General features: G+C 33.3%; 1 protein-coding gene and 3 long non-coding RNA genes across 5 annotated transcripts; 1 reads left to right on the forward strand and 3 right to left on the reverse strand.

Moving 5' to 3' along the window:
* Nucleotides 1-5,321: 5,321 nt before the first annotated feature.
* On the reverse strand, nucleotides 5,322-7,301 carry LOC139904873 (uncharacterized). The gene is made up of 3 exons (XR_011779124.1): nucleotides 6,292-7,301; nucleotides 6,099-6,238; nucleotides 5,322-6,036 (listed from the first exon to the last, which is right to left on the reverse strand). It is a non-coding gene; the product is annotated as an uncharacterized lncRNA (long non-coding RNA).
* A 4,160-nt stretch (nucleotides 7,302-11,461) lies between these two features.
* Nucleotides 11,462-14,086, forward strand: LOC121115450 (uncharacterized). Of its 2 annotated transcripts, XR_011779125.1 has the most exons (3): nucleotides 11,462-11,554; nucleotides 12,167-12,329; nucleotides 13,537-14,086. It is a non-coding gene; the product is annotated as an uncharacterized lncRNA (long non-coding RNA). The 2 variants fall into 2 exon arrangements; XR_005863512.2 differs by lacking the exons at nucleotides 11,462-11,554; nucleotides 12,167-12,329 and adding an exon at nucleotides 13,005-13,331.
* A 175-nt stretch (nucleotides 14,087-14,261) lies between these two features.
* LOC121114523 (uncharacterized) lies at nucleotides 14,262-41,212 on the reverse strand. Its single transcript, XR_005863279.2, has 2 exons — nucleotides 40,993-41,212; nucleotides 14,262-16,410 (listed from the first exon to the last, which is right to left on the reverse strand). It is a non-coding gene; the product is annotated as an uncharacterized lncRNA (long non-coding RNA).
* On the reverse strand, nucleotides 16,454-19,842 carry LOC121114522 (SID1 transmembrane family member 2). Its single transcript, XM_040708516.2, has 2 exons — nucleotides 19,169-19,842; nucleotides 16,454-19,099 (listed from the first exon to the last, which is right to left on the reverse strand). Exons 1-2 carry the CDS (start codon nucleotides 19,568-19,570, stop codon nucleotides 17,123-17,125), a joined length of 2,379 nt encoding a protein of 792 aa, XP_040564450.1. The 5' UTR covers nucleotides 19,571-19,842; the 3' UTR covers nucleotides 16,454-17,122.
* Nucleotides 41,213-72,089: the final 30,877 nt, after the last annotated feature.

Raw genomic sequence — 72,089 nt, forward strand, 5'->3', positions numbered from 1 at the left:
ATCACATATCTGAGTTTTAAAACAAACTAATAATTTTGTATTATATATTTGTTAAAGATTAGTTTACAGGGGATAAACACCTGAACCTACGGGAAGGGGGGTTACCTACCTCTCCTGACTAAAAAATTTTTATAGTCAAATTGGAAAAAAGACAAAATTGAATGTAAAAAACACAATTTTTTGTGATAATTAGAAATAAATAATATTCATTTTATCATTTTTTCAAATTTGCCTTAAAAAGGTCTTGTTTCAAGAAATATTAATATTTTCTTCATGGCTCTGTGCAATGTGAACATCATATGCTCCTGGTTTCACTTCATAAAAGCACACGTATAGGTGTAGATTTTGAATTTTCATTTGGTTTTTGTTTAAATATATTCAGACTCAGGCATTATTGGCCCACATTTTTTAGTAATAAATGGTACTTTTTCAAAAAAAAGATCAAATATTTTCTCATCCTTGTATCTTAATCTAAAATATTTATTTTACAAGAATAATATCAAGACATATTCAAAAGATCAAAAATGGGACATTTGTAGTTTTGTTGTTTTCACTTTTTCCAAAAAATTAAATGTACTTTGTGCCCAATGATGGGCCCTCATGGACTTGAGGGAATTTGACTGGGCTGTTTTGACAGATTGACAGACCCCTACTTCCTCTCCAACGTTTTGGACTTGCAAACAGAGTAAATGGTGTTCCTGGAGACGTCCAACTGCATGGAACGCGCGAATGAACATTCGTTTATAACATTCAGGTGTTTTTATCTAAACTTGTACGTGGGTAGAGAGATCAGGTTTGTTTAGTTTTGTTTTGTAACTAATTGTTTATTATTAATCTATATATTTAATATATCGAAATATGAATTAATTTCAATCACTCAACCTTTATTATTTATTGAATTAGTAAGTGTTTAGATGTAATGGACCACCCGGTAATAATCCTGATTCTATCAAGACTAAGTGGGAACTTTAGGTAAAATGTTCATATAAAATCGAGACAAGTATCCGTCTAATTTTGGTTTCGGATCTGGATCTGAAAGTTTGGGAAGCTGAAATTTACCGCAGTATATTTAGATATAAAGATACGGAGCGACCCAGATCCGAGAAAATGTAGATCCCTCCAATCTTTATATCGATTGCTAATTAAAGCTTAAGCGTTATCCCTTAAAATTTAAAAGATTTTTGGACAACCAGACTCACCCTAACGTACGCTGTACATTCAATCATACATTATTATAATATCATGAAACAAAGAGTTTATTCTGGAGAGGGAGTGAAAGTTAGCATTTACCTAAAAATTAAAAAATAATTCAGATACATTAACATTAAAATAAATTTGTTAATTAATAGATAACCATAATCGTGAGTATTTTATTAAATGTACGTACATCTATTAATTACAATTTGTGTTGGATTCGGCTTATAGCTATAGAGTTTGAGTTATTGATTATTAGTTCGAACCCAGTTCGAGTTTTAGGTATAAGTAAAAAAAAAACTACTATACTAATTATATAAATTAGTCAATTATTAGTCGAATAATGTACGTAATTTTAGAAATGAACGGTTTTTCATTAAGGCGATTCAATTTTTTTTATAAATAAAAAACAAACGGCTTAAGATTTTCCCAAATTTATTTTTTAAGTAGAAAATAATTAATATAATTTATGTATTAAAATCGATTTATGTAGGTGACCACAGCGAGCAAGTTCAAAGGTCTCCAATCGCTGAACCTAATTTTCCAACTACTATTTCCAATAAATTGACAGATATTGCAGCAATATTTCGTTCGATATGTTCTCTGAGCTCTTAAATCAATAAGAACTTCACATAACCCCAAAAAATAATCAAAAGGCGTTAAATCATACGATTGAGGTGGCCAATCAACTGGTCTATTTCTCGAAATAACGTGCTAATCAAATTTGCTTTGCAATAAATCGATTGTAACGTTTGCTGTGTAACAAGTGGCACCCTCTTGTTGAAACCACATGTTTGCCAATTATATACTCGCAATTGAGGCAAAAAAAAAAATCATAGTTATCATGTTGCAATAGCGATTTCCATTTACATTAACGTGGTGATTATCATCAGCACGAAAAAACAGGGGCCAATTATCTCTTCAGCATGAAGTCAACAACAAACAATAATTTTTTCTGCATACAATTATGTTTCGTGAAGCACTTGTGGATTGCTGCCTGAGCAGTATTGCATATTTAGCTTATTAACTAAGCCATTGACCAATAATGAGCTTCATCGCTGAAGATGATTTTGCATAATTAAAGTTGCCAAAATTGAACAGTTATTTTGATAATAAATTTTGGATAATTTGTATATGTGTATTCAAGTGTATGGTATTACGCCCACTGATAAAATATATATTAATGATATTTCCAAATGTCAAAGGACAAAAAAGAATATTATGTCGTTTTTTCACTAACGGGAAAAAATAGAAGCGTACATAATGAACCCTGCATATATAAACTAAATTAATTTAGCTTGCCATGTATTTGTACGGACCGGAAAAAAACAAAACTGGCAGTTGCATTTATTTACGATTTTATCCCAATATTTTTAATTACAAGGTTGTAAAAATATCGGAGCAAGTTTCCGATCCATGAAATCTGCAGATACACTTGGCATTTCCAACCGAACTACCTACAACAACAAGAAGTTCATTACATTCCCAAACAGCTAAGAATCACAAAAAAAGATGCAGCAATAATTTGGCTCACTTCTGTCTTGTCTCAATATGGCAAGGACGTCTGCAGGTGGGCTATAAAGCTCCCCAAAATAAGGATTTTTTTTTGCTTTTAACAAAAACTTTTAATTTTTGAATTAAAAGAAAAAAAAAATGAAATTGATTTTTTTTTTTTTTCCAAAAATGGAATATTTACCAAATACCTTTGAATTTTGTTTTCAAAAAATTTAATATCTTCTGAATAACTGTGTATTTTTGAAAAAAAATTCTAAAATATTTAATTTTTGAAATTTTTTCCAAAAAAATTTAAATTTTGTGAATAGCTATGGATTTTTTTGAAATTTTCGAGCATTTGAAATTATTCGATTTTCCTAAGATTTTAATTTGATGTAAATCGCTGTGAATTAAAAAAAAAAATCCAAATAATTTAATATTTGAATTTTTTTTCAAAAAATTTAATATATGAAACTTAAATTATATAACTTTTTTCAAAAAAATTTAATATATGACCCTTAAATTATGTAATTTTTTCCAAAAAATTTACCTTTTGAAATTTTTTTTCAATTACTTAATTTTTTTCTGAATAACTGTATTATTGAAAAAAAAAAAATTTTTTTTTAATTTTTTGTGAATAGCTGTGAATTTTTTAATTTCTTCCAAAAACTTTAATATTTAAATTTTTTTTCAAAAATTTAACGTATGAAACTTAACTTTAGTAAGTTTTTTCCCAAAAAATTTATTTTTCAAATTAGATATAAATATATATATTTTTTTTACTACATGCTACATTCAAACCAAAATGGAAACTTGAGTGTCCTCATGACTCTGAGGATTTGTTACGAAGTTATATTGGTAATTTATTACTAATTATCAACCATAATAATTCCACAGTTGGGAAGAACTGAGCCAGAATTGGCTGTGTATAACAGATTTTAAGTCTTTTTTTCTATTTCTTTTCGTATGAAAGATTGCGTGATACATAAAGGCTATTCACAAACGGAATAACGAATTTTTCTCCGTCCAAAAATATGATAACGATATTTATAAGGAATTAATTAATAAAAATTTAGAAATAATTAGGGATGATATTAATTTCTGATCGAATATTTCGAGTTTTTCTAGCCATATTTTGAATGAGTACATGTGACTTTTAAAAAATGGTTAACTTTCGTAAATTCTAATTTTTTTCGAGTTGGAGTAACACTCAAATCCAACACTAATAGTTATTGTAGACGTTCAATGAATGAAAAACGAAGAGAAGAGAGATTCATATAATGCAATTATGACTCCCCATATAACATTATGAATAAAATTTGTATTAAAAGGAATGGAACGAATCATAAAAGTATTTTTAGTACCTATGGAAATAGTGATTCGATGAAGAAAGAAAATAAAATATAAAATCAACAAATGTGTTTGTACAGTGTACATTTGTGGGTGGTGGGATCTTGTTGATGCTATAACTGGAATTATCGTTAAGGGGAGAATTAATTTTTTCCCCATTACATTAAGTTTTTTGTGGTTAGCTGTGAATTTTTGAAATTTTTTTTACGAAAAATTTAAATTTGCTATTTTAGTCTTATAATTTTTTCCCGAAAAAAAATAATATTTGAAATTTAAATCTGGAATTTTTATTTCCAAAAAATTTTTATTTTTTGATTTTTTTCCAAAAAATTTCAAAACTAAGCCCGAAATATTCCCCGGCCCACAGGTTGTACAGATGAAGTTCTGGGCCCCGAGGCAAGCTGAATTTATACGCCGCTGCATTTCATGGACATCAAGTTATAATATCCCAAAATACTCACAGGCTGTACAGGTGAAGTGCTGGGTCCCATTCAACTTAAGCACTACCACCGCCTCATTTATAAGCACCAAGGAAACTTTGTGACATGCTATAATATACCCCGGCCCACAGGTTGTACAGGGTAAGTTATGGACTCCGATACAAGTTGAATTTATCCCCCGCTGCTTCCCTGAGCCTCAAAGTACCCTTCTTATATCCCAAAATATAACACGGGTGAAGTTTTTGGCCCCAAGATACGTTGAATTTATCCACCGCCGCTTCCATGTGCATCAATATACCCTTCAAATATCCTAAAATACACTCCGGCTTACAGGCTGTACTGTACTATGACTGAGGTCTTGCTACGGGCTGACTATAAGTATCCGTATCAATCTTCTAAATTATTTTATAATAACAATATTTTATATTTAAAATCTAGACCACTTGCATAGTTCCATTTTGTAAAGCTAGAAAAGTTCCTGGGAAAGATATTAAAGAAGCTTAAATCATGGATTTCATCTAGTTGTAATTGTCACTAACTTATATTATCAATGAGTATAGTTGATAATATTGTAGAGAAAAACGCGTGCAAGGAGGAGGGGGGAAAAAGACATATGGTATCATTGTTTAAAATACTGATGTGATTATCATCTGCCTGCTTTATTATGATTTTTGAGGGTATAACGAATGTATTTATTAGCAAAATGTTTAATGAAGATATACTACGTATAATTGATCTAGACGTTTTTTATCCGTTACAGTAGATTTGAAAACGTCACACTCCATGAAATTGTAATTCATTATGAACCTTATTCTCAGAATAATAGCTAATGAAACGACAAAGTAGAGTATTTGAAATATATTTGAAGCTCAAAGTTTAAAAAGGAAGGCTTTAATTAAATATAATCTACATACTAAAAAATAAACAATTAAACATTTAAGTTAAATATACAAAATTAAACAATTAAAATCATATAACTATTAATAATAATAAATTATAAATACAGAATATTGAAATACTAGATTGATCCAGATAATTTTTTCTTGTTCTAACATCGGAATTCAGTTAAATATGTCATAACTTTAGGTTGCAATACACAAGCGAGACGTGGAGTTTAATCAAAAAGATAATCACCCCTCTTCTTCATGTGGAAGTTGCTATATACAATTGTGCACAGGATAGATATATCTCTACCGATGAGATCTAACTAATTATTAATAATAAAGTAAATGTCAAAATCATAAAATTAGACAATAAATATATTAAAATAAAAATGTTAGAAATAAATTCATCGTAAAGATTTAGAGCAAAAGCTAATTATTTAGTAATGTCCAGCGATATTACTCCCTATTAAGAGCATCAAAAAAAGATTTCCCCCCGTTATTTAGATATGCTTATATAACAACATACTATTATCATGAAGGATATACACAATTGTTAATTATAATGCAACACCCAATGTAACTACCCTCGTTGTTGTGATCATTTAAACAGTTGTTTTTGCCTTTTATGAGTTTTCTGAACACCATTTCTTGGAGCCCATCAACCATAGCTAATCCTTAAGTGATAAAAAAGTTATATTTATTGACTATGTAATGTTGGAAAATCTAATTATCATACCCAAGTCTTAAAGCGAAGTAAGTAGTCTCAGAAAAACTAGTTGCGAACCATCCAAAGCTACTACCCCCGTTGTTGTGACCATTTAAGCAGTTGTTTTTGCCCTTTACTGAGTTGTGTATCATAATTCTTGATATGTTTAGCTAAAATAGAATCATATTTTAGGGTTAGATTTAAAAAAAAATTGAATACTTACTGTTAGATAGTACAAAATTCAGAGTTTCATTTCGAAATTAGTAAATACTTTGTACTTTTTACTGATAACTTGATCGTCATTTGGTGTGGATGACTCAAAACATTTTTTTATGTATTTCTATAAATGACATAAGTACCAACATCCTCCATTAATTTAATGATGGTTCCTCGGGAAGGGATAGGTTTACCCGTGTATTTTCTCCATAAATTTTTTGAACGTAGATGATTAGCAATGGATAAGGGTATATTACATGTAATAAGCATCTTTGTGAGATCAGAGTTAAAGTCTGACTTGATGTATTCATCGTTAACTTGATTTTATAGATGAATATCCATACTCTTGTTATGAGATGAGGAAAATGAGTGGCGTGTAATTCTAGACAGGGGACTAAAGGCACATTTATATCGACAAATCCGACAAACCATCTGTTTCTCATCCGGTAAGTATTTTCCAAATTCCTGGGCCTCCATTTTCAGAAATCCAGACAGAAGGCGACGTTATTTTTTGCATTTTATTCAGTTCTCTATCGACTATCCCCATCAAATAATATTATATTAATATTGAATAATAAAGGCGGGAATGATAACGTTCATGATTCATAGAAGAAGATGTATATTATTTAATCAATGATGCCATAAGTATTTCTTCTCTTCTCCTCGCACGCTTTTCTATTCTTACCAAAATTATCACCCTTATCAATGAGTAAGGATGGGCTGTTTCATCAAATAAAATACTACTTTGAGATTAGAAAAGGAAAACGGTTGTTGCCTTTTCCTTTTTATTCTTTTTTTTTATTCATTATTTATTAATAATTCTTGTACAACATCTCCCTCTAATAAAGACTATATTACTTATTAGCCACTTTCCCTCTTGCAATATAGAATATAACTAATTATATTAGTCAAGTCCCTTGAAAGAGTCCCCCCTCTGCCTGGATTGCAATTTATTGTATCTGCATCCATCCATTTTGCCTCTGGGTTCATATTATTCCATTTGGATATCCTAACAACACGCTTTCTGATGATCCTCTCTTCACTTGAAGACGGCATTATCAAACAAAAAACCGGTTACCAAATACGAAAGCTATTGTTGTCAGCTGACGATACGTAGTTCAGTTAGCATCATGCTGTCATCATATGAGGAAATAAAGAGCTATAAGTGGAACGAGGAGCTTTCGAGGTCCGCCGTAGTCATGGCATTGGTTAATAATGGAGGTGACATCTCTAATTTAACGATTGTTTCAACCTTAGGAGCGAATTTACGGACTGTTCAGCGTATCTGTAAGAAGCTAGAGGACACCTGGGATGTTGATGCCACCATAAAGAGGGCACTCAAGGAGGAGGGCGCCGACAGGAAGGTCAGGGACACCGACTTTGTCAACAAGGTGAAGAAGATGGTTGAGGATGACCCTATCAGGTCCATGAAGGTCATGGCGAGGGATCTGGGCTGCCCTGGGTGTGGCAACAGGACTCAGCACACTGGCATGTGTCCAAAATCTCCATGCAGTGGTTAGCCGAGTACTGTTATGACGTCGTAACCAAGGATTTGTGGCCTCCTAACTCTCCCGACCTTAATCCTTTGGACTATTTTGTCTGGGGCTATGTCTCTCGACATAGCCCCAGACATCCCCATATCACCAAGGCCAGCCTGATGGACTCCATCAAGGAGGTATTCGGCAACATGGACAATGAGATGGTCAGAAGAGCCTGCGGCCAGTTCAGAGGCCACATTGAGGCCGTTATTGATGCCAACGGTGATTATATCGAATGAATGGCTACTCTATACCTATATGCTCGTCATAGTTTTGATTTTGAACAAAAAAGTTAAAAAAAGTATATTTTGTGTTGTTTTTTGTAGAAAAATATTTTTGCGACAATTTGATCCCCGCTCCCTTTACTATTGAAATGTATTATTTTTGTCATACATTGAGTTATTTCAGGTGTTATTATAAGTGTTTGGAGGGGGGATCATGAAATGTATTCGTATTAGTTTTGGGGTTTGGTTCGGAAATCTGAGACCATTCCGAGAAGGTGATATTTTTTGTTGAACCGAATTAGTTCAGTCCAACAAAAAGTCTAATAGAAAAATTTGGTCTAGATCGCTCCAAAGGAAAAGTTCGCTCTAGATCGGTCTAAAAGAAAAGTTCAGTCTATTTCCGTACCAAAAAAAATCTAGGCTGATATTATTAATAAATTTTTTATAACATGACGTCATATGTATTTTCAAGTACATGACGTCAAACGAAATTTAAATATATTTTACAAGATGGCTTGGATGATTTTTAATACCGTCGTCTCTTATTTCTATACAGTATTTGTTCTAGAACATATCGTGTACTTTTGATATCTTTTTGGAAAGATCAATGACATTTGATCTAGAAAAAAAAAGAAATTGTGTCTCTCATAATATATGAAATCGAAAAAAAAAATCGGTCCACGGTCTTTCCTTAAGACAGAACCGAAAAAAAAAATGATGTACTGGACCGAGTCTCAACACTAATTCGTATTGATTGAAATACAATTTGAAACGAATTTAAAAAGAAACGTGGATCATAATAATCTTTGGCCATATTAAAATTTCTACCCATAAAAATGGATCATCATGTACTTTTTCCTTCTCAGAAATTTCTATGAATTTGATAAAAAACTAGGGAAGAAAAAACTGATTTGAACGAAGTTGAACAAAAGTTAGATTTTTGCCTCTGTTTGTTTTTTAGGCACCAGGATTACGTCAAAAGTTACGGATCGATTTTTATCCAGCATGGTAGAAAGATGACAGGAACAGGCCCTTAAATGTTGAGGGTTCAACCTAACACAAAACGTTAGAAATGCATAATCGACCATAGTTATTGAAAAAATTGAGATACATAACTCAATTTGATTTAAGGTGGAGGTTTTGCGCTCTAACGATTCTGCATTCTAGTCTAATTCCATTTTTGTATGCAAAGTATTGTATGGAGTAATAAATTGGTATCTAAGAGAATGTTGATATTGAGCGTATTTTTATTAACTTGACTCTGTACAGGGTGTGCAGAAAAACGTGGACTTTTAATTCATGTTAATTTTCTCATTAGTATAGGAAGGTTTAAGTGATTATTTTTTAACATTCTAGTTCAGCTATTCTTTGAGCATTAACAAACAATTATGAACATTTCGTTATCACATCATTATGAGTGAGTAAGAAGTTAAAATACAGTGCTCTCAGACATCCTAGATACTGAAGTTGAGGTGGCGAGGATTATGCACATTCTGAAGTGCTCCAGGAGCCTGTTTCTTAAGGTGGCCAAGATGAATAATGATGGAGAATGCCTCTCAAGGAAGCGGAGGGTACAATTTAATGAGGGATCCAGAGTTCATGTTCAGCTTGGAAGATAATATCAAAGAGGACCCCACCAAATCGACGAATCGCCTCGCCAACGACTTATCTGTAGCTGGTAGGACTATCAAGAGGGCCGTGAAGGGCGCATTGGAATTGTTTTCATACATGAGGACCCCACGACATTTTCTGACAGTGATCATGAAGGGTTGAAGGCTTGAGAATCCACGTTTTGCTCCCCAAACCCAGTATTAACCCTGTTTTCTCTATTAAATTAAAAAGTGGAACTGAACTAAAATTTCTAAAAGTAAACACTCTTTTTTAAATAATGATATTCTTTATCCGTCTGACTTTTAGGAGTTAAATAAAGTTATTAATTATTAATTGAATTATATAAAAATATATATTTTTATGATGGAAGGTTAGAGAAACTTAATGATCAGAAGAAATAAGTATGTGGAAGACTTGTCATCATTACCTTAGAAGAGCTGATTTGATGATATCGGTATTTTCTCTCATTAGAGTAAATTTGAATCATTACCATTAATAGGGATGGTTAATATTGTGTATATTTTCATTTTCTGTTGGAGGAGGCCAAGTTCAATGACATGAGAAATATAATGAATAAACTTACGGTTAAAGAAGTAACAGAGAGGAAAATAGATAAGATGTAACTTATCCGGAGAAAAACCCCAAAGTTTCATTGGGTTTAAAAAGGAGTTTCACCCTTTTAATGCCTTTGAAAGAAAGAAAAAAAAATACAATGTTATAATAAACCCACTCATTCTTTTTTATTTTTGGTTATTTATGGGCATTAATGTATTTAAATGACCTACAAAATTATGAGGTTTGTAAATAACATAAGAGCTGGGATTCTCTAACCCTTTAAGATGAGAGATAAATGTAATTCTATAGTTGAAAAATAATCTACGTAGAAAATCAGGGGGAGATGACGATAAATGCTATAATGGGTAGTGTTCCGTCAGTTCTTATTTATTCGGTCCATTCCAGTCATAGGATCGGTCCCAAGGTCTGATAGGAGCAACTTTATAACTTTTAGGATAGATATTCAGGACTAAATTGGAGCAGACCAAGAATGAACTGGACTAGATCGAGAATGAACTGTACCTTTTGATATCTTTAGAGTCTCAGTCTTGGCAATCAACTTTACTTCGTGATCATTTAAAGTTATTTTGGTCTCTCTTAAAAAATTCAAAGTGTTCCAACAAAAACAAAAGGAGTTTGCTTTATCAAGCATTAAAGGCATGATTACAGAGAAGTTGACAGTAGTTGATTCTATCACAGTCCAAAAAACAAAAGCTATTCTGATATCAGCCGCAGTCCAGTATTCTACCTATGCTGGGACATAGTACATCAGGGGCGTCCGCAGGATTATTACTATTTTTTTTATTTTTAATCAGTATCAATTTATCATTTTTTTATTATCAATTATTATTATTATTTTTTTGGGGTTTTTGGAATTTTTTTGAAAAAAAAAATTCCAAAAATTAATTTTGTCTAATAAATATCAACAATCCCATGATAAATTTACAAAAAAATTAATTTTTTGGAAAAAAAAAATTTGATATTACATTTTTGGCCAAAAATCCACAGCACAGCTGTTCACTAAAAATCTATTTTTTCAAAAGTAAACTATTTTTTGAAAAAAAAATCAAAAATCTCTAGATATTCATAATAAAATTTTTTCAAAAGAAAGTTGAAAAATTAAATTTCAAATATTAAATTTTTTGGAAAAAAATTTCAAAATCTACAGTTATTTACAAATAATAAAAATTAAAAAAAAAGGGTTCAATTTTAAATTATATTTTAATCTGCTGTATAATTTGTCAGAATAAAATTTTTTTAAGAAAATAAATCTTCAAAAAAAAAAAAAAAAAACCATTATTGTATTGTAAATTTTTTCCATCCTCACCAAAAAAAAAATCCAGTAAGTAGCAAAAATTACTTAATTTGGGTGGGATACAGCCCCTCCAGCCCATATTTATGCGGACGTCCCTGTATATAAACTACTAGCCCTCATTTTCAGATAAAATCGTCAAATTCTTCCAACGATTAATACACAATTATAAGAAATTCAAAAGGTATTCTAGAAATTGCATAATAATTTTTGTCGTATATCTATCCTTTTATTTTACATGTTATTAAACTAGCTTTTTTGTAGCTTCGTTTTGTTTTTTAATTTATTGTCAATTTTTTTTTTTTTGAAGGAATCTTAAGAAGAACACAAAAAAATAAATTTGAATCAACACAGTCGGTACTTGTGTTGGTCAGTCCTTATTTATTCGGTCCAGACCAGTTTTAGGACCGGTTCTATCACTCCTTAGGACCGTCAGGGTTGGGACCAGTCCTAAGGAGTGTCGGTCCCTGGAATTTTTCATAAAAATATCGATGGTTTATTAAACCAAATAAGATATATAAAATGTTTATTAAGATTATTGTACAGATCTTCCAAAAAATATTCTATTTTTCATGATAATATTTATAATACGAACATATTTTATTGTTACCTAATTATACAATTTATTCTATTATTTAACAGAATAATTAAAAGGAGGAAAAACACACTCATTGACGTTGATTTTACCTTCTTTAAGGACGGACAAGTGGGACTGGACTGGATGGGACCGGAGAAGACTGGGCCGCAGTCCGTGGTCCTAAATGAGGACAAACACAACAATGCTGTGCTGCTACTTCAACTTTAAGTAAGTTTGCGACACCTATTCTGAGTAAAAACTCAATAAACTTGTCAGGGAGACAAAGACCCCTCTCTCTTGACCGAATTGAAACACGATATGTCTGCAAAATGAATGCAAAAACTGCGTTACAAATGACTTTAAGTGAAAAGAGACTTATTTTAAACCTAAAATTATAGTTGAGAAAATATTTGACGAATATTTGGAAAAAGTTGTAAGAGTAAAAATCCCTGAGCAAAACATCCTAGAATCTTCATTGATATAGCTATATTTAGTGATGAAAAGGGCGTGCTTTTTGAGTATGTTAAAAATAAACGAAAATAAACTTGGTAATCCTGACAATTTGATGGATGTTTCGGAGGAGAGCAGCTTAGCTGTCATTAGGATTGTGTCAGACCTAATTGAGGACCAAGGGCCGCGGTAAAGTCCAGTCCCACAGACTAGTTCCCCTTGTCGGTCCTTAAAGAAGGTAGAATCATAAATGATGTAACTAAGGAACAATAAAATGTGTTCGTATTATATTATATTATCATGAAAAATATAATACTTTTTGCAAGATATGTGCAATAATCTTAATACATATTTTCTATTTCCTTAATAAGCCATTGATATTCTTATGAAAAATTCCAGAGACCGACGGTCCTAAGAAACGATTTGGTCCACTCCAGTCTTAGGACCGGTCCGGTCCTAAGACTGGAGTGGACCAAATAAATTAGGACCCACAAAACACTAGCTGTAATGACGTTTCATGTCCAAATTATTGATAAATCTAAAAAAGATTTTTATAGGAATATGATTTCCTTCTTTTTATTGGTGTGTGTGCTATTATTATTTGTTTCGAAATGTTTTAAGTGCGAGTTTACCTCCACATTGTATGGGATTCATGAATTGGATATATAGTGATGAAAATCTTGTGTACTATGGGATAGTTACAAAAAAGGAATCTGAAAAACAACATGGTAACCCTGACAATTTGACGAATGTTTTAGAGGAGAGAAAAAAATGTGAAAGGTATTGCCAATGTCATGACATCAGATAAAGATTGTTCATCAGCACAAGAATAATAAAAATGTAGTAGAAATTCCCAGCCCAAACGCAATTAACATTTACAATAAAGGAATGGGGGGTGTTGATCTGATGGACTCCCTCATTGCATTATATAGAATCCATATCAGATCATACAAATTTTATCATAAATTGATATTTCATTTTCTAGATAAATGTGTCGTCAACGCATGGCTATTTTATAGGAGGGATGCCAATAGTCTCGGATTATGTAAGAAACAGCAACATACATTGCAATCTTTCAAACAGGGAGTAGCCAACTCACTTCTTCATCAGGGCAAAGTGATGCCACAAGGTCCAAGACTTGGAAGACCCCGTTTAGAAAGTCTAGAAATCAAAAATGCAGAAAAGAAAAGGTACGGACATGTATCTCAGTCAATCCCACCTACAGATATAAGGATGGACAATTTCCAACATTATCCTTTATTCATGGATGAAAATAAAAGAACCAAGATGTAAAATGCCAAATTGTAAAGGAGGAACAATGATTTATTGTTCAAAATGCTCAGTATCCTTATGCTTACCTCAGGAAAGAAATTGCTTCGATGATTTTCACATGAATAAACACAAATTATTGATAAGACTCACCGTGAGACTTAAGTTTTTTTATGTGATTTTATATTTACAATGGAATAATTTATTTTGTTGATTTGATGTATTTTATTAATATAATAGTATATATAATTTAAGTACATCCATAAGATATGAATTTGTAATGATTGAACTTTTTTTTGCCTGAGCTACTAATTGGTACGTATATGTGCCATTTGTAGGGAATTTTTTATCATTTATTCACAAACTGGTACATACCGGGCCGTGCAGAATTATTTACCAATTTTTGTTCAGAACATATCGCGGACAATAATGACATTTGAATGACTTGAGAAACAATTTATTCATACATTTTTAGAATAATAAAATAGTTTGTGATCAAATATAATCAATGTAGCCACCATTTGACTCAATGCCACTGGTCAGGCTACGTCTGAAGCTGCCACAGACTTGCTGGATGTAATCGGCGTCCATGGAGGGCCAGGCCTTGTTGACAGCAGCCTTTAAGACATTTATGTTCTTGTGTCGTTTTTTGCAGGCCTTGGTCTCCACGTGCGCTTACATAGGGAAGTCTAGTGGGTTCAGATCTGGGCTCTGAGGGGGCCAGTAGTCCTTGGCCAAAGGTTCATGTTGTCCTTGAGCCACTCCTGAGCTTTCTTGGAAGCGTGGGCGGGTGCTCCATCTTGTTGAAAAACCCAAGGAGAGTTGCCGACTATGGATTTGATCCATGGAAGGACCTGGGACGCCAGAATCTTCACATAATCCTCCGCTGTTAATCTGAGCCAGTGGGGAACCATACCGGATTCATGGCCTTCCCGTTGGATCTCCAAACATCTCCAAAGCTCACAACACGGTCATTTTGCCTGTTGAAAACAGGATCCACCGTATAAGTTTTCTCATCTGAAAAAATGATGATGCGTCCAAATGAGCTCTTGATATCATTCAAGATTTTCTTGGCACGCTCAAGTCTGACTTCTCACTGACGTTCAGTTAGCAAAGGGCGTTCAATGCGCCTCAGGGACTTTCCTCCAGCCCTTTTCAATGCCCTTGAAACAGTTGATCTCGACGTTCCCATCTTTTTGGGCATGTAGACAACGGACCTGTTGGGAGTCCTCATGAACACAGCCTTTACTTGCCTTGTTGAGACAGATGGGGTTCCTGCCAGCCCCAGGGGAATGCTTGAGATCACCCCCAGCCTCCAAGCGCTTGGAAACATTGTAAATTGTCTTCAACGAGGCCCCAACCTATTCCTTAATGTTGTTATGAGGCACTCCCGCTCGGAGGAGGGCTGCAATTTCGATCCTCTTTGTTTCCTGATTGGACATGGTCTCACGTGTGGAAGTTGTTACGCTCTCACAGGAAGGATTTTTGTTTATTTTAACAGTAAAAATACGAAACAAACACATTGGTTGCCACAAAACCCTTTAAAAAGTATATTTACATCATCGGTATATTCAGTAAAAAAGTGAATGAAATTGTTTTTTTTGTTTTTTTAACTTTTTACCAGTCCTATAATAAATGACAGATATTAATGCCAAAAACATATTAACAAAATTTTAAATTTCGTCCGAAAATAATTTCAAATCTTCGTTGTCGTTGTTTTTCTAAGTTTCGTGCATCCATCTATCACAGTGGTTCCCGACCTGTGGGGTGTGACCCAAACTGGGATTGTCTGACAATTTGAATGGGGTCGACTAAAGCCTTCAACAAGGTTCTTGTATGATACCAAATTTCCTTGTGTTCCTAGTATTAATAATGATATTATCTAATTATAATAGTAGACTAATTAAAATTTATTGCTTAAAATTTCAGATTGCCCATGAGAAATCGAGAGACAAGTATTAGGAAAAAAAAAATATTGTAAGGAATTTATTTTATAGTTGAAGCAGGAATTTGAATTAATTGACCGAATCGATGAACCCTGACAAAATGAAATGCAATTTTGACGCTTAACATTCTATCTTTGCAGGTACGGTTGTCCAGTATTTTAAGAACAAAGCTGATTGTGTAAATAAAACCGCTTGATTTTGGCGCAAATACCAATAGGAAAAAATGGAACTCATTGAAGCTTGATATTTGGTGGCTTTCAGAATGACCTAAGTTAAGAAACCTCGCACCTTTGACGAGGAGTTACTGCTCCAGCAATTTAAGACATTGTTCGAGTTAAGTTTGAAACTGAATAATTCTGAAAGCCACCAAATATCAAGCTTCAATGAGTTCCATTTTTTCCTAATACTTGTCTCTCGATTTCTCATGGGCAATCTGAAATTTTAAGCAATAAATTTTAATTAGTCTACTATTATAATTAGATAATATCCTTATCTAATAACATCGTCACTTGTTAGCTCCAAAAATACAGTGAAGGGGAATCATCTCAACTGATTTTGTTTCTTCGGGGTCACTACGACTTGGTAAACGTTGTCATCAAAAAGTGTGGGAACCACTGACCAAAATCCAATGCTATAACTAAGCTCTGAAATAAATCCACAAATACATAAAATTAAAAATACAATAGATAATTGATAAAACAAAGATATATTTCACAATAGACGCACAGATAAAGCTAATTACAATTAGTAGAAAATATAAATTTCTTACAAACATGTTCAATTAATTATAACTATTTGATCGTAATTAATCCAAAATATTTAAAAAATTCAATAATTAAAATACAAACATGATTATACTTAGAAAAATCCTTATTTTTACCACCATTTCATGGTCTGAGGTACAAATAAAACATGATAATAGTAGATCACTCACGTGTCTTTCATAATATCAAAGTTTGAATTGAGAATATTTAAATTAATATCAAGAAATAATTAGTCCTTATTTTGTAAGCAGAGAAGATACATGACTAAAAAAGGAACAAACAAATAAATCAGTCCGTGAATCGTAATCAAAATTAATCTTCAGATTATATCTTAAAGAATAGTATGGGGACTGACTAAATAAAAATGACAAATACTAAAATGAAAGGAGCAAAATATGATCAATATTAAGCTCAGATACTGAAATTCACAGGAAAGACGATTCTTATATTATAAAAAGTAACATTCGACGTATGTTGATTTCAATAAAAAGATAATTAATATTAATAAAATCTTGATTCGTTGATGAAGAAAAACTTGAGATTATTTAAAATCGATAATAATATTAGCGAGGAGAATTGTGTCACATTGCAATTAAAAAACTGGGATTTCTTGCCAAGGAGTTTCTAGATTTTCATCTTCTAGAGTGAGTATCATCATAAAATGAAAAAACAGTCCGGCCGCAGAGAGGAAATGCCAGAGATCATGATTATCAAAAAAAGATGCCAGACAGGGTTTATTCATTTCTCTAGACTCTGCTGGACTCTTGGCAGAATCCTTCAGTTCCATCACAAAAAAGGAGACTGATGAAAAAAGGCAAATATTCATACAAAAGAAGTAAATGAGGCATCTCCAGCTAAGGGCCTCACTCAAACGCCCCTTTGAGAAACGATAAAAGAGCTTCATGCATATGTAGTATCCCACATAGAGTCCCATATTGATCATAAGGATTGATAATAGATATTTGGATACTCCAGGCTTCCGTTTGAATGCAAAATACACGGCCAAAAGGATGTTAACGGATATGATAACAAGAGAGGCAAAAAACTTTCCTTTCCGCACCGGAACTAGTTCTTGCATTTCTGGTCCCTTTTTTTCATAGTAGCAGTTTTTTAGTATGGTCTTCCAGGGTTGAATAAATTGGGACATCATTCCATTGTAGTACGTCTGGACAACAAAAAATATGACAACCGTGATATAGCTAGAAAGAAATAAAATCCAAAAAGCCGTATTCGATAAATATATTCCAACCACTTCAAAGACCAATGCTCCACCAATGACTGCGAAAACAATGTATGCATTGGCAGTGATATCAGGATGTCTAAATTGAAAGACCTTCAAAAAGACAAGAACAGCCAAAACATACATAAAAGTCGTATCAAATTGAAAATTTTCTGCTGTGGGACAGATATGGTAGCATCCACTCAAGACACCTTCCATACTCAGTGCACCTCCCATCGCCAAAAAAACTCCATATTGCTCAGGAATACCCCTTTTGTTTTTAGCAGAGTCTTCCATATATATATTGTATCTTAGCCGTCGGATTGATACAATTAATATAAACATCAAGCCAGATATGATGTACCCAATGTTGCTAAAAACGTGGCCATAGTCTTTCAGATAAGCCCATTGGACTTTACAAAGATAATTGTAGTAGCAAATGTTTTCGTCCCCACTTTTATCAGATAATTTTTCATAGTTTTTGACTAATTGAAAAACTGGAAGGGAATAGAAAATACCCATGAGGAAAATGATCCAGACATAAAGAGATGACTTCATATGTAGAGTATGAGGGAAACGATCATAGTCACACGTAATTGCCAAGTCTTTTAGAGTTAAATCCTTTTGATTCCTAATTTTTTGAACCTCTTCCTTATCGATGATCACAATTTCCATAAATTTCATGGGATGCAAATCTGCAGTTGACGTCGAGCGATTCACTTTATTTAAATTACTAGAATCGGGTGAGGGAATTGAATCAACGAAATCAAAACTTCTTTTTTCTTCCATTTCTCCATCTTCAACCGTTATTTTTTTGTGTCCCTGTTTCTTGGGTCGAATTTTAACTGCAACTTTACCCTCCATCGGCATTGAGCTACACAATGTAATAGCAAGTCCAATTCCATAAACAAAAAGATATGCAAAAAAGATTGCAATACTTGTACCTAATGGATAGTAGTCTTCTTCATAAATAGTAAGAGTTACGTGTTTCAAGGTTCCTTCAGTTGGGAGTTCTTCAAAATTGGAGGAAGCACCCGAAATACAAATCTCAGGACTTCGTTTAGTGATTAATATGATATAGAACCCATCTTGATATTTTTCATCAGATGTCCGAATATCAATGGCAGCAAGTCCTAAAAAGGCTTGCCATTTGGCACGAAACACCATACTGGACTCTACATCATGAAAAGGACAAGAAAAAGGTTGTATTCCGAGTAAGCCACAATCTGAGACATTTGACCGAACAACCACCGTAACGTGACGATCCTCTCCTTTCCATTTTGGTGGAGTAACAAATTTTCTCACAATGGGGGATCCACTCGAGACGGATGCGGATACTTCTCTCTCAATCTGAAAAAAATTACCAAACACAATTGAACAAAATATCCTCCAAGAAATAAATAATATGTAGCCTCTAACCTTCAAACTAATATCTTCAATAGAAGCCCTCAAGTTAAACGACACATCTGTTGAATTGAAAGTGCTCACAGTAATTAGTAAAAGTTTATCCGTTTCTGAATAACATACGTATCGTGTGATTCTAGATCCGGGATCATTTCTCCATATAAGAGACTTACTCGTAGTGTGTCTTACAGACACATCTAAAACACCATCTGCTGTGTAAGTACTGATCTTAGGAACTAAACTTGAGGAGGAGAATGAGAGATCGAGTTGAATCGTCACTTCTGAGGTTTCTTCATTGAGTATTTCAGACTCTAATTCAAAGTCGTTATTCTCAGACAGACTTCCCTCTATGCGACGCCCACTTCCATGAGCTCCAGTTATAAGGAGACACACGGTCAACACAGAAGATGCGATCATTATTGTTATAAGAAGAGGGTCTGACTCCAACCGTCCATAATTATATGAATGACTATCTCGCTCGTATGTGTTTCCCTCTTGTTTTGAAACAAGGAACCAGAGATTTTATTTTTCTATTTTTGGGAGCAGCTCCCTCCAAATATCAAAACTAGGTTATGTAAACTACAAACATTTTAAATGTTCCGTTCTTATATGATGCATCGCTCAAACCATGATTGAAAATATTACATAATGAAGGAAATTCCTTATTATGCCCTCTGCAATTTAAATTATTATTAATCTCTTGTACCTAATTACACTCTGATAAAGAATAAGTTTGTTCTTAATAAAGAACATATTTCCGAGGGCGTTTATATTCCTCAATATGAATGCATAATGTTTTCAGTAATTCGTCCATCTTATCCTTTATATGAATCACATCAATACTATTTCCACAGTAGTATGACGTTAGAAAAATAATGAATGTGCAAAATTCTCTTTAATAAATAAATTGCAAAAGGAAATACCCATGGAGTCCTATGAATTGTTATTATAATATCTCTATTTTTGAAGCTAATCTCAAGGAGCTATTTTTATCAAATATACATAAAAAGAAAATAAAAATGTAATTGAATTTAAATTTTTATTAATGAAGAATGATATATAATCAAGTTTCCTCCTTTTTCTTCAGTGATTAGAAAATACAGAAATACAATAAAAGTATACTGTGAGTGTATTTATTGTATTTTATTATCATAAAACTCAAATGTTAGGCAGTGAACCCTCGTTATTCGCGGTTGATACAGATAGCCAACAGGACCTGCCGCGTAGGAATGTAACCCCCACTGGAAGTACTAATTAACGAGCTTTAATGTTATTTGAGCACAGCAGGTCCATTCAAATAATTATTTTATGATATTTCTGTATTCAGCCTTCATCTTCACTAGAGTTGTTTGAGTAATTATTTATTCGGTCAAGTCTATTCCAGTTTTAGGATCGGTGCTTAGGACTGTATATCCTTCGGACTGTCAGTATTAGAACTAATTTAAAAAAGAAGAAATAAAGTTGAATTACGTCATCAAGGACTGAATTTTCTAAGTTTTTAGGTCGGATTAGTACTGGACTGGACCAAGACTGAACTAGACGGGATATCCTGTCTAGTTCAGTCTTCAGTTCTAAATAAGGACTGAAACGACACTAATCAACACAACATCCTTACTCCAGACAATTGATGAAATCATTACCAAACTTGAAAATGAATAGCAATTATCTTACAAAGACACCAAAATTAACGTGGTCACTCTCACAATTTGTAGAATTTTCGGAAGAAGATCATCATAGCTTCCATGAAGTTTCATTAAATTAGCTGCGAGATGAATGAAATAAACACAAAATCCACTTCGTATATCTAGCAATGATTTAGAGATAAATTACTCCAATGTCAATCCTCAACTATAGTCCGAGTCCAACAAGTACTTTCAATTATAACTTCACAACAAATCGTCAAGGTTACCTCTCCGTATTTCACGCACTAATGTTTGCTCTAATATTTATATTTTATCTCCTCACAGAGAGCAACTATAAAAAGCTTTACTTTTAAGAACAGTAAGAGACAAGCTCTTTCTGATTTATATGGATATATTATATAGAGATGTGAAAATACAAGCATTTTGAAGCGTGGGATATACAAATTGTTGTACAAGTTATGATATCTCAGTTTTTACGTGTACAATTGTATTGTCACACGCTTAAAAATATGCACATTTTTACATTATAAATAGAATGCAATTGGTCTCATTGATGTTGTAATGACGAACCACGTCGGTAAATGACTTTCTACCCTTGAACATAGCATAAAGACTTGCTTTTTCTAAGTGTCATAATCTTGTGCCCCTTTGACGAGTCTTTGGCAGATGTAGGATGAATAATGCTTACATTCATAGGGATAATGGATCAAACAAATTAATTATAAATTCTAATAGGTTAATATAATATTGATTTGGCAAAATTGCTCTTTTATTATTATTTTTTTCCATTTTCAACCTGAATTGGATTTTTTTTACTTATCAAAACTGTCATCATTATTCTTGAAGAGAGACTAATAAGTATAAAATTATCCCTAGTGTCTGAGAAAAAAAATAAACACTGAGGGTATGTTGTGTAGGTATAAATGTAGGTCCTTGTTGGACTCGGAATATAATTTAGGATCGAAATCCGAGTCATTCCGATCTACCAGATACTGAGTGGAATTTGTATTAATTTCCTTCATCTGCTAGTAGCTGATTTAATGAAACGTCATGTCAGCTAAGCCACTCTCCTCCAAAATCATGTTTAAAATTGTCAAGGTACCACTTTAATTTTTCGGTTTCTTTTTTTAAACATACAAGTAGTTTATATTATTTGAATATATGGAAATGCTCGTCGAAATATTAACCGTTTATAGCCCATTTGTGAATAATTGATAAAAACCACGGTCTATGCCGGTTGCAAAATGATTAAGTCGTTTACATAGACCATTTTATGTGCATGTTCACTGTTACAAAAATATACAAATACAACAATTGAATTGTACGTAACGGAGAAATACTATAATAAGTTAATCTTCTTAGAAGAATGATTATTTTTTTATTTCAAAAATAAAACCGCTAATGAGCAGTGAGTGAGCGGGAGTTGACTGTATTACTATAAGTATAACGAAGTACAAGGTTGCTGCTGAAATACTTTTTCACTCATCATTTGTCAGGTTTGTATTCCATATATTGATGATGATGATTATAATTGACACGTTCCTGTACCTTGCAGGTAATATTTCACAAGTCATTATTTTTGTAAAATATATATAAATGTAGTAGTATATAATATGTAGTTATTTTCAGGAAATTGCAGACTATTTTAAACAAATTATAGTTATTTATTATTATCATCAGGTCGGCAAAAATTATAAGAAAACTAGTGATGTGACGATTCCAAAAAATAAATCCAGATCTCAATTCCGATTCATTAATATTTTAAATAATGGTTAGAAAATAGAATTTTGCCATCAGGGGCGTCCACGGATTATATTGAGGGGGGCTAGGTTTAAAAAAAAAAAAAAAAAATTGAAAAATTAAATTTCATATATAAAATTTTTTGAATTTTTTTTTCAAATGTACAATTTGATATATAAGTTTTTTTCAACAATCTACAATTATTCACACAAATTAAATTTCTTGTATAAAATTTTTGAAAAAAAAAAAAATCAAATATTAAATTTTTGCGAGAAAAATTTAAAAAATACTTCGCTATTCATAGGAAGTTAAATTTTTTGGAAAAAAATTTTAAAAACTTAAATTTTAAATTTTCTTGTAACAAGCAAAAAAATCCTAAATTTTGGAAGGTGTTATGATGATCCCCCTGTTCTAATCTGTTATGGCTCAAGTGACCCTTTCTCCCGACCTTAATAAAGTAATAGTATTCAGTAAAGTATTTTTTGAAAAAAAAGAAAAATTTGGAGGAATTGAAAAAAAAGCTACCTTTATGGAAACGACAAACAAAGAATGATAACTTTCGCAAACTTTCCTTATTGGACGACTGTGTTAGTAAGATCGAAAAGGTGGCTATAATTTGAGACATTTCAGTACCTGAAGAGCTGAAGCAAGCAATGTCTCTTGAGAGATACTTCCCCACCACCGATTCCTACCTAGCACGGTTGAGACAAATTTTCTCGTTTATTGTTGCGGCAGCAGACGTCAACGATGAATATCTTTATGAACTAGAGCCAGCTTCAACAGCAACTCTTAGAACAACAACGTTGTCAGAGAGTTTTGGTGTCACCAAATCGTACCTTATCCCCTTATTTCAAAGGAAGCCCTGGAGATACTCATACCGTTTCTAACAACATATCTTTGTGAGAAATCCTTTTCGAGGATTGTCAACATACGAACGAAGAAAAGGAACAGACTGTTGCAATAACGATATGACAGTGGTACTTGGCACATTTCTGAACTTGTGTCTGAAAGGAAAGAGCAAAATATTTGCAGGAAATATTCATTTAGTTATGTTTTTGTGTGAAATTCATCGGTTTTCTGTATGGAATGAAATACTGAAATAAACGTTCCTTGAAATAATGAACACTGCAAAAGAGGGAGAGAATGGCAATAGACCATGCAAAATTATACGGATAACTAAGGATATAAGCCCATTCTGGGAAAAAAATGAAGCAATTATTGGGGAATTAACACAAAAAGTTTTTGAAAGAATGGAATGGCGAAACTAGTTTTAGAGAATAGCACATTGGCATATATATCAAATACGTCAATCAAAAGGAAGATATCGTTTTAAAAATTTGAAAAAAATTAAATTTTAGGTCTATAGCTATGGATATTTTAAACATTTCTCATAAAAAAATAATTTTCTGTGAATAACTAAAGTTTTTTGAATTTTTTTTTTCAAAATTTTTTATTTTCTGTGAAAAATTGTTTATTTTTGAAACTTTTTTCCCAAATATTTAATATTTGAAATTTAATTTTTCCCCAAAAATTTAATTTTAACTTAATAGCTATGGATTTTTACTTTTTTTTCTGTTAATAACTATAGATTTTGGAAAAAAAATTCCAAAAAATATTTTATTTTGTGAATAGTTTTTTTGAGTTTATTTCGCAAAAAAATGATCCCCACCCCCGGAAAAAAAAAATCTTGCTGATGCTCCTGATGGCTCACCTAAATCTTTAAAATCAGTCACTTACAACCTTATCATTTTGAATTGTAAAATGTGTATATTTTTTAATTTGCACCCGGTATCTTCTTAGCAAATCAGTAAGGAGTGTCACGACAAGAGATAGTAACTGATGTGGGTGCTAATCTTACTTAAATTCATAAGGAAGAAGATTAATATTTTATTTCTTATTACAATACAAAATGAACATCCATAATGTTCATAGTAATAATCATTTTAATCTAGAAGTCTATGATAAAAGTGAATCATCATTGTTTTTGGTCAGGAGCGTCCGCAAGTGGTGGGCTGGAGGCCTGTAGCTTTTTAATGTTATTTGTAAGATTAATCCTGGTTAGTAAGGACATGTAGGCTGGATTTGCTCCAATGGGGATCCTCCATTTTACTCTGAGTCCATGCTTTTAATTAGATGTTCCCTTCTTATAATTAAACAATAATGATAAGAGCTTTTTTAAATAATAAAACCCTTTTCTGATTGTCAACAACTCCCACTTTCTAGGACATATTTTATGTACCACTGTATCATAAATGTATTACGATTTATTCACGTAACAATTTATCTCGATGTTGCAGTTGGCAATGGGGACTTTGTCTAATAGTTTCAAAAATAACTCCGAGCAATGCCGGGGAACTCCCCTAGTACCAAATATCTAGTACTCAAGTCTGGACTTTGACTCGAAAATGGAGGCCTTGTATACATATTTTTCAGCTGGCAAAATAGAATAATATTACAAGGTTCGAGCAGGTTAATATTTTCTTGAGAAATTGTAATTCCATGCACATGTTCATTCTTCAAATATATTAAGAACTTTGAGCATACATAAATATGAGAATCGTGACAATTATATTTTACAATTATTGTGATTAAGTAATTATCTTTGTTCAGGGATGTATTCCATTCAAAAGTCTTGCGTGAGTTTAGATTCCTGTCTTTGTTAAGCTTTTATCTTGATTTGAACAATTGATTGTGTAAAGGAAAATAGAGGGATAAAAGTCCAAAAAGTACTTTTTTGTTTTTGTTTTGTTATTTACAATCAACTCAAATGACGTTTTCTTTAACAAATAATAAAAATAAGATGAAAGAACTTTTCAATAGAGGCATAAAAGAAGTTAGGCTGGGAGTAAGACCTACCTTTTTTCTTCTTCCAAGAATGGAACAACGTATTTAAATTAGTGTTGAGATGACTTGAGTCGACTCGTTAAGGATCAACTTGCGTCAATAAATTAGAAGTGGAAAAACGAGAGGGAAAATGCACACTGGTCATTCATTAATTGTATAGCGGCAGTAGCCGGCATTGCCCGGAGTCATTAGGCGTCGACTAAAATGTACATTTTCTTTAATAATATATAAATTACCCCAACAAATCCTCACTGCTACTCTCCGTTTTTCAAAAGCACACTCACACGTAGCTTATTACACAGTACTTAGACGTAATCTCCTCAAGGATATAGATATACTAATAACAGCTTGATTTGAGGAGCAATAAAGTCATTTTGATCGTTAATAAACTTCCTCTAAAGTCACATACATTTTTAAAAATTTTATATAAAGTACTTCTTGCTTTTTTTTCTTTTTCAATATGAGTTGAACTAAACGAATGCGAGATTTAATTTATTTTATACAGGGCTCCATCCATATATGAAATACTTCTTTTTTTTCATTTATACTGTATGGGTATATGATATAAAGGAGGGATCACTATATACAGAGCACCCTGCCACTGTTATTCATACATACAGATAAACTTTGCTGTATAAATAGAGAAGAAATACAATGAAGTACCTACTTTGTGTATTACTTTCTTTTTCGATGTACTAATGCAGTGATTTTGACATTTTTACTTTGTGGAAAATTAGTGGTAGTGCCTGGCACTGCCCAAAGTTATTAACCGTCGACGAATAGACAACCTTTGTATAATAATATTGATTTCCTTTATTAATATAGAAGAAATCCTTAGTAGTAGTTCTCAACATTTTTTATGAGCACATTGACGCGGTAATTACACAATACTTAGATGTTCTCTCCTCAAGAATGAAATAATAATGATTCAAGCTTGAGAGTATAAAAAAACAATTTTCAGGTTGTCAACTACAAAAACCTCACACTCGAAAAGTGCTTAAGATTTACTGCATCTTACCTGGGAATCTTTTTTGAAGTCATTAAGTATAATTCCTTCTTTAGGAACGACTGACATGTACATTGAGTTCAAGTGAATAATTTATCCCGAGTGCGTTGTCCCTTGAGCTACGTTGTTCCTCTATTATTATTTTTTTCGAATTTGAAAATCGACTCCTAATATGAGTGTAATGGATAAATCATTGTTTCAATTCGAGTTGATAATTGTTTGAGTCCACACAGCATTATTTTTAAGTCAAAAATAGAAACAACATTCCTTAAATTAGGTAGAACCAACCTTAATAATCCATTCTCTACTGTGATAAACCATTTTTACTACACTTATTTCGCATAACGATGTGAATAATGCTACTTTATAAATTGCCAATTGGTATGTAAATGAATAGATCAATAAACTCTTTATTCTATGCTCAATGAAGCTTGCGTACCTTTTGTCCAATATCACTGAACAATTTGAATTTTAATTTCATTTTGAAAATCATTGTATAGGAAGGTGCATTTCGTTCGATTGATAATGTACAAAATCAATGGTGGACACATTACTTAATATATTGATAGTTGAATGGTTTTAATTGATGTACTTATAGACAATTCAATTTTAATTTTAAGTCACTTTAAATTCAAGTGGAGTTGCTACTACCGTACTATAGTCTCCAATTATACCAGTGATGGAACAATTCTAAGAAAATTCTAATAAAAAGTTCTGATTGAATAGACCTATTAAATGATAAGTGTCTCTGTCTAATAATCAAACTTTAACTGAACATGCAAAATGTGGCTTAAAAGTTCTTATTTCCTTTGGAAAAACTGGATTTTATTGGGGTTTCTTAGCCTTGGTTCTATATTTGGGATTTCGTAAAGGAGCTTAAGAGGGAATGCCTCCATTCATCCTTCTAAGTTTGTTTGCTAGAAGCTAAAACCTCTAAAGTCTCACTGTTTCAAATGTATAGAAAAAAATATATCCCTTGCATTAGCCATAATTAAACTTGATATAGCCAAAATACCATATATTTTAAAGAAGACGGACTTGATTCAACCAACACAATAGAACATAAATGTTAAGAGGATCAGTAAAATTTTATCCATTTCGTCTCCATTGTAGACCTCTTCAGAAATAATACCATAACAATATTTTTAAATTTTCAAACTTTCACACCAAAATAAAAACATTAAAGTTGATAACTTTAAATATTTAAAGTCATACATATAAGTACATTAACATATTAATTATAAAACATCGAAATATACTCCGTTTATATGCGGTGGAACAATGATTTGATGGTTGGATTGTAAAAGGTCGATAATGAGATGGTTCGATCCAAATTATTTATGAGAACCATTACGGTTTCGCAGCATTAGAGTTTTTGACAATGGATTGGGAGTTATGTGTTTTCTCTTCTACAATGCCAAACATTTATCAATGTTGGGATCTTCATGAAAATGGTCAGAGTCGAAGTAAGGAGGTCGAAAACTTTAAAGAAGATAGGCATATATTGTTCAATCAGTTCGTCATTGGGTATAAAACTCTGGTTTCGTTGTACTTAAATAATCCTCTTACATGGTACCCTGAAGATAATTTCATATCATTATCGATAGAATTCATCGGCCTCAGCAAGATTTACGAATTATCTACGAAAAAGCTAATACTATGAGAGGCAAGTTTGGCTTAACAGACACAAGAAGCGGAGTTCATAGTTCGGACTCTGTGGAAAACCCTTCCCCATAAATTTCATTCTTTTTTCCAAACTTTGTTTTCGAAAATTGTGATCGTTTTACTGAGGGGGATAGTCTTTTATTAGATGTTGACAATTTTGTTCATACTCCAGTATTCAAATAGTATTCAATCATTTATTTTTTGAAGGTTAATGTGAAAAAACACATCTTCGTCCCTTAAAATTCAAAATGTCTTAGGCTCAATTGCATCCTCTACACAAGGTCAGAAGGCCATGCAAACTCTGTTGAAATGTTCAACACACATGACCATACACTCCTACTCAATGGAGGCCTTCAGCTCAACAGTATTTATGTTACAGGCCTTCCAGCCCCATATGCAAGTGGGTTAAGATCTGGCTATGAAGGAGGCCACAATGTCCTGTTTTGATTGGATTGAACCCAATAAATAAAGACCAACACAATGCAATATTTCACGTTCTTTACACTATTTCACAACTTATTCTTTGTTTACTTACCTAAAACAATCTCTAGTTATTTGCCCTAAAAGTGCTCTTTTGTACCTGTAGATAGACTGATGTTACATCAGTACCAATGAGTCTAAAGGTAAGCTGGCATATTACAATGATGATACACGTCGAGAAACGTTTGGTATGATCCAAGATATGAGAGACCATGGATTACAAGAACAAAAGTTGTGTTCTATTGGTGCCTTCTCTGTTTTCAAGCATATTTTAAGCATAAATTATTTTACCACGATATTTTATAAAATTATAAGACTAATATCAAAAACTCTTATGGTCGTTTCCTTATTGTTGATGGAAATATTTTTTTATGAATACTTCAGAAAAATAGTCATAATAATAAGAATAGGAAAATCAAAAAATGCCACCTTATTTTCCAGCGACCGATTCCCGAAAAATCCCTCGATTATGCAATTCCAATTAATCGTCTCATCACCAATTTATACACTTCACATTATGTTCCTTAATCAGTTTTTACTGGCTGACCAGAGCTATCCCTGCTATAAATGAACATTTTATTCTTTCTGTATATATATTTAATCCAGACTAAACAAGGTATTGCTCTAAGAATAGGATATAATAATATGATGTCTAAAGGAAACTGCTTCATAATTGCTTCATGCATCAAGTGATCACTAATATTTTCATTACCGGTTGCGTAATGGAAATGAGAAACTTATAAAAGAGATTAATAAGAATAACACAAGAAAGGAGTTGATGATTCCTTCAATCAGCTGCCAAGCTGTCTAAATTGACCCCCTCCCAAAAAATATATCACAATCAATCACAATGACAAGAGACAACCGAATCAAAGTTGCTGCTGAACTTTGCGCTGAACAAACACTAAGAAAGATTTAAAACTTGACTAAAGCAAACAGGCAGACTATTTACAACGTCAAAAAGGCCATTAATGACTGCATTTATATCGAGATTAAGCCTACACCTTGATAGCTTCAGTATCAATTATGAGCAAGGGATTTGTTACTTCCATTGGACTGGATATGTCACTGGTCTGGTTCAAAACAAGTTATAGACTACAAACCATCTACGTCGACATGTTGAGCAGTAAGATGATTACCTGAGTCAGGGACCAGATCCAGACGGAAATGTGGTACTTCAACTAGATGAACCACCAGAAAACAAGGCAAAGATTACGTAGTCCTTTCATAGACTAACATTCCGTTTTGTCCGCAAACACCTCCGTACTTTCCAGATGTCAACCCGCTTTTCCTTCTGGTCGTCTGTTGATACCAGGGCCTGACAGAGAAGGGCATCGAATCTTGAAACTCTCAAGGCTTTGGTTGATGTGCATTGGAACTCCATGGGCCCCAATAGCATTATTATTATTACCCCTCAGAGATTCCAGCGGCGCATCGAGGCAATTATCAAAGTAGATGGCAGATACATTGAAGATTAGAAATGGCAACAAATGTATATCTAAGATACACACCTCTATGAAACTATGAAAATCAGCGTTTAGTGAAAGAAGTTTTGCTGGGACTTTCTGGGATGTCCCGTCGTCTGATAGGCCACGTACAGCTCGCAGCTTAAAAAATCGATTCGCTACTGCTCTCAACAACTTGGCTTGTCGTATGCCACAACCTGGAGCATTTTGAAGAAAGTTTTGGGGTTAAAGGCATACAAAATACAGCTCGTGCAAGAATTGAAGCCACCGGACCTGCGTTTGCGTCGTGTGTTCAGTGAATGGGCTCTTGAACGTATCCAAGAAAATACGTTTTTTCCGCGCCAAATTTTGTTCAGTGATGAGGTCCATTTCTGGTTCAATGACTCTTTTTTCTTTGGGGCTACGTAAAAGCAAAAGTCTATGTAGATAAACCAGCGACGATTGAAGCATTGGAAACAAATATTGAGCGAGTTATTTGTGAGATTCCGGGCACAATGCTCGAACGCGTCATCAAAAATTGGCGCGAAAGAATGGCCCATTTAAAGGCCATTTCCAGTCTACATATGAATGGGATTATTTTCTAGAAATAATTGTAAAGGATTGTTTTTTCGGTTCATAATAAAGTTTTGACCATTATATAATATTTTATGTGTTTTATTTCTACAATCCAAAAACCGCTCGTTTTGAATCACCCTTTAGTTCTGTTAATGTAGCTTCCCTATTTTCTGATATAAAACTAGTTAAAAGTTCAGATTCAACTGTCTAGTTTTCAAATACGCTCCCAGTATGTCGATCGTATGAAATTGAGCGTTTTTAACTCCAGACATGAATATCCGGATTTCCTTTAATATTAAAAGGAAATAAGTTAACCCTGATTAAAATATATGAGTTAATATTATGAATAATTAACTAATACAAAATCCAGGTTCATTCAAATTTGTTATTGCAATGTATATCACGAGATACATATCCGTCCATATAACGTTCCTAGTCCAATAATGTGATACTTGCAAATATGGTCGTACATGACTCATGAGCCTTGACTTCAAATTTGAAGAAATATAGCATTTCTTCACTCATTTAATAATAAAAAAATGGTGCTTATAATTATATCTGAATAAAACCGGTTATTTGTTTCGAATTAGTGTTTGGCACGATTTTTTTTTAATTTGATTAAACTAATCAACAATAAAAGTAGTTAATTTAAATTAAATTAGACCATTTACAGGAAAGACCTTGAACCTTCCAGCTTCATATATAGTTAAAACCTATGATTAGTGATGAAAATCAACATGATATCCCTGATAATTTAAGGCCCGTTGTGAAGGATACCAGCTTAAATGTCATGACATCCCATTAGATCAGCATTGAAGAGGGGGAGAAGGGGGAAAAAACAAGAAAAAATTCAAGAATTACTTCGATGTCGTTCCTCAACTCTATTATGAGTTCAACAAGGGCTTTTAAATCTACAAATCTTCAAGGTCACTCTCCGCCTTTTATCAACACACATAAATGTTCAATCAGGTTTGGAATATAATTGAATGTAGTAGGACAGGAAGTTCACTACTCAGGAGTTAAATAATAATAACAACAGTTGAGGAAAAGACAATTAATTCTTTAGTTCGGGAAAAGGGGAGCTATAAAATACACTGGATTTTCACCCCTGTCTATGATGCAAGAATTATAAACTCTAAGTAAAAAATTTGATGAAAATGTCCCATAAATAAAAAAAAGTATGGATCTTGAAATCAAGAACAAACAATCTCAAATCATAAATGTTTACTAAAAAAGGAAATATCAAGTAAAAATATGCACTTTATCACTTTCAATAAAAGTGTATATCATATATTATACATCAACGACAAAAAAAAGTGGGTTTAATCTTCCTACTTCGAAAATATAATATTAACAATTATTTGTTACAACTAGTCAAATAATCGACTTAATCTATTTATTAAATGTGAATGTGAGTGTGTGTATTTATCTTTCAATCACAGACAAAGCAATGGATGGATTTTCTGGAAATTTTTCATGCAGGTTCATAAGACTCCAGAAATGGTTCTTGTTAACTTTTTTTTTTTGGTCTTTGTAGCTTCAAATAACATTTTTTTAGTACTTTAGCGCTACAATCTGTGGGCTGGAGTGCATTTTGGATTTTGGAAGGGTTCTTTGATTCTTAGGGAAGTGGCGGTTGAAGAATTTAACAGCTCCTGGGACGATCAGCCCACAACCATTGGGCAGAGTGTATTTTAGCATATTAAAAGGGGTTTTTTAGTGATAAGAAATGCAGTGGTACTGCAGTTTCAAATGCCTTGAGGCCCAGTACTTCACAAGTTAGTCTGAGAGCCGGGATGTATTTTAGGATATTAGGAGGTTTCTTGCTAGTTAGGGAAGGGACTGCGGAGAAATATAACTTTCATGGGGCACAGAAGTTCACCTATATAGATCGTGGACTGGGGTATATTATAAAATATTAGAAGTGTTCCCTACTGCCTAAAAACACAACAGCACCAGAGTTTAAACTGTATTTGGGACCAGCACTTCACCAGTGAAACCTTCAAGACGGGGTATATTTTGGGATATTAAGGGGATTTCTTGATACTTAGGGAAGCAGCGGTGGATAAATTTAACTCGACTTGAGCCCAGGAGCTTACCTACAGAACCCATAAGCGGGGGCGTATTAGAAGGGTTCCTTGGTGCCTAGAATTGTGGGACCAGTAGAATTTAACCTGTATTTTGGCCCAGTACTTTAACTTTACAGCCAGAGGGCCAGGTGTATTTTAAATTTTAGAAGTGCTCTTCGATCCTCAGGGAAGCGGCGTTGGAAGTATTTATCCTGCCTCAGGGACCAGCCGCTCCTATAGACAACCCTTGGTGTGGTGTGTATTCTACCTTACTAAACAGGGTTCTTGGTGCTTAGAAATGCTGTGGCGGTGAAGTTGAAACAACCTTGAGGCCCAGTACTTCACCTGTACAACCTGAGAGCTGTGGTTTATTTTGAGATATAAGGAGGTTCTTTGCTAATCAGGGAAGGGGCGGCTGAGAAATTTAACTTGCTTCCAGATCAGCAGTTTACCTGCACATGCCGGGGGCTGGTGTGTACTATAGAGTATTAGAAGGGTTCCTTGGCGACTAGAAACACGGCGCCGGTAGAGTATAGGCTGTACTTTGGCCCAGCACTTCACCTATACAACCTAAGAACTGGGGTGTATTTCGGTATATTACAAGGTTTTTTTGATGCTCAGGGTAGCAGCTGCGAGACTGTGAGCTGGCATCTGACCAAGATAAAGCAACTACTGCCTCATTGCGTGAGAGAAGCGTACCTACAGAGTGGCTATAAATTAGTATACTCATAAAACTAACATAAGAATAATTCTTAAAACTATACGATCTTTTTTTTTTTTTTTATTTATATTAAGCAGCAGATTTCATAATTAACTTTAAATTCTCAATACCCTGGGAATGCCTACTCTAGTTATATTTAATTTCCAAACACATTTATGAAAATAATTCACTTCCCAAAAATCAGTGCGACCATCTATCATACTTTGATTTTTATAGTTAATAAATTAAATAATATTTGACTTTGGAAGAAAGGTTAAACTCCATTAAAAAAAACTTTCTGTGATCCTCTACATTTCCAAACTATTGCACATATATAATCAAGACCATTGAACAAAATTTAATCAAATATTTTATTTCTGCAGACTCATCATTTTGAAAATCCCAAAGAATTCCAAATGATATTTAAAAAAATAATTACTATAATCCTTGATCAAATCGCATGGTTTAATGCTCAAGTAAATCAGTCATGTATTGTTTATATTTGTATACAGGGAAGACATTTTTTTTTTTTGCAGTAAAAGTTGGACAATTCAAACCCGGATATCTCAAACCTACAGGCTTCCCACGGCGTTATCCCACGTCCCAATTTACACGGGATATTAGTATACAACAAAAGTCTTATCCCATCTAGTGCAAGAATGTCAGATCCATACTATTGTTATCCGTGAAGTTATTTGCATCGAAAGAATTTTGCAAATTTACTGTTAACTAAATAAATTTAAAAAATCATTTTTTGTATATTAGAAATTCAAGCAATTACTGATTTTCATAAAACGCAAAAGCTAAATTGCAATAGGCTTTTAATAATAAAATATTTCGCTAAACTATTTTTTGGTAATATTTATTTTCGACGGCAAACGTACATTCCTCACTAGTCCAATGTATGAGAGCGACTGATTTTATTTTCAAGACAACCTAAAAAAAATCGCTTTTAGAGCAAAACCATGCTTCCCCCGCTACTACTTATATAGCTCCACAAAGTATTATACAATTGTGATGTAAATCTTTTGGTTTTAACTTTAGGTAATTATCCCTTTTTTTAAACTACCCAGTCTCTCTTACTTAAAAAGGTTATTTATTATATTTTTCACTTCTCAAACAGTAATGCGAGTCATCTGACTTCTACTAAATATTGTTAAGTGATTGAGGGTTGACTGTATGTGTACGAAAATATGCAACGATTTCGTTAAATCTGGAATCCTTTTATGTACTTAAATTGACATGAGATTCAATCAAATTAAATAAGTGCAATTTTATATATATATTAATTGAGTGGGAAACAATTCATTTATATAGATCGATTAGGCACATATTTATTAGTGTCGAGACGGATTTTTATCGGTTCGGTCTTAAGTAATATTTTGTAGGTAAGTTGTTCCCTACTTGGGGCATCGTCACAAAATACCATGGCTTATATATTCATTTTGAGAGAGGCCCATAAGACTTAGGAAGGATTATAACTTCAACTCAATAATTCCCCCTAGACCAGTGTATATTTTTTAACTCTGTTTGTTGCTTATGATTTATGCAATTTTCATCTGTGTTTGATTGATTAAGACAACTTTAAAAAAAAAAGTGTTTTTGAGCTCCTAGCGACGACATCATGAACTTCAAAGCCCCCATCATTTCGCTTCATATGGAAGATAAGTGCTATAGGGACCTTGAAAGACCTCAATGTGTCCAAGGCATTAGTCCACTACACAATCAAGTGGTAGAAGGAGATTGGGAGTGTCGGTGACAGTCCCAGGAATGGTCGTACGATCTCTATGAAGGCACACAGGTTCATGAAGGCAATGAGATCGAAGATCAACCGTACTCAGAAGTAATTATTTTGTAAAAAAAATCAGGCTGATTGCAATTGTGTAAAAAGATGTTTCGAGAACTAAATATTTGTGAACTTTCTTGGCTGTTAAAGTTGTCCTAAGACTTATGGATGAGCCTGTGTATGTTAACATGGTGAAACACATATTAAGACAATTCATACTATGACAATAAATGTAACAGTTCCTTTAAGTCACTCAACACAACTTCTGGGACAGTATTGAACATGTTTGGTTGCGGTAATATTTTGACCGCGAACCAAAATTTTTCTTCTCCCCATTATTTCTATTTTAAGCGAGTTTTTCCAAATAGATTGGCCAAATCTGGTAGCCTTTGGAAGATTTTTTTTTTTTTTTGCATAGGGGATATATTTTTGTTTAAATAGTAAAAAAAACTCTGCAATGGTGGTCAAGGCTGCTGAGTGGAAGTCAAAGAAGTTTGAGGAGAGGCCATTCTTAACTCAAAACCATCAACAGTTCTATATGGAGCCCTGTAATAGTTTTCTTAAAGGCCTCAAAAATAAATGCGATGTCATGATTTTCTTCTCCAATGAAGAATGTACGCAATGTATAGTTAATTCAACAATAAATAATATATCACTCGTGATCGCAATATATGGCAATTTCTTTTGCAAAAGAAGGAATTAATATATAAAATAATGAGTGAAGTAAAAAGTTTTATAGTATCAGATCCTTGCTCTTCGTGGATCTTGGACCATGCATTGCTCAAAGTACATTATAGTTAAAGATATTTGCCAATATACAATGATATCGGTCCAGAGCGAAGTTACACCAAATTAGTTAAAAATTATATGGTTCTCAGGCCCGTCTAGGATTTCCAGATCAAAGCCCAGCTCTAATACTTATACATATGTTGCTTTTAAATGTATCAATTTAAACCAAAAAATAATCTAAAAATAAAAATGGTTATTTTGGAATAATCGTCGATAAAAGACGCAGATAAAATAGAAGCTTGTATATACATAATTAGTCTTACCATTGTTGTTTAATTGAAGATTTTAATGAAAATAATAATCTTAATTACATATTATAACCATAACTGAAGAAACACTTCAGGGATTGAAAGACCGATTCGTGAGAAAAAAAAGTGATATCTACGGTATAATCAAAGTACAAAGGTACTCAAATACTCAACGTTCAAATAGGTGTAAAACAGTGAAACCTTACTTAGCAAACAAAGAAACCATGAATAATGTCCTTAAGGTAGACTATTTGAACCTTGATACCTTTTCACTCCAAAGAAACAAGAAAAATAAACCAAAATCAGTGGTTTATTCCCCAATTCTTCTTTCTAACATTGGAGTTTTTATGGAATTGTTCACAAATTCACCGAAGCTGTTTAGAATTCAACCAATCAAAATTAAGAATACTCTTAATTATTAATGTAGCTGTCCTTAGTGGCAATGATGTCTTGTAGGCGACCTCAGAAGGGCAGTCATCCACTGCGGAAGCAGTCCTCTGTTATGGCGTCGAAGTCCTGGCTGATAGTGGCTTTGAGGGCCCTGGTGTTTGGATGACGGATACTGCAGGCCTTCCCCTAGACAGGAACCCAAAAGATGCAGTCGAGAGGGTTGGCATCAGGGCTATAGGGGGGGGGATTGCCAAAAATAGTTTAAAAGAACTGAATAGACTCATTCAAAAGAGTCTAAAGTGGCCTCTACACCCTCACAAGGTTCTTTCCGCTTACTTTTTTATTGCTGTTCCGGCAGTCTGGTGTGAACCCCGAGATCTCTTGCATCGGCCCCCATGGACTTGTGGGAATTGGTGTGGTCCTCTGGGTCTAGTTTGGCCTTTTCGAAAGAGCCCTTCTTCCTCTCCAACGTTTCTGACTTGCTAAAGGCGTAGACTGTGCTCCTGAAACTGCTTAAAATGTACGAAAGGAAACTCCTCGATCACGTTCATGTCATTTTCTCGACTTGTATTTAAGATATAATTAATGCAATAAACACATAACTTTCATTTATTATTGAATTAGTAAGGGTTCAGTTTTAAATAGACCACCCGGTAGTGAAGTAACACTGTGATAAACCCAGTGGTGAAACAAAAACCTGAAGATCAATATTTAGTAGTAAAAGTAGTGGTATATATGTACACTTTTTTTTTGTCCGCTAGAGGGGTTAATTTTAAGTGAATCTACAAGGTGAATTTAAAAAATTGTACTCGTCATCATGGAAATGATCAAATAACATCATATATAGTATCATAAAAGGGACATTTCGAGGGGAGGATTGAAATAACCAAGGAATCATCTACTCAAGTTAACAGGTGAGTTTACGCACTTGAATTATATGTTTGAGGTAGACCAATTAATCTAAGAATTAGTTTGTATTAGATGGCTTCTTTTTTTGGTTAAAAAAAGAATTCTGTTTAATCATTTGATTTTTGAAAATAATCAAGCTTTTTTTCTATAGTCTAATTTCTTAAATTTCTAAACCAAAGTAGATTATTTTAAATTTTTCCAACAACTGCTGTCGCACTTGTAATATTACTGAGTTCGACAGAGAAATTTTCTGCGATGATAAGTAGCAAAACCAAAACCTTAATGACTTTTTATTATAAAAGTATAATGAAAAATTATATTTAAAAATCTTGAGCAATCAATCTTTGCAAGAATTATACAATATGGCCGCCTCCAGCCTCAATCACAGCCTCACACAAAATCAGAACTTGGTACAGGTTGTCACAATATAATCGGCAGAAATATTGGTCATTGCTTCTTAATTCTGGCTTTGAGCTCTTGCACCATTTTGTTTGATGTCTTCCCAACCTTACTCTGTAAGACACTCCCCAGACTGAAGTCGAGGGGATTGAGATCAGGAGTGGAAGAGGGCCAGAAGTTCTTGTCCCAGAAGTAAGCAAAATGCTCCTTGCAAAAGTTTTGTCTCTTCGAGGCCGTATGGCCGGGGGCACCGTCATTGGTGCATATATAGTTGTACTCAGAATAGTTAACCTTCAGCCAGGCTAAGATTTTCCACCTCAGGCCCTTAAAGTAGGCCTCAGTAATAATTTTCCCATTGGGCTTGAAGAAGAAGGGGTCCATTTTCTTCCCATCAGAGGCCATGACTCCCAATCAGATTGTTTGGGAGGATGTTTTGTCCTCAAGGTGCCCTGTACTTCCTCAGGTGATGCTGCTATAAATTTGTCATTTCTACGGTTCAAAACCTGGTCTACTTTGAAGATCTTCTTATTTGAGAAGATCTTGTATTTTGTATTGAATTTTGGTGTATCTAAGTGGAACTAACTCCGGATAATAGGGACAAAGGTATAAAGTGTTGCAACCTGAGCCTCAAATAATAAGAAATGCCGGTATATTAAAAAAAAATGAAACCAAAAATTAATGTGGCCACCCTGACAATTTGAAGAATGTTTGGGACTAGAAAACCTCTCATGAAGTTTCACAAATTAGCATCGAGTAACCATGAGATAAAAAATATATTAACAAAAAAAAAAAAAACACTTTGTATCAAACAAGGACATAGACAAAAATTACTTCGATGTCGATCCTCAATGGCACTCCGAGTCCAACAAACACTTACATTTATAACTCTACCACAAATTCAGCAAGAAGTTTTATATGTAGCATCGAGCGTGTCATATTAAAAAAGAAAAGTATACATGTTTACAATTGTGTAATAACGCTCAGTCAAATGAATGAAATCTTGCAGGCGTTTAGGTCAACTCGTATTTTACATTTATATGTATATATTTCTATAAAATATAAGTTGGGGACTCATTTTTAAGAACGAGTGTGTGTAGCTTAAGCTCGGATAAAAAAGTACATTATAACAACTAATCAATGTGACTACTTTAGATGAGGTTTAGCAACGAGGGAGTTTAGCTATAGCTTAGTCAAGTTGGCACTCTATATACTAAAGTACTCCCAGGCTGTTCACTTTACATTAAAAACAATATCAAGCTGTTATTATTATAATTTCATTCTTGAGGAGAGAACATCTAAGTACTGAGTAATTACATATGAGTATTCTCATGAAAAACGAAGAGTAAAACTGAGTTCTTCTGAGGGAGTTATCTTCTTGCGTATTAAAGTATAAATTTCCTGTTTGTCGACACCTAATAACTATTTGATCTAACTTATAACAATATAGCTTCGAGTGGCTGTAGGTAAATTGTGTACGTTCATCGATGCCTAATAATTGAGGGCAATGTTGGGTACTACTGCAAGTATGAAAAGAAATACCGATTGCCCCCTTCCCTGTAAAAAATATCAAACCCCACCTATGCGTTTAAGAGGTCAATTTTACGATAGAAAAACAAATAGTAAAGGTTTTTTGTTTTTTTTAGGCACTGTCTTCTTTTTTACAAGTTCATGCTCAACGAAATGTAATTTTGTAACATATATAATTTATGAAAAAATACTTGCAAAATATCAAAGACAAAGAAAGTTTTTTATTATAAATTGATGTTGCAATTAGGCTCATTTATTACCTGTTTCATAGTATTGTTGCAGTAATGATTCAGTCATTAATACATAATAATTAATCAGAGTGACCTTCATATAATTATGATTAATGGTTAATTAAGAAGTAATTGTTCTTCCATTCTTTATAAAATCCATACGACTGAAAAATAGAAACAATGCATGGATTTAAGTAACTAATTTTATACTCTAAATTACGTTTAAAATCTTGCAACGTCAAGTCTCAAGTTTTTAAATCTCAAATACAAATTCAGTGAAATTCCATCTGAAAAATTAAAGAAACATAATTTTAAAAGAAAATCAAGCTTGAATTGAATAAAGACAAGTTTTAAATTTGACATGTCCTATATTAAGTAGTGTTGTATTCAAGACAACCTTACCCATAGACAGAAACATCAATAGAAAAAAGGGGGGCACTTTGTATAATTTAAGACATATTAATTATTGAAGCAAAGTTTGTCTGTATGTATAAAAACAGTCACTTCGTGGGCTGTATATAGTATTTATATCATGCACATGATTTGATCTAAGAAAATACAATGTAGAAGTATTTATGAAATATTGCAGACCTGCTCTATTTCGTATTTTTCAAGTGATTCCATTTTGAAATATTCTCTACTCGTCGTGAATAGATTACTTTATTGTTTCGATCCTGGTATCTCATTCGCTAGGTAAGAGTCCCCTCTACTCTTTTATGATGTCTGTTAGTTATCCACGGATGAATTCTCGATCTTTCTTTTACGAGGGATGACGTCATGAAATTGGCATTGAAATTGGGAAAAATATGATGATAATGTTGACTATTTAAAAGTACATCCCCATAAAAAATGGCATCACGACAAAATGGAATAAAAATCCTTGGAGATGTAAAATTTTTAAACAGATATTTTTTAAATTATATATTGAATATTTTTCTATAATATAAGTTATGATATTCCTCATCACAATGTATCATGAATAAGTTATAAGGGTCTAAATAAGAGTGACATTTTTCATCATTTCTCACCCTAAAAATAAAATACAACGTTCAAAACACTGATTTGAAAAAAATAAGCAGAAAATTCGACAGTTTTATACAGTGTAATTGTTGGTGTGTGTGAGGTAACATTGTGAATCATATGAATGAATCACTTTAATTTGTATGTTTATTTTCTTAACCTTTTTTTTAGGAAAGGTTGGGAGATACCATACATATTGTTGCTGCGTGAGGAAATGCAAACATTTTTCAAAAATACCTATATCTATACCTAAGTAAATTTAATGAATAGAAGATAAAAATGACCGTTTACAAGGGAAACCCAATTACATAATTATGTTATAAGTCCTATAAAATAACAATTAATATTAATTAGTCATTAAAAAACAACTTACCCTTAAGGATAATAAACTGTTGAATGCAGATTAAATGCATAAAGTCTTTGTTATAGAGCAAAACTACTTGGTACATCATAATACATTTTAGATAGGGATGCAAGACGCTGTTTTAAAGATACTTTGACCTCCATGAAGAACTTTTTCAATTACACTCAAGGTTAAAAGAAGTTACATGATGATAAATGTCTTGTAATTAATTCGTTCAAAACAAAAAAAACAAACTGAAAAATACTTATTATCTATTAAAAAAATAAAGATAAAAATACTATCAACCTTTATCTTTACAGAAAATAATTTTTTAGCGATAATACTGTGTGTAAATTTAATTATGATAAGCTCTATGTACAGGGTTCGGAAGCAAAACGTGGACTGAATGACTCATTTAGAAAAAAGTCAATAATTTGGATTTTTTTTTTTTACAAGACTTTGTGAACATGCTCACTTAATACGACAGCTCTCAGCAGCAATCACAGCCTCCACACGGTGGCGGGAAGCCTTGAAGGAGTTGATGATGAACTTCTCGGACAAGTTGTACAACTCCTTCACAATGGCGGCCTTCAGGGAGTCCACGTTTGGGTGAGATGTCTGGTTAGTCTCCCTCTCCAAAGTGTCCTATACAGCAAAGTCCAACGAGTTCAAATCTGGCCCAGATGATGGCCACATGTCCTTGGGCCAAAAATTAGTCATGTTGTCGGTTCAGAACTTCTGGCATTTGATGGATGTGTGTGAGGGTGCACCATCTTGGGTCCACACATAGTTGTCCTCTGGGTAGGGGACATTGAGCCATGGTAGTATGGTAAACCTCAGCATCTTGTAGTAGGCCTCCTGTCCGATTTTCTTCCAAGCCTTTAAAAAGAAGGGAGGCATCTTCTTGCTGTCAGACTCCACGACCCATAGGACCATTGTTTGGGCCGATGTATTGTAGGGAACACCCGATTGACCTCCTATGGTGATCCCCCAAGCCTAAAGTCGTTCCAACGGTTATAGACTTGGTCCACGGGGAAAATCTTCTCGTCAGAGGAAAACTTTTACTGTGGCTCCATTTCCTGGATCCACGCACGAACTTTCTGGTACCTCTGAAGTCTCCTTTCCTTCAGAGTTTCCATTAACAGATAACGTGGGGTCCTTGGATAAGAGGGCAACCCCAAGTCCTCCTTCACAGCCTTCCTGATTTTCCCCTCGTCCACGTCAAACTTGTTAGAGAGGCGATTCATGGATTTTGTGGGGTCCTCCTTGATCTTCTTCATCAGGTCCCCCAGAAACTCAGAATCCCTTTTCAAGTTGAGTCCCCCATTTCCTTCTTTCCTTGAGAGGTCTTTTCCATCCTTTTTCTTCTTGGCCACCTTGAAAATGAGGGTCTTGGAACACTTCTCAATGTCCATAATCTCTGCCACCTCAATTTTGGCATCCAGAAGATTTGAGATCTTCTGCCTTTTTGCTTCTTGCTCCCTTATGATCAAAGATTTGAGAAACGATTATTATTGTTTACTTATGAAGAAAGGACAGGAAATTCGGAATATGCAGGAAAAAGTCACAAAACCTTTCTATTTTAATTATATAATTAGCATTTATTAACAGTGCACGGTTTTTTTTCCGACCCCTGTAGATTTATGAAACATTCTTGTGCTTATCTCTTTAGCCATGGTGATCATATTTTGACTTTTTGAAAAAAGTACACATAGTTCAGGTAGGGGAGGGTCTAATATTTCAAAGTTAGTCCATTTTTATTTTTAAAAACAATATATTGTGTGTCTTGCTTTAAAAAAAAGAAAATATTTTGGATTTTGTCTTTCTTTAATTTAAATATATATTAAAATTAAGTTTTTAACATAGGAAATGCATATGCCCTGAGTTTTAAATATGTTTATATGCTTTAATCAAGGGATTTAAGATGAGGTGAGGAAGAAAAGCATAATTTATTCGGCCAATAAAAAAATATTTTCATTATTTAAAGAAATGGGTGTTTTTTTTTTGCAGTATGAGTAGAGGTCAAGGTCATCTTCTGTCATGAGATGTTGTGATATTAGATATACATTGTACAATTGACCAGACTACATTTAATTCGTTTAAAATTTCCCACACTTTGGCATTATTATACTCTGTGCAGCATGTCTGAGATGTGATATCAGATTTCGCTTGGCTACCTCGAAACACCAATGGTATATATTAAAACTTTCACTTTTGGGAACATTTAGATTGCGATTAAAACATCTAAAAAAAATCATTTGAAAAAGTGTTTTAACTGTTTTCAATTATTTGTAATGCATGACTAGAACTTGCCTAAAAATAGAGTGCATTTCTGATAAAGCAATAACTATTTAAACATAAATAAATTAATTTAAACTTAAAATTTACCCATTAATATACTCTATAAATTATGGTGTAGCGTTTGCATTTCACTAAAACTTGTTTGTTTGATGAAAATTTGTTTCAAATGGCTGTAAAAAATTTATTATCAAGTTACTTAACCATTTTGTCAAAGTACATATTAAAATTGTAAAAGACGTTATTAGGAAGTTTACAGAGTGTGAACCTAAAACTTGTAGTAGAATGACAAGTTTACGAAAAACGTCATTTTTTTTTTTTCAAATGAAGAAAAAACAAGTCAAAGCCAATTTGTAAATATCTATATTTTTTACTTAATATGTCCTCCTTCACAAGCAATAACAGCCTCAACACGCCTGTAACAATTTGATTTGCAATTCAGGACAAGAAATGACGTGCCATTCTGTCATAATTAAAAACAACAGGATGAAGTCGTAATTTAATGATTCTGCAAGTTTTGGGTCTCCACTCTGTATAACAATACACATTTCGTTGGCATATAGAGAACTATATGTATTTAGACAGCAGTGCAATGTCGACTATGAGCTAGAGTTTTTGCAGCTATATGTCAGTGTTATTTAGCTAAAAATAATAACTTCTTAGAGTTTAATGTACTCCTTGCCTCATAACATCATAATAAAAGAAATTACTCAAGCATTTATTTTTTCTTTCATTCTGGAGTAAAGAACTTCTAAGTATTGAACAACAAACACATGGCCTGAAAAGTTCCAGGCTACACAAGGAAAAAGGTTTTTTTCCCTTTCAATTTTTTTTTAATTACAAGTTCATTCAGGTAAATCCGGATCACATTTGACTGCATCCTGATCAATAATGGAAGTAAATGTTTGAAATTTTATTTACAAGTTCTAACAATACAAAAGAAAAAAAAAGACTGAATGTGTTTGCCATTTTCGCAAATCATTCGCTCGATTTTGTCCCAGTATTTCATGATAGAGGCCTTCAAGGCGTCAATGGTATTGTGTAAATTGGCCGAGACCTTCCTTTTTAACTCCACCTGAAAGAAGTAAGCCATGGCATTCATATAGGGAGACTTAGAGGGCCAATTATTGGGGGTATCAAAATGTCACCCTCTCTGCTTTAAACAAGTTTTGGGTCTTGCAGGACTTGTGAGATGGGGTTTAGTCTTGTTGAAACAGGAACTCAACGCCATAAGCTTCAGCTATCATGCAAGGCATCCATTGGTCAGACAGGAGTTCAGAGTACCATCCCACCCTCTCCTTTGGCTTAAAGAAGATAGGGGCATGACACTGCCGTTGCTCCCATCTACCCCAAGGATAATGATGCTGACTACTAACTTGGTTTTAATGACATGGGGAACATTAGCTCTCTTTGTAGCCAACCATCTGTCGTTTTGGATAACGATGGGATCTGTGGACAGTCTATTGATTTTTATCCGAATAAAATATGATGAGATGCCCGGGTGGCCTTCATTTTGTGTGTAAGGATGTGTACTTTATAAAGGCAGAACGACTTCATACTCAGGTAAATATTTAAGGCTCTGGAGACTGTTGTAATCAGGACTTTTTACAATCCTGTTTATCGGAGTCCAGGAGATGACTCCTGGCCTACTAGGAATATGGGAGTGTATTTTTTTAATACTCCAGGACTTGTTGGATTTTCTCTTTATGTTTCACCTCCTCGTTCCAGTGGTTGTAGACGTCATAGACTGTACTTATGGATATACGAGGATCCTCTTGATGTACACTGGGATGTATGCCGTGCAAGTAAATTTGATGATGGTGTTCCTCCGGGTCTCATACATCCTAAATACTTGTATTTAATTGAAAGCTGTGCTACTAACTTAAAGCTATGCCTCAATCTCTCACTTAAAAAAAAACTGAGTTACGTGCATTCCTTAATGTACAGAATGTTTTTAACAATGGTCCAGATTTACTGGAACGGCTCTCTATTATTTTTCTTTTTCTTTTTTATTCACTTTATGGAGTGGAGTGGATTTTTTCCTTCATCAGGAAACAAGGTAAAATTAAAATACAAAATAGTTTTTCATCCATTGTTTAGGAAATACTAAAAGTTTGTGAGTCACACTTAGCAGAATAACTCACAAACTAAAGAGTAGTTGTCAACAAATTTTGACAGCTGTCTCTTGATGGTTGTTAGTAGCTGAAAATGAGGTGAATTTGAAAAAAAATAATAGCACCATCTATATGTGAAGCCCAGAATATTGTGCCCATGCTTTACTTTAGAGCGTGCTCATGAAAAATGCAGAAAAACACAGATGATTTGTTGAGGATTTATCTTCTATATTATTAAAGCAAAGTTTGTCTGTTCGGCGATGCTTAATAACTCTGGTCAATGTCGGGTACTACCGCTAGTAATCGAAAGTCACTTACATTGATATAATTAACTGTTAACTATTTCCACTTTTAGTTAAGGTCTAACACTGCTGATAATAATTAGATTTCTACAATTAATTTTGTATAGAAATAGGAGAAAAACTACTGATGATAAGTTAATTTATTGGCTAGATTATGTACATAAAAAGAATGATGATTATATACAATATTTTTAAACATAATAGGGTCTGAGATATAATAATGAGTGAGATCTATTTTTGATAAAATGTAAAAGTTTAAATCTTTATGATTGCCCGTCCTTTTTATGTTCAAATGAAAACACAGCATCAATAATAGGGGAGTCCACAGGATTATATTTTGGGGAGGGCTTGGTTTTTAGAATATTTTTGTGAAAAAAGTTTGAAAAAAAAAAGTTAATTAATTATTATTTTCTTTTTTAAATTTCAAAGATTAATTATTTTATAAAAAAAATACAAAATTAATTATTTTATTAAAAAATTAACTATTTTATAAAATAATTTCAAAATTTCAAATTTAATTTTAAAAAAAAGCTCAAAAATCCCCGGTTATTCATAATTTTTTTTAAAATCCATATTTATAATCAAAAGAATAATTTTTTTGGAAAAAAATTTCAACACTCTACTGGTGTTCACAAAAAAATTTCAAACATCAATTTTTTTTGAAAACAATTTTAAATATCAAATTTTTAGGAAAACTATTTGATATTTAAAATTTTTTGAAAAAAATAAAATCAAAAATTCAAAACTATGGCCAAAAAGATTTATTTTTTGTGACGAAATTCAAAAATAATATTTTAAATATAACATTTTGAAAAAAAAAATCAAAAATAATAGTTTAAATATAATGTTTTATAAAAAAAATCCAAAATTAATTATTTTATTAAAAAAATTCAAAAAATTAATTATTTTATAAAATAATTTCAAAATTTCAAATTTAATTTTTAAAAAAAAGATCAAAAACCCCCAGTTATTCATAATTTTTTTTTAAATCCATATTTATAATCAAAAGAATAATTTTTTTGGAAAAAAATTTCAACACTTTACTGGTGTTGACAAAAAAATTTCAAACATCAATTTTTTGTGAAAACAATTTTAAATATCAAATTTTTAGGAAAACTATTTGATATTTAAAATTTTTTGAAAAAAATAAAATCAAAAATTCAAAACTATGACCAAAAAGATATATTTTTTGTGAAGAAATTCAAAAATAATATTTTAAATATAACATTTAAAAAAAAAAATCAAAAATAATAGTTTAAATATAATATTTTTGAGAAAAATTCAAACTATAAAATGTTTTGAAGAAAAAATCAAAAAATTTATAGATATTCACAGAAAATTAAAGTTTTTGGAAAATAAATTTCAAATATTAATTTCATAATAAAAATCAAAAATTCCTTAATTTTTGGGGGACAATCCTGAATAAATCACCATTGCCTTGGATTACATAAATTAAAAAAACAAGGATTTGTATTCTAACAAAATGTGTTTATTTTATGCTCCTTTCAAGATGGCTGACGTCTATAAAGATCACATCACTTGTGAACATTATATATTTGACATTACTTCACTACATGCCCACTAGTTAAATGCTCTGTATTTCGTCGCAAGTGTTCGATTTCATTGTCTTGCTCATGTTTATTTCATGATTGATTATTTTTGATGTATTAATGAAGAAATTAAGAATAACTCTATAATTATGCTCTGTTTCTAAAAAAACGAAAGTACAATTTATTATTGATCCTTTGACATATATTATAGTAATATGCATAGAAGAAAATAATATGAAAGTAGAACAGTGTGGGGGTTTTTGTAGTTAGTACCTGATTATATGTTTTTTATTTTCCAAAACTGTTATCATTGTTCTTGAATAGAGAACATAAAAGTATCAAGTAATTACTAAGTCTGAAAAGACGAAGAGTAAGACAGATGATTTGTTGAAGATTTAACAAAGTAAGTCCTTGTTGGACTCCGAGTAGAATTGAGGATCGACAACGGAGTAATTCTTGTCTTTGTTTTTGCTAGATACAGAGTGGAATTATTGTTTATTTTATTTATGTATATCATAGCTATTCAGAGCTATTTTTGAATTACTGGGCCTTACAGCTAGTTATCCGATTTGAATATCTTTTGAACTTGTTGATTATACAGGTTTGTGATGAGGGGGCCTGATTGGTAAATACTACCACTGAAAAAGATTATGGGGGACCCTTGTAGAATACGTACCTATTATTTTCATTGAAGAATATCTTTAGTTCTTCATTATTTGATTAGGATGATACTTAATAGATAAATAACAGTTGGTGTGACTGATTTGTTTGGATAACTATGTACTATAATAGTCTTTTTTCTTTCTCTTATTGGAAGAAAGTTTGTGATACACAATAAAGATAATAACATCAGTTGTAGAAAAGTATGATCTGAGACGAGAAAGGTGCATCTTGAAGTTGCAAACTAAATATATATTTTATATTTTCTAAAGCTTTTATCGTTATATTTTTGAGGAGATAACATTTATTTAAGTATAAGTACGGTTCGGAGAGAACGACAGTGAGCAACACTCATAATAATTTGTAGAGGATTTGTAAACGTAAGTCCTTGTTAGATTCTGAATGGAATTGAAGATCAACATTGAAGTAACTTCTGGCTATGTTCTTGCTTGATACAGATGTGATTATTTCCATTATCTCATAGTTGCTTGCAGCTAAAATAATTAAACGTCATGAACACTTAGCTGCTCTCCTACCAAAAATACTTAAAATTGCAGGGCGTCCACAGGGGTGGGCTGGAGGGGCTGTAACCCCTCCAAATTAAGGAATGTTTGCTTTTACTAGAAAAGATAATATTATAATTTTTGTTTCAAAAATTATTATATTGGAATTTTTTTGTAACCAGCTGTTGTTTTTTGATTTCCTTTCTGAATAGCTGTGAATTTCTGAATTTTTTTGTGATAAACTGTGGCTTTTTGAATTTACTTTTTTTCTAGAAAAAAATAATTTTTTGTTAACAGCTGTGGAACTTTGAATTTTTTTATATATAATTTTTTGAGAATACCAATGGACTTTTGAAATTTTTTTCAAAAAAATTGATTTTTTTGTGAATAGCTTTTATTTTTTGTAATTTTTTTTGAAAATAGCCAGGGATTTTATGAATTTTTTAAAATAAAAATCCATAAACCAGCCTCACAATACGATCCCTGAATGTTCATGGTTATCATGTTATTTTTTGTTTTCTTTTGTTTCAGCAGACTGCCTGGTTATATTTTTTACTACTCTAGTCATATATTAGCTCAAATTTCTTCAAAAGAGTAGCCATGTGATAAACTGTGGATTTTTGAATTTATTTTTTTTCCAGAAAAAAATAATTTTTTGTTAACAGCTGTGGAACTTTGAAATTTTTTTTTAAATATAATTTTTAGAGAATACCTATGGATTTTTGAAATTTTTTTCAAAAAAATTGAATTTTTATCTGAATAACTTTAATTTTTTTGTAATTTTTTTGAAAATAGCTAAGGATTTTATGAATTTTTTAAAATAAAAATCCATAAACCAGCCCCCCTCTCACAATATGACCCTGTGGACGTCCCTGAATTTTCATGGTTATCATGTTATTTTTCGTTTTCTTTTGTTTCAGCAGACTGCTTGGTCACATTTTCTACTACTCTAGTCATATATTAGCTCAAATTTCTTCAAAAGAGTAGCCATGTTTTTTAAAGGACTTTATTCATTATATAAATAAAACATTGTAGTTTAAAATTACACCACCTAACCGAGACCCAACAGCAAAATAAGTATCAAACACAATTAACTAATTAAAATAGAACAAGGATAAAATAATGTACGCCTGGTGTAAGCCATGTTTAGTATAATAAAAAACAAAAAAACGTTCAAATATTATTATCCTTTTATGGCTCTAATAATGTTCGTTTCCTATATATATATTCAACCATAGACGCCTAGGATCCATAAGGGCATTCCTTAATCGAAAGAATAAATATATATGTAGATTGTATAAACATATTATAATACATATCCGTATTATAATATTTAGATTATCAGTCAGAGGTTAAGAAGGGATAGATAAGGATCTGTCCTATTGTCGAGGTGGAAATCCTTGATTTAACTTTTAAATACTCGATATTTCCATTCATTTATAATAGATTGTGGAAAAAATAATTTTTATTTTTTGCTTTATTTCAATGCTTTATAAGAAGTGCTACAATCATCCAATTTTAACCAAGTATAACTTGTTGCCAACGAGAATCCAATTTCATAATGCCCTTCTTGTAGAAGTTATTGGCTGAAAAATCAAACTACTAATTTTCAAAGGCCTCTATTGAGGCCAATGTAGACCATAGAGAGGAACATGTGATAGTCACTTTGTGCCATGTCCGGACTGTAGGGTAGATGCATAAAAACTTCCCACCCAAGCTCCTGGAGCTTTTGGCGCGTCATCAAAGATGTATGCGTCCTGGTGTTGTCTTGATGAAAAACGCCTCCTCCTCTATTCACCAATACTGGCCGCTTCTGTCCGATCACCAGCTTCAAACAGTCTAGTTGTTCACAGTAGAGGGCAGAATTGAGCGTTTGACTTTAGGGAAGCAGCTCATAACTTAGATTATTCACTGTCAATCCCCCCCCCCCAAACACACAGCAACACCTTCCTGGCAGTCAATTTAGGATTGGCCACTGTCTGAGCCGCTTTGTTGGGTTTTGACCACGATCTCTCGGGCTTTATATTTACGTAAGTGATTTATTTTTACTCGCCACCACCAATCCACTTCAGAAATGGACCGATTTTGTTTCAATTCAGCAGTGATTCGCGGATGGAAATTCGGTCCATTATATGCTTTTTGCGTCAGCTTGAGGTGCTCCCAAACTTCTAGTATTTGTTCTATTCAGCTTTCTGAAAACGGTTAAAAAACGGTTGTTATGATCAATGTTTAGCTCCTGGGCCATGGTTTGACTGCTAACATGACTGTATTTCTCGATTTTTCCCATGGTTTTATCGACATTTTCGACGACCGGGAAATACAAATTTACTTTTCCCAACTGATGATTTTTTTTTTTTTTTTTTTGTTCAAATAAGATATTGTTTTTTTTTAGTGGCGCATGGGGGCCTTATTTAATTTTTTATCCTACGGATATACTGCAATTATCCAAATAAGAGTATTTATCAGGATTTTATGAGGTGTAAAGTAAAAATTTATACACAACCGACAATTTGAAATTCAGAAGTTTTAAGTGACTAATTTTAAAAATGTCGGTGAATGAAATATTAGTTTGTAAAAAAGGGTTTGTTATTTTTAATTGAGCTAACTAAAATAACATCAGAGGGGATCACAAGACTCAAGATCACAACTTTAATTCGGTCGTGTCACACTACAACTGAGAATTTAAAGCTAATTGGAGTAGAGTAGGACGTGTCTTGGACACGGGTATGGTATAAGTAAACTTATATTTTGCGACAAACTTCGGTATCCGAGAGACGAATTGAACTTTTAGGGATCATAAAAAAAGATCTCAGTGATTTTTCAGAACTTAAAAATCTTAAAGTATTCTCAATATTTCATGCTTGCTTAAAAAAAGATAATACATATATCTAAAGAAGGGATCTTCGTAAAAACTAAGTATAAGGATGAGAAGGGAAAAATGGTTCATACATGTGAGCTTTGTTCTTTTTTGTTCATTTATTTAATAAGCTGTCATATTGTGACATCTCCCTTTAAATGAAGAATTCTTGCATATCTTTGGTGTAAATGAATTTAAAAAAGTACAAGAACCTAGACCGATACGCAATATATTGCAGTCTCGGTTTGATTTTGTCATTTCCGGTTCCAGGGCCTTAACAAACAGAGCCGCTAGACCGATAAGGACACAACCTTGGCCATGGTGTATTAAGTGAAACGAGGGAATCGACAGTTGACAACAAAATAAATAGAGTATTTTTGTGTTATCGAGGCAACATCCTGGTAGAGTCAATGAAGGCAGCTTTTTACCAGGGTTTGATTGAAATGGATCTCTACAACATCTGTGAGTCTTACGTCTCTTTCCATAAAAGGATTACTGCCCTCGTAACAGCCTATGGCTACATAATTGAAAATAGAAATGACTAACATTATTCGAAATAGTTTTGTATAATATAATGTTTTTATAACATAAATTATAGGATGCAAATTGTATAATTTTAATAGTGTACACCCTGTATATTACTTTTGATTTTCAGCATCCAAGAAAAATACATTTAATTAATGTTCCAATATGATAAAAACATACATCCCTTTGTCTTAAATCAAAGGTCATTTTAGTCATTTTTCACAAAAAAAAATTAAGATTTTTCTTATTTATTTTATAAATTATCTTTCCCTCCTACCTTTAAATTATTTCCCTATGTTGGCCCATTGATTTCTTCCTCTCCACGAATTATAATAGGTAATGTAGGCATTATAATACATAAGTAGTAAATCCTTTGCAATGCAGGTACAAAGAACAATTGAATGAATGAAAAAAAGAGACAAATTGATTAGAAGCAGCAGCTAGGGGTGTGTCTCCTTTTTACTCACAATATTTTTGCCATTGTTTGTTATTACTTGAGGGCTCAGTCCTCTTGATTATAAAACTAATTGTATGTGCGTATCCTCATTCTTTTTATACACCAAAAGTCTAATGGGTAATTACTATTATATTGAACACATTAATAATAACACGTGGAGATAGACAAATAAATTTTTTTTAATGACTTTTAGAAGAAAGGATTTTGTATGGTAAATCTGACCACTTTGGAATCCCTGGTGTGCACTCAACAGGAGCTGATTTAAAGCTTGGACCATTTGATCCTTTTTATTTCACGGAGTTATTTAACTAACATAAAAATGTATACTGAACAGGGTGGCCCATAAGTCTTAGGCCAGCAACTTCAATTTAATATTTATCCTAGACAGGTCTGTATTTTTTAATTATAATTATTGTATATGATTTATACACCCTCCATCTTTCTTTGTTGTTAAACAAAATTTTTATAAAACGTGTTTTGACCCTCGAACGACGACATCATAAGCCCCAAGTACAGCATAATTTCGCTTCATTTGGAAGGTAAGAGATTTAGTACCACTACCAAGGCCCAGAAATACCTTAATGTGTCCAAGTCATTGGTCCACTACACGATGTGCAAGGATACCGTGATTCTCAATGATAGACCCAGGAGTGCTTGCTCGAGGTCTATGAGGACACTCAGGTTGATGGAGGTAATGAGGTTGAAGATCAACCGCAAAAAAAAAAAAAAAAAAACTCTTAGCAAGGCCACAATGATATGAGCGAAGGTGCTTCTGGAATTCCTCAATTCCTGTACACACGTTTCAATCATTTGGAGGGATGAGACGATCTTCTGGATGGAGCTGGCTTACAAGAGCTACAACTGCCGGGTTATATGTCGGAGCATTGATGACATTCCCGTGAACGAGCACAGCCTGTTTAGGGGGCCAAAATACAGCCTCAGTGATGGTCTAGGAGTCCTTCAACTCCTGCGGAATGAATATGCTCTTAATATTCATTCCCGATGGGGTTAAGGTCAATCAACTTGTCTATTTGGACATGCTACAGTCCCAAGTACTTCCATGACTCCTGTCCTTTCCGAAACGGAATATAAGTATTGCGTAACTTATTACTCTGTAGAATTACCAAAAATACTATATTATGAAGTAGTCATGACGTGAGCATAAACAGACGACAAAAAAATGCAGAGGATATTTTAGTATTACTGAGCCAATCCTGTCATATACTTAGTTTCTTCTTTAATATGCCGCAGATACTATATTGCATATCTATGTATTTTAAGATCAAGTATTTACGTAGTCCTAAAATGCATTATTTATTTTAAGACACACTTTGCTTTATTTATATAAAAGATACTTAACGCCTCGAGCAGACAAAAAAAAGTAGCAATGCCCACTACTTTATACAGATAATGATCACGTGGTCTTTGTTTAGCCACTTGGTTAATAGCATTCAAATGGACGTACTAGTACGTGTACTTAATGATTTGGAGAGGGGTTTTTTTTTGGAGGGGGGGGGGAAATTTGAGAGACAGAATAATGATAACACCGTGCCTATTATATATGTATATAATTATTATTTTTAAGTAAATGTCTTGGACTCTATGTGTTGATCACTATCACTCCAATTTTATACTTTTTAAAGAGATAAATGGCCTGAATATTGCTTTTATCTGTATTCTTATTATACATACATATATAACAAGTACAAAATACGATTAATCATCGTGTAATAGGGTATTGTTCCTTCAGATGATTACATTTTGAGACTTTTTGAGAAAGATCTTATGAATTTGGTCAAACGAGCAATACAAGTCCAAAAAGCTACAAAAACAATAGAGTAATCCTTGGATAAAATCAATTAATGTTATCATGTTATAGTCCATATAAAAGCAAAAGTTAAAGACAATTGAAGTAACATTAACTATAAAATTAATGTCTTTATTGCATCTCGCAGCCTTTCCTTAAATAGGATGGGGAAAAGGGCAAAAATCATTTTGTAGTAATCAAGCTTGAACCTCTTTTACACTTTTTCCATTCATACAGAAGTCCATTCATTACTATTGCCAACTGTTCCTTTTTTTCCCCAAAGTTAATTGTCTACAAAAAAAACAACTTTATCCTCGTGAGATATCCGTTTTTGGGATGCAACAAATGAAGTAACTACATCATTTGACGTACACAATTTGGTCTTCCCTTTGGCTAAGTTCATGGAGAATACAAAGTTAGCTTTCCACATGTAAAGCAATTTATTAAATTAATATTTATCAATTGTCCAAGGTAGAATTATTAGTTGTTTGAATTAGAAATAAAAAGTATATGTATACTTTTATAAATACTTTAGTATTTTGTTTATAAATAATAAAAAAGTTACACTTCACACCCCCAGGTGGACATGAGTGTCTCATCAAATTCTGAGGAATCTATTGAAGGTAATAAGACAGTAATTTCTAATTAGTTTTAATATGATCAAAAAGATCATAAATTTACTATAATTATCCTTGATTCTCTTTTCAATTCTTCGTGGGTCTGAAAGGGGGCTAATAAGTAACTTATTTAGATGTTTAGAAGATTGCGTTTCACGTAAGTGTTTGTATTCACGTAATGCATATTTTAGTATATTTAATGCTTTAATACTTGTTCAAGTTATGTTTATTTAAAATGGTCTTTAGTATGTAATCTACTCGTAGATAATATTTTGTAAGAAAGAACTCCCTTAATGTGAACATTAAGTATGGATACTTGCTTTGCCAAACCTCCCTAATAACAATAGTTACAATATCCATATAATTAAGTTAGAGATAACATTTCCATTTTAATCTCACATCATTTGGCAGATAGAGAGAATTTCGGCTTAACATTTTAATTAAAAAAGTATTTCGTAGTATTTTAGAGAAATTCTTATAAGATATAAATTATATTTTCTAGTTGGGAATCTGAACAGACTATTTTATTTTCCAAAGCTGATATCATTCTTTTTTAATTATAGAAGACTAATCAGAGTAGTATAAACTAATAAAACGTGTGGTTCAAAGCTTTCAAACAAGTAGCGGAACGCAATCGTTAGGTTGAGGAGATACATTGGTTAATATTTTCCTACAAGATGTATCTTTTTCTATGACGTCACTCAGTTATTTATCTTAGGTTTTAAGATTTTGAACAATAAATCTGCTCGACCAATGGGCAAAAAGTATTTAAAGTCCGTTTCTGTTCCAACCTTTGAGTTTGAATCAGGTCATACCTATGCCATAAGACAGAAGACATAAAATTACACATTAATATGCATAAAGGTATAACTTTTGCTTTTGTTATCATGGCTTAGCCCTTATTATTTTTATAAATTTATCAAATGAATACTACAACAGGATAGCTTTTATATTTAAGTTATCTATTAAATTTTCCTGTGTTTCTAAGATATAGATCGAAGTTAGAATCATTTTCGTACCAAAGCCCAGTGAAGATATTTAAACACATCCAAAAGAGTAGTAAACACATGTTTAAAGGACTAGAAAGAGTGGTGTATTGGCAAATCGAATTGCTGAAGATAAAAGTACCATTAGCTAATCAGTTTGGTTTCCTAAGGGGAAAGTCTACAGATTTGGCAATTGTTAAAGTGATTGATAAGCACCGTTTTTAATAAGAAGCACGCCATTTTCGTTTTCTTCGACATTGACAGAGCATTCCAAAACCTTCCTTACAGTGTCATAGAAATTTTTTTGGAATATAATAGTATTGATGCATGCACAATTCAATGGTAAAAACATTACTTGATAAACAGAGAAATTACCTATTCTTAACAGAGAGTAAATTTTTTCCTCATTCCAACAAAAGAATGACCTCAGGGGGGAACTCAGTTGCCAAACGTATGGAGTTACGCCATTCAGAACATTATCCATCTTAGGCCAGGCCCATAACTTACTATTGGTTTTGCAGATGACATAGCCTTGGTGATTACTGAGATTGATCTGACTTCAATGGCTGATATAATTCAAAAGCGAGTAACCAAGATGAACTTTTGTATATCACAAATGGATTTCAAGTTAAGTAGGTCAAAGACTAAGGGGATCTTATGTACCTGAGCACGTAAAATTAGTTTTCCTGAGATCAAAATTAATGATACAGCGATAGAGCGGGTGAATCAATATGAATACCTTGGTGTTATAATTGACCAACGAATGGGATGGGGTCCTCATATTGATCATATCGTCAAAAGAGACAAAAACCAAAAAGGTATTGTTTGCTTTAAGAAACTTAGTTGGTTTCCAATGGGGCCTCCGGTCTATATACGTCAAATGGATTTGAGAGGCATGCTTGGAATGTATGTTATGAGGTATCAATATGGGTATCTCGGATAATAGAAAAACAGGGACACATCAATAAGTGTCGAAGGGTAATATACTAGCCTGTCTCTTGATGTGTAGAGTGATGTGATTAGAACCAACAAAATCAATGTAGATTGTTTTTAATAGGAAACCTTACATCTAGATTAAGAATCATGCATGATGTTCCAATCACATGGATTGCACAGTCAAGAACAAACGGAGGACAAACCCTTCTTCAGTAAGATTTATATGAAATACTCCACAAATTTGATTCTTGTGGAGTATGGAAATTTAAACTGTTATAACACAGTGTTTCAGGCGGAGTTGTAAGGAGTTTTTCAAGCATTGCAAAACTCTGGTTGGGATGGAAAAGTATTGAAGTTGTCTGATGGTTTTATGTGAGTTTCATTGCAGTTCCAATTCCTTATTACCTCCTTTGACAATTTAACTCTGACCTCCATGTATCTTTGAAGTGATCCATTCGCTCCCATTGTCTTCAAATATATCTTCTGAATCTTTGTTTTGTACCAAGTTTTCCCATGGAATTTCATTATTGCTGGACATGAAGTTTCCCTTACAGGCTACATATAAAGAATTTTTCCGGTGGGAAATGACGTCAAATGCATTCTTATACCAGGAACTCATGCTACATGTAATCGTATAATGTTTTAATATAAATTTCAAATAGCTACAGTAAATAGTGATGAACGACATATCCAATTTAATGAAAACCAAAGGAACACAACATTAAAATTAAACCACTTTAGAAACAAATTAAAATTGTCAATTTTCGATGTATTGTTTCATTAATTTTTTATTATTATTATCATTCGAGACTGATGAATTTTACATCTTGTACATAGTAGACGGATTCTTCATAAGACGATCCTCTCCGACGGCAATACATATGTATAGTGAGTTTATTCCCATAAATGAAGCTGAAGTGCAAATAAAAGCCTTGCTCCAAACAAGTTGGAAAGAAGGAACACAACTTAACAATTAATTTATAATATATAATTTATTTCTTTTAATTTACTATGGAATATATATACCCTTCATCTGAAATAGACTAAAAAACTTAATATATTCCAAAGTCAATTGCTCTCTCTTCTGTAGCCTCCTCTTGGTATCCAATCAATCTCTGTCCCCTGTAGTGTCCGGATCCACCATTTGCCCTCTCTTCTAACTGAAACTTCGTACTGTTCTAACTTTCGATTTAACCTAAGGAATTTCAATTAATTTACCCACCTCTTGAGAGATCCCAACAAATTCCTGTATGAAGGATTTAAAGATGAAGCCTTGATCTTTGAAGCATAATGAGAAGGTGTTTCTTTCTATATAAAATCCTAGGTATCTTTCAAGAAAGAAACCGCTGCTTCTTTGGCCCCAATATAATATAAATAACCTTGCGAAGGCCTTAGTTTCTTAGGAGGAGAGTGCCTCATACTTATCTTTGGGCGTAACAAAGGACGACTCCCGAAGGAAACGAAACAAACCTCCATCATCAACTTGACTATCTAAACTCAATTCATCCTCCTCAAGGACCTCCTGCTGAATTTTAAAATAAAATTCCACTCAAAAAGGAGACGGGAATCTTCCATAAGGTCTCAGGCGATAGTAGGGAGCAAAGCCATGCAATCATTACGAGTTGAATAGCAGATTTGCAAGAAATTTTTTCTCTCTAAATTCTAAAATTGCTCTTAGGATTGTCAAAAAGCTCCCTTGAACGATAAGTTGCAGACCTGTAAAGGCAGACAATTCTGGAAACCTCCTATACATTATACCCTGCAATAACTCAACTCTACCTATATATTTATTAATACACAAATCTATTCTAGTTTTCTAGCCAGTAGCTACAGTTATAAATGTAAGTCCTTGTTGAACTCAGATTAGAATAGAGGACTGATATCGGAATAATTGCAGCATGTAGACCTTTGCTATGTACGGAGTGGAGATTGTGTTAATTTATTTCCTCTCACGACTGCTTTCAGCTTATTTAATAAAACGTAATTACAGTTCAGTAACTTGAATTTTTCCATAGCTCAGTATTTACAATTTAAGATCCTGTCAGGTTTTGATTGGAAAGAGAGCGCCCTAGTAGCTATGCCTGTACATCAAATAGTTCATCTTTCCAAATACTCTCAGCACCACATGACAAATTCTAACTCTTAACTTTAAAAGAATGGAACAAAAATTGATCACGCGGTCATCGTTACGCCACGTGTTTGAATAATCTTTGATCTTGTCTAAAATTATGTTTTTGGAGAAAAATAAAAAATAGGGTGAAAAAATGGTGCCAAAAAAACAAACCATGTTTTTTCAGTTCACAGAAAGCATGAACATTTATCATTTTCCTCTCAGCATTCAATGTTGGTAGTATTTATATATTGATAACAGCTTAATAAAAAGGTACTTTTAGTTCTGTCAATTATAATAGTGTCGTGTTGGTCCTTATTTAGGACCCATGACTGCAGTTCAGTTCAGTCCTGCATATCCGTCCTAAAACTGATAAAGGTATGTCCTTGATTATGTCATTCAACTTTATTTCTTTTTATTTTTATCATATCAAGTATTAACAACCTGAAGGAACAACGGTCTTAAGGACTGGTCCAAAGGACTGATAGAAACAGTCCAAAGGCTGAACTGGACCGAATAAATAAGGAGTAACACAATACTATCATTCAATGTTAAGAATACTCATAAGAAAACATTGTAATAGCAGAAAAGTCAACAGCTGATTAAAGAAACATAAAAGTTGTTGATCTTTTGGGGATACCATTGTATGATACATACTTATTTTTGAAGGTTAAGGAATAACGGATTATAAATGATATATTATTTAAAAAAAAGATAATTTATTCCTTTATATTGAATAAGTCAATATACAGGCATATATTATACAATGTACATGCTCATAAAGTATTTATTTAAGTAATATCTACATATTTAAAAGGATTGGGAACTACTCAGCAAATAGCAGCATTGTTCCGGGGGATGGTCACTAGGCAGTGGGTTTACTTTGTAATTATTTCATTCAATAAATCACTTCTAAGGTCAAAGACTTTAATAAGAAATAAGAAATCCTGATACCGGGTGCGTAATTGAAAACTAAACATTTTAAACAGTATGAATTTCAGAAACTAGGTAAGCTACATTAAATAAACTTTTACTAATATTGGCACATGTGTGAGGTCATTTCTATATTCAATAAAGCCCCTATAGGTATTGATAATGGCCTTGATTCGCCACCAGGAGCTCTGACAGGTGGTAATATTGTTTTTTTTTGTTTTGGGAAGGGGTTTGGTTTTTGGAATTTTAGATTATTTCAACAATCCAAAGCTACTCAAAGAAAATTTAATTTTTTGGAAAAAAATTCGAAAATTGAAATTTTAAATTTTTAGGTATGCTGCAAGGTTAATACATGGCTAGACCATGAAGTAATCGGACTTGCTAGAATTTTCAATTAGATGTATCGTACCGACTGCTGGGCAAGATAGACTGACTTTGACGAAACACACATCCACTCATTGTCTATGACGTCACTTTTGCTAGAATTTTCAATTTAATATATCTTTCCGACTGCTGGGAAAGAACATCAGATTTTGAGAAAACATGCAACCAGTAATATACTATGACGTCAATATTAAAAGCGTGGTGGAAGTCGAACATCAGTCGCACACGCGTTGTTATAACCTTGTATTTCTATTAACGTTGATATGCTGCACAGTTTCCTATGTGACGAAAAAAAATATAGTAAAAAGCAAAAATTACTTCTTTTTTTTTAGGTGGGGGATACCACACCTCCAGCCCAAACCCTGCGGACGCCCCTTAATGCTCATCCACAAAAATCCTTGAATGTTTCGAGCTTTGGTCCCCTTATCCGGCAAGCCCTGACTTTTACCTACAGCCAGAAGGACAAGCCGAGCTAGTTGGTATGTGGCGAGTATGTTGGCCACATTGTGTTCGGCTACAACGGATTGTTTTTGTCCAAACAGTAATGAGTAACCTTTGTTGTTTGTATTCGTACACCATCTTGTTAAAGTACCACATTCCCATCCCGGGACTTATTCCTGATCCAGGGGATCAACTTAGTCCTCACGCGTATTTCAAGTTGAATTCTTCGACATGAGCTGACGTGGATGTCTTTGTGATGTTCTGGACGGCCTCTTTGGTGTCATCTGGATTTATTTTGTGTCGGGCACCACTTCCAGCATTCCTTTTTATGCCAATACCGTCATTAATGCCCTTCTTTACGTTGTAAATAGTCTACCTGCATTTCTTAGTCAAGTTTCAGATCTCTCTTGGTGTGTGTTTCGCACCAAGTAGAGCAGTAGTCTGTTTATGATGCCATTTTTCTATTTATTGTACTTTTTTTTAGAAGGAGTGTCAATGTCACTTGATATTCCTCTCTTTTATAAGTGTCCAGATTTCAAATACGCCCCCTGTAGTAAAAAGCAGGAGTGCCTAGGTATAAAGGACCCTTCATAATAATTCATCGTCATTTGTATATTTGATTTTCTAATAACGTATGTTTATATTCCATCAATCCTATGGCATACACATAGTACTAGTGTTGGATTCGAGTTATAACTTTCGAGCTTGGTCGAATTTGAATAATGGGTCAGGAGTATTGTTGTGTCGGTCCTAATTTAATCAGTCTAGTCCAGTTTTAGGAACAGTCCTATCGTTCTTTAGGACCATCAGTCTTGTGGACCAGTCCTTAAGAACGTCAGTCCTTAGGACCGGTACTTAGGACTGTCGGTCCTTGGAATTTTTCATGAAAATATTGATGGTTTATTAAGCCAAATAAGATATATTAAATATTTCTTAAGATTTTAGCATAAATCTTATTACAATATAATATAATATAATACTAACATATTATATTGTTACTTGGTTATACAATTTATTATTACATAAAGGGAAGAATTCAAAGAAAGAAAAACAACCTCATTGACGTCACGAGGGATCGTTTTTACCTTCTTTAAGGACTGACGAGTGGTATTGGACTGGATGGGACCAAACTGGACTGGACCCCAATCCTCAGTCCTAAATATGAACCGACAGAACACGGGTGAGGGTTTTTTACATATATTCATTTGTAAACATAGCAACAGAGAGTGACGCCGTCTTGTGGCATAGAGGGTGCTGTCAAAAGTATTCTGTACATGCGCCATTTTTTATACAACAAAATACAAGCTATGCAAATGATATATATAATTTTAGTTTGCTAAATGGACCCAAGTCAATTCAAGTAAAGTAAATGTTTTTTTATCAAATTTAACAATATACCTCAATAATGCAGTCCACACTTATTTATCAAATAATGTTGTGAATTTTACTACATTTTCAAAATTTGAAACCATGGGGCAAATACTCTGTAACGCTCAAATAAATATTCCCTTGACTGTAGTATATATACTTCCCTCTCTTGAAGTCTTTATTTCAACAATGCGCCAAAACAGAGACATGTAGATAGAACGCATCTTTATATAACGGGCGCCAAACTGGTTCGAAGCTTTCGAGCCACATGCCCCCGTGATATCAATATAACAATTAAAAAATTAAATTTACAGATACTATAATAATATCAACAAATAACCAAACTAACAATACACTAACAAACAGAAAATATCAAACACCGAACATAACATGTCATGGTACAAAATCCTTGAAATGACTATGTAATCTTCGATTGCGACTGGGCCTACCTTCAAAGGCGTTATTTGAGCCCCTCTTTCCGATCTTGTCCACTTCTTTGGCTCCTTCGGATTGAGGTGATGACTCAACTACCTTTCGCACGTCGTAAATTTGCCTTGGCACGCCATTCAGGTCTACACTGAATTTAGAATTTATTCTTGTTATAACCCTTTATTCTATCTAGTCGAACATTGAGTTCTAGGAAGCTTAACCCATACCTCAACCCCTTTCGAATAGATGTTATAGGATGCTCTTTTACCGGTTCTGTGACTACTTTCCTCCAAGTATGGGTTCCGCCACTTCATCTTAAATAGGCGTTCCGCTGGCGTGTCTCCGTTCCCACTCACCGGTATCATATTGTACCTAAACAGACACTCCTCAATGGTTGCCCTTGTCCTCGCCACCATTGTTTTCACTAATCGATGGTGCTTCTCAATAATTCCATTTTCGGACGGGCAATAAGCGCGCAGAAGATAACTTTCACAGACCATTTTGAACATAAGTTTCTAAGCATTGCCGATCTGAAACTGCGACCGTTATCAAGGAGAATCTCGTTACGTTGGCTTAATTCACTAAATATCTGGTTTATCATCCTCGTTATCTCCTCCTCACTTCCTCTCACTACCTCCCTCCACACGGCAAAACGACTCCGTCCACAATCATTAACAGTGGGAAACTTCTTCCCTTCCCAATGAGTAATGTCCATAGCCAAACGTTTCCAGTCCCCGTCAACACCAAGAGACCCTCTGACTGTTGTGATTAGGCATGGATCTATGTTTTGGGAGTTCTTGCATTCCTTCAAGACGTTTTCCACTTGCTGCTTTGTAACTTTTGGGTCTACCTACCTCGAAAAAGGTAGAGTTACTTCTGCTCCCCGGTGATGCTTCTCGTGGATTTTCTTCAACCTTTCTGTACATACAGGTGCATCATATGGTTTGCAAGATCGAACGATCCACACCTTTAGCACTCTCGTTAACACGTCTGCTCGGTTCTTGATTGTCGATACGAGTGGCACTTCCCAAGACACGTTCTAGGAATGGAAAGTTTCCATTAAAATCGTAAGCCACCTTTTCACATGCATATCTGACAGACCAGATACTTTTATCTTCTTGTCCTTCTTCAGGGACGAGGGTAACTAGGCAAATACTGAAGCTGAATCCGTAAAAATCTTTAGTCGCCTTATCACACCTTTCAACACTGCTGTGAGCTCGGTGAGGTTGCTTGTGATTGCCCTATTATTTCTTTCGAAGCCATGTTCCGTCTTCAATAGTACTACCATCCTTCGTCAAAACCACTCCGTATGCAATCGAACTTGCGTCACAGCCCAACTCAAACTCTCCTTCGTGAGCCACAGTCAACTTTCCTTTGACCGGATCATCTCTCTTGACGTGACTGAGTACCTCCTCAAGCAGCTTCACTGATAGGGACCCTGAATCATTTTCCCAAGCTTCTGCTTAACAACACCTCTGGATAAATCTTGCAGCAGTCCTCAACCACCCAGCAACCGGGTAATGTCCAACTAACCTCCCACACATTGAAAAATTTTCGCGTTTCTTTAGCCAGTTGGATGTAATGGCAAACTCATCTCCTTCAGATCTTATCCAGTAAAGTCCGTTTCTTCCCTTATCGATTTGAAATTCGAGTACCATAGCATTCTCCAACTCTACTGGATCTTTACACTCGAGGCCGTAACTTGAGAGTAGACGTCTTACGTCACCCACAACCACTTATTCCGTATCGACAATAATGTCGCCATAGTAACTGTCTGTTGCACTGTTTACAACTCCGTTGCTCTGCAGCACCTTACCAACCACCGCCTTCGTAATTTCTGGAGCACAATTTAATCGGAATCCAAACCTCGTAAGTTCATACTACTTGTCCTTTACCCGAACTACGATATATTTTCCACACGAAGGGTCAACTCTTATCTGTATGTAGGCATCCTTTAGATCTAACAATGCGCACAATGGGGACCCCCTTCTCCATGCCCTTAATTTGTCATTGCACACATCAGCGTCGGCTCCACTACATTCTACATAATCATTCAATTCTCGAAAATCAAGGACGGGTCTAACTTTGTTTTTCTCCTTTTTTGAAACCGCTAACAGGTAAGCTTAAGCTAGTGGTTAAGATTTAAAAAAAGGCCATATCTCACTAACCGATCAGCCGATTTTAATTTTTTTTTTTGAAGGTTAAGTTAAACTACATACATCCCATTTTTAAATATTTTTTCACATAATTAACACTTGGGTATATAACATTTGTTGAAATATAATGGAAATACCCAACATCATATTATAAAAGCTAAAATGAGAGTAATATATATATAAATATTTTTTGTAGAATTAACAAATCAGAAATATTAGGGACTAATAAGTCTAAATACAAAATCTACTGCTAAGGCTATGACAAGAAAATTTATAATCGGAGTTGCAAATCTTATGCATTTTTAGCGTGCAAGTTTTGTTGATACTTTTGGGAATCTGAAATGTGTGAGTTTTAAAGCTGTTATCAACACTTTTTTTATTCTTGAGGAGAGAACTTCTAAATATAAAGTAACCAAGAGTGTGTCTGCTCATTAATGACGGAGAGTAACATTAAGGAGTTTTGGGGGAGGTGTCGTACTCAAAGTTGAATTTAGGATCTAAAATGGAATTATTCCAGCCTATGGTCTTGCTTGAGAGGGAGTAGGACTTGTATTTATTATTCAAATTATCAGGGTTACCATGTTAACTTTCGGTTTCTTTTTCTATATAAAGGGTGGGGAAATTAAATCTGGAAAACTTAAGGATCATTTATGTATACTAAAATGTATTTCCCAAAATAAATTATGCAATTAACTAATCTTTGATCTTATATCAAGGGGGTCCATAGTGAAGTATCTCACTCAAACTAACCCCCTCCAGCTTCAACCACTGCCTCCAACATGTCCCTGAACCCGATACAGAGCTTATTGAGGAACTCCTTTTCCATATTTTTCACTCCCTCGAGAGTGGGGGGTACAAAGAGTCAACAGTGATATGTGTACGCTTGCTGGACTATTTTTCCAAGATGCCCCACAAATAGTAGTCAAGGGGTTCGGATCCAGAGATCTTAGGGGCTACAACTCCTTTGTTGAAGATCTTTCAGAATGTGTAGAGTGCTTTTTTTTGCTCTAAGGAGAATCTGAGATTTTATTGGCGGTGTTCTTGACCCATCAGCCTCCTTAAAAGTCTTGGCAACGTCTTTGGTACGGAGGCAAACAATAATGGCTACACAGCCTTCCTATTCGGATTTTGTATTTAAGCTTATACAGTTTTGTAAGCTGAATCTGATGATCACACTTTCATAAATATACATCTTAGGGTGACCAAGATATTAAAGTATAAGCTTACTTGGGATTTAAAATCAGGGGGGTTCACAGGGTGTGGGATAGAGGGGCTGCAGCTCACCCCCAAATTAAGGATTTTTTGCTTTTTACTAGAAATTTCTTCGTCATTCGAGCAAATTCTGCAGCAGAGCAAAAAATTTAATATTTGAAAAATACTAAAAATGTTGAAACAACTACAGATGAGCTTAATCTATACTTTAATATTTCGAGTTTTGACTATTCGAATTTAGTCGAGTTTTTCAAAAGAATATTTATATATACTTTTTTTTTTTGTGTGGGGGGAGGGGGAGTTAACGTTATTTTCAAAAAATTGTTGATTTTTTCAAGTCAAGTTTTTTTTCGAGTTCGAGCACTACTCGAATCCAACACTACATAATTCTAAAGCCACTACCACCATGGTAGTACTTCAATATGATTCAAAAAATAAAAAATAATTTCTTTAAAAATATCAATCAATCCTTGAAACTGAAAGACAAATAAAACATTATTCTAAAGGTTCAAATATGAAAAGTCCACGTGATTTCATCTCCTTTTTGAGAACAAAACGTAACAAAAAAAAAATCATTGTATACGATGTAATCTTGATTTAAAAATATATATTTATTCATATTTTAATTTGAAATACTTCAAATCACGAAAGAAAATGAGAGATCTTCAACCTCTCAAATACAAAAAACCAAGATTAAAGGTTGTTACAATATCCCCTCAATGGATCTCAATGGATCATTTTCTACAAATATAAGTCAAAAGTTGATCAAGAGTATCACCAAAGGGTATTAAAGGGCGGTCTTAGTCCCTTTTTCTAATATGTTGGCCTGCTTACAGGAAAAATTTTTTTCCTCTTCTGTCATTCCAAGGTTTTAAATTGATCCATCCGGCTGGACACACCTATGAAAAATGTATACAGACACCTGAATGCTCTTGAGTTCTCTAACTCTTCCAGCCCAATTCAATGACAAGTGTTTTTATGGCAAGTGTGATTCGAATCTGTAGTCGTAGTTTAATTTTATTGATCAGTGATGCTAATCAGTAGCATTTTGGAATATTAAAAAAACACGATAATGCACAAGGTATTTCTACTTAATTAAGTAATCAAAAACTGAGGCTTAGGCTACCAATCAAATCTTCACAGCGTCTTTACCATGTGTTCATAAATAATGATACAATTGTATATTAAGTGCGACACTACTCAAACTTAAACCCCGACGATTTGAAGATAGTTTCTTTCATTAGATCAGCTACAAGCAGTTGTGACGAGGGACAGAACAAAATAAAGTAATTCCAAGTTGCAATAATTATTCCAATATCGATCCCCAATTCTTACTTTGAGTCCAATAAGGACTTGCAATTATAACTCCACAACAAATCTTCAGGGTTACTCTCTGTCTTTTATGATTATACGCACCAGTTTTTAGATTATAAATAGCACCTTTATTGTATCACGGAACCTTTTATCCAAAAAGAAAGGGAAAAAAAGGCCGATATCATTTGGTAGTTAGCCAAATAAGTCAATCATACCAACTGATATTTATTTTTAAAGTACTCCCAAACAGTCATTGCCATAGTATTTCTCCACAACTTTTAAAAGAAATTACATGTATAAATTTCATAATAAGATAGAAATCCTATTGTATTTTAATTCATACTTATTAGGTTTTTTTTATATAAAGCTATAACATTGTATTTCTATATGATAGCCAAACTTTCTGAATAGAAATAATAGGAAAGGCCAATGTGTGTATCATATATGTGACGAGGGATTTACAAGAAATTGTACTCCTGTTCTTTTGGAAACGGAGCATAACTATAGAATAACTTATTACTTTGTGTATTTATCAAAAAGGCTTAATTATGAAATAGCCATGACGTATCAAGCGGAGAAGAGGGAATCGATAGCTGACAACACAATACATCTATAAAAAAAAGAAAAAAAAAGCGAGCTAAAGAATGCAACGAATTAGCATTTCACGGTGCAATCTACATTATATCACCTAACCTTTCCTCCTCCAATAAGAAAAATAAAAAAGACCAATGAAGCAGTTAGTAATTAGTCCATTGCATCCCCACTATATAGCTATTCTTCAATAATACTAAAAAAAAAATCACTAGTGAATACTATTTATACTTTTAAGGGGGAACAGAACATCTACCCCCTGGACAACTATCTCACCCCGTCCTTTTACCCCCCAGCATTTCACTTCCTGATCCATCTACTCCCTTATCCTTTTCCACCCATCTTTTTTGTCTTAATTATTGAGGAGTAGAGCTAGTAAACGAAAGAGGGTTAAAGTCATAAATGAATATTAAAATTGTTTTGTGCGATTCTTTGGCAATGGTACTCTTGAGTTCGAAAAATAAAGTAAAATACTAACTATGTGACACAAAAATGATCTATAAATATATTCATTTAAAGGCGAAATCATTCGACTCTGGATCTAAGAAATCCCTTTCGCTAAAAAGAATCAAACAAAATATATACAAGAGCTTTAATTATTGAGCCTTGGGGGATGGATCACTTTTCCTTTAAGCTCCATGCAAAGATACGCAGTGAACATTTTGACTTAATTAAACCAAGGATTAGGGATCCACTAAAATGTTCACTAACTCTAACTGCTTATTCACATAAAACGAGACTATTGTTAGTTATATGCGTTTCTATTCCAATCCGAACTGTTAACGAGTTATTTTTACAAGTCAGAGTTAAGTGTTTTAACTGGAGTTCGTGTCAGGTTTGAAATTGCAGTTTAATAAGCCTTTAACGTGGATACTTTCAATGTATATCGTAACCTTTACTCTAAGAAGAAAAAAATCATTTTGTAGCAGTTTGTCCATTCATTCCTACTATGGGATTATTTAATTGTTGAAAGTTGTTCACAGCTTAAAAAGAGCTAATTAAATTTCAACCAAACAACTTTCAGTACACTGAAAAGTAAAAAAGAAGCAGGAACATCGATTGCTGACAAAAAATACTGTGTGACAGCTTGTGGCGAGTGCAATGTGAGTTAAATATGACTTGAATACGGGTACCCAGCTGAGAACATATCAATGAATCAAAAAAAAATGTAAGCTGATTTTAAAGCATTGTATCAATTGATTTTTTAAATGCTAATTGAGTATAATTTTCTAGATTGCTATCAAAGTGCTACCTTGATATTCAAGTGTTCATTATACATATAGCCATCAAAGATATATTTAATAATATCCTTGATTGAAATGTTAACATAATTTATAACTTTTAACTCTGATTAGATGTGCAGAGGGCCAAAAAAGTTTTTTGTGATCAAAACAACGACCAAATGTCCATAGATTCAAACGTGATCTCTCTTAGCATCATCTGATATAAGAAATTTATTCAAATTGTATTCTTCACATTTTTTTTGTCTTCTTCTTTTCAAGGACTTCTGTTTGAATGAAAGTGTTTTACGCTCATAAGATCTTATGAACGTAGTATTCCAATCTTGATTCATCATCTAAAGATATTTACAAACAGAATAGAAATTCTAATGGAGTAAACCTTCATATATATTGTATAATTAATAAACTGCCACCAATACAATCTAAAAGCATTTAGAGATTAAAAGGCTCAATTTTGAATCATCAATGGGTTCATTCAATTCGTTTTGGAGATACATAGGAAATACTTCCTTTAAGGTTGAAGAAAGGGAATTTCAGAAACTCAAACTCAGTCCAAATCTAAAACAATAAAAGGTACCTTACCAATGGCGTCCTCGGGATTATATATATTATTTTTTGGAGGCTTGGTTTTTGGATTTTTTTATAAAAAATGGGCAAATAAAATTTTTTCAAAAAAAATTGAAAAATCCATAGCTGTTCACAAAAACTTAAATTTTTTGGAAATCAATTTCATTTTGCACTTCAAATATTAAATTTTTTGGAAAAAAAATTCAAAAATCTATAGCTATTCGTAGAAAATTATTTTTTTGGGCAATAAAATTTCACATATTAAATTTTGTGACCAAAAAATTCAAATAAAATACTAAGTTTTAGGAATTTTTTTTTAAAAATTCATTGTTATTCACAAAAAAATTGAGTTTTTTGGAAAAAAAATTCTAATAAAACTTCTTAATTTGGGGTGCTACATCCCCTCCAGCACACCCTTGCGGACGTCCTTATCTACCATCTGCGTAAATCAGGGCTTCATTATTTCCCTGTAAATAACCTTATCTAGATTATGATTATACATAGAGGTTGTTTGCTTTTGCAGACATCAGCAATTGCCCAGACACTTGAAACACATACAGGGTTTAACAACCAAACGTGGACTGTTAATTTATATTAATTTTCTCATTGATATAGGAAGGTTTAGTGATTATTTTTTGACATTCTGGTTCAGCCATCCTTTGCACATAAACAAACTATAATAAACATTTTATTTTCCCCTCATCATGAATGAGCAAAAAGTCAGCGCCTTTCAAATCTTCAAAATACTGAAGTTGAGGTGGCAAGGCGTATGCACATTATAAAGTATTCCAGGAGCCTAGTTTTCGAGGTGTGCAAGATGAAGAATGATAGAGAAGGCCTCTCCAGGAAAGAAGGAAGTGGAGAGAACAATTGAAAGAGGGATCCGGAGATCGTGAAGCCTCGCCAACGTACTTGCTAGGAACATCACGAGGGCTGTGAATGCCTTCTTTTTCTTTTTTGTTATTATTGATTCCACGTTTTGCTCCCAAACCCCTTTACCACTTTTAAAAAAAAAATTAAATATAATGTCCTAGCGGTAGTAATGGGCAGTTCCCGATGGTATTAGCCGTTGACAAAGAGACATACTTTCCTTTCATAATAAAGAAGATAACCCCCCAAGAATCCTCAGCGTTTCTCTCCATTTTCAAGAGCACACTCATACGTAGTTACTCAACTCTTAGATGCAAGGTTGTGCCCAGTTCAGATTCAGCGGTTCTATCGGTCCCGGTATCGGTTCTTTCATTTCAACTGGTTCGGTATCGGTTGAGCTTTATCGGCCTCGGTTCTGGTCTTCGATTTCGCTTCTTTTTATACAGGCTCAGTTTGGTAAGAGGCACTTAAAACAAAAGGCGTCGCTAGAAAATTCAGGCCCAGGAAATGATATTAGACAGGCCCGCAGCTACCTTATAAAAAGAGTGTGTAGTGCCCCAAACTCTAGCAGGGGGCCCGAAAACTAAGGTTGTTCAAAGTGGGTCATGAGGGGAGGTTAGAGGGGGGGGGGAGGTTCAGGAAAATATTTAACTTATCAGTTGATGTCAGACTTTTTTCAGTTTCTTTTTGGAAGAAAGGTTGTGTGATAAAATAAAGGTAACAATGTGTTAAAAAAATTATGTAGATGGAATATTAAAAGGTCATAAGTATACCAATAAATATAACAATCAAAAATAAGCATAAAAACCGAGACCGATAAGCAATATATTGCGGGCTCGATCGACTTCAAGAACTGGAACCGTTAGAACTGCTAGACCGATAAAGGCACAACCAGACGCTTGACCAGACAGGGACGAAGTTCTTGCGGTCTAATGAGACAAAGTTAGAGTTAAAAATCACACAAATTAACAAGGGTATGAATAATTTTCAGGACAACGTGTAATGTATAGGCATGATAGATGAGTTAAGTAACCCACTTTATTTACCGATCCTAATCGTGTAACTAAATATAGACCAAAGGTTTTTTTTTTTTAACCTACTTAATGGAATCAAGGGAAATCAGGGCAATTTTGCAAAATATGTATTTACTATAACTAGAAACTTACATAATGACTATAATTGTTCTTAAAACCTTGCGTCATATTCCATTTTGAAAGAAAAATAATTGCATAATGTAATATTAATGGTCCGATCCATAAAATGAACATAACAATAAAAAATGATTCTACTGCTACTTTTTGCTATGTAGTAGATAACTATAAAATGTTTCCCTCACACCAGAATAATATGGACGTGAAACCCTTACAAGTGAAAATATTTTGTACATTTTAGTCATATTAAAAATTTAAAAAAAAATTGAAAATTAACATAGTAACGCTGACCATTTGAAGAATGTTTTGGAAGAGAGCAGCATAGCTGTTATGACGTTCAATTAGATCAAATACAATCAGCTATTGTCTTAATCACTTGTAAGAAGGAGAATAAAATAAGGGTACCCTCGGCAGTTATAAGGGGAAGCCTTATCTCAGAGCAAAGTCTTTAAATGTCTTTTAAATTGTAAGGATTACCTCATTCACTTTCGTATTCCTTTATGTTTACATTCCGGCAGGGCGTGTTTTATGCATCACGGCTAATTACTGGAGTAGACTAAAGCTTTAAACCAATTAAAGAAACAATAAACCACGTGATCAATAGCTGAAAATGTATTGGTGTACAGAAACTTTTTTTTTCTTTGTTAGAGGTACTATTTAGATATGATTTGGAGAGATAATCAGGAATTATGATAATATATTTACTTCTTAGAAAATCCTCATTCAAAGTCCTGAAGAAGGACTTTGT

The sequence above is a fragment of the Lepeophtheirus salmonis genome, chromosome 3 (assembly GCF_016086655.4).
Source record: "Lepeophtheirus salmonis chromosome 3, UVic_Lsal_1.4, whole genome shotgun sequence".
In the NCBI taxonomy this organism is placed as follows: domain Eukaryota; kingdom Metazoa; phylum Arthropoda; class Copepoda; order Siphonostomatoida; family Caligidae; genus Lepeophtheirus; species Lepeophtheirus salmonis.

What these genes read in the sequence shown, in the direction of transcription:
- LOC121114522 (XM_040708516.2), bottom strand. Translation starts at nt 19,570, where the DNA reads ATGATCGCATCTTCTGTGTTGACCGTGTGTCTCCTTATAACTGGAGCT. An exon ending in TTGAAGATATTAGTTTGAAG is followed by an intron (nt 19,100 to 19,168) that starts GTTAGAGGCTAC and finishes AATTTTTTTCAG; the next exon opens with ATTGAGAGAGAAGTATCCGC.